This window comes from Apodemus sylvaticus, chromosome 11 (assembly GCF_947179515.1).
Source record: "Apodemus sylvaticus chromosome 11, mApoSyl1.1, whole genome shotgun sequence".
Classification (NCBI taxonomy): Eukaryota; Metazoa; Chordata; class Mammalia; order Rodentia; family Muridae; genus Apodemus; species Apodemus sylvaticus.
Genome location: NC_067482.1, coordinates 9,230,840 through 9,302,313, shown reverse-complemented (window position 1 = coordinate 9,302,313; position 71,474 = coordinate 9,230,840). Strand labels below are relative to the sequence as shown.

At 46.1% G+C, this 71,474-nt stretch overlaps 4 long non-coding RNA genes and 1 pseudogene across 6 annotated transcripts in view; 3 read left to right on the top strand and 2 right to left on the bottom strand.

The window, feature by feature from the left end:
• LOC127696181 (uncharacterized) overlaps window positions 1–2,513 on the top strand; it is an 11,480-nt gene extending 8,967 nt beyond the window's left edge. Inside the window, exon 3 of the long non-coding RNA XR_007980200.1 lies at window positions 2,202–2,513. This is a non-coding gene — a long non-coding RNA (uncharacterized LOC127696181). The remainder of the gene's footprint in view (window positions 1–2,201) is intronic.
• Window positions 2,514–17,038: 14,525 nt separating this feature from the next.
• On the bottom strand, window positions 17,039–20,571 carry LOC127696267 (60S ribosomal protein L22-like 1; annotated as a pseudogene).
• A 17,216-nt stretch (window positions 20,572–37,787) lies between these two features.
• On the bottom strand, window positions 37,788–47,676 carry LOC127696045 (uncharacterized). Of its 3 annotated transcripts, XR_007980163.1 has the most exons (5): window positions 47,453–47,676; window positions 47,313–47,372; window positions 46,218–46,268; window positions 44,900–45,820; window positions 37,788–44,518 (listed from the first exon to the last, which is right to left on the bottom strand). It is a non-coding gene; the product is annotated as an uncharacterized LOC127696045 (long non-coding RNA). The 3 variants fall into 3 exon arrangements; XR_007980162.1 differs by lacking the exon at window positions 37,788–44,518 and having other exon boundaries at window positions 44,705–45,820; XR_007980164.1 differs by lacking the exons at window positions 44,900–45,820; window positions 46,218–46,268 and having other exon boundaries at window positions 37,788–44,625.
• An 81-nt stretch (window positions 47,677–47,757) lies between these two features.
• Window positions 47,758–51,214, top strand: LOC127696044 (uncharacterized). Its single transcript, XR_007980160.1, has 3 exons — window positions 47,758–47,856; window positions 49,673–49,735; window positions 50,795–51,214. It is a non-coding gene; the product is annotated as an uncharacterized LOC127696044 (long non-coding RNA).
• A 9,891-nt stretch (window positions 51,215–61,105) lies between these two features.
• Window positions 61,106–64,518, top strand: LOC127696046 (uncharacterized). Its single transcript, XR_007980165.1, has 3 exons — window positions 61,106–61,467; window positions 63,067–63,226; window positions 63,380–64,518. It is a non-coding gene; the product is annotated as an uncharacterized LOC127696046 (long non-coding RNA).
• Window positions 64,519–71,474: the final 6,956 nt, after the last annotated feature.

The following is a 71,474-nucleotide window of genomic DNA, read 5'->3' as shown; positions in this document are numbered from 1 at the left end:
TGTATGGCCTCAACACTTAGATGTTTAAAAGACTTTAGGGCTTGGGTCGGAGTGGGGTAATGCCTACTGTGCAAATATGAGGACCCAAGTTCAGATCTCCAGCATTCATATAAAAAGTTTCTGTGGTGATGTGTACCTGTGTCTCTGTCTGAGAGGCAAAGCCAGGGGCTTCCCAGGGACTTGATGGCCAGTCAGTCCAACCAATCAATGAGCTCAGGATTCAGTAAGACACCCTGTGTCAGGAGTAAGGCAGAGAGTGCTGGGTAAGACATCTGACATTAACATCTCTCCTTCATGTCCTACGCAGGCACCCTCCCACATGCACACACATGCATACACAGCACACATGTACACACACATATGCCACACACATACACATATATACCACATACACATATTAACCACATATATGTACATCATATACCACACACATGTAAACACACATCCATCATACACATGTACACACACATATGCCACACACATGCATACACATATATACCACATACACATATACACATATACACATATACCACATATATGTACATCATATACCACACACATGTACACACACATCCATCACACACATAACATCACACACATGTACACACATATACCACACACATTTACACACACATATGCACCACACACATGTACACACATATATACCACACACATGTATACATGCATATACCACACACATGTACACATACATATATACCACACACACATATATCACACACATGTATATACATTTATACCACACACATGTACACATACATATATACCACACACATATATATCACACACATGTATATACATTTATACCATACACATGTACACACACACATACACCATACACACATATAAATACTTTTTTAAATGGCCTCTTTAGTTCTGTGCAGACCAAACACACCTTTTTCCGCAGTTTGAGAGGGCTTAAAGAAAAGGGCCTAATCCTTTTGATGGGCTTTATTTTTTTTTCCAATTTAAGACCGGTCTCACTATGTAATCCCGGAACTTGCTATGTAGACCAGGCCGATCTCTGCTTCACAGATCTGCCTGCCTCTGCCTCCTGGCACTGCATTAAAGGAATTTGCCACCACCCCTTGCTTTTTTGATTGTATTTTGAACTGTTTTTAGTGAATTTTTTTTAAAGATTTATTTATTTCATGTATATGAGTACACTGTAGCTGTCTTCAGACACACCAGAAGAGGTCATTGGATCCCCATTACAGATGGTTGTGAGTCACCATGTGGTTGCTGGGAATTGAACTCAGGACCTCTGGAAGAACAGTCAGTGCTCTTAACCACTGAGCCATCTCTCCAGCCCCTTTAGTGAATTTTTTTTACTAGATTTTTTTTCTCTATGTGAATTCTTGTAAAAATACAAAATGCCAGAATACTCGTGTGTTTCTCATGTTCTAATGACCTGCTACCTACAGGATATGTGTTCTCTGCTCTTTTCTTCATATTGGAGTGCTATACTCCTCAATCCTAGACAAGATGATTAAGGTCAAACTGGCCTCAGAATTTAATCACAGTCATAGTCATGAAGTGGTCACTAGCTTAACACACACACACACACACACACACACACACACACACACAACACACACACACACACACACACCCGTCATTAGAATCCAGTAGCCTTTGTTCCAGTTCAGCCGGAACCTTGCTTAGTAGAGATGCTCGGGCCACACCTGTCTGCTCCTGTCCGTTTCTCCAAGTACTTAGCTTGCTCCCGGATTCGAAGGAACTTCCTCTTGCAGTTTCACAGCCTTGGGTGATTACTCTGGGATGAAAACACTGAGAGGTGTAGACACTGCCTTTCCCACAGTTTGCCATTGGTGAGGGCTTTGGCAGCAAGCCGCTCCCAGTCCACCCGGCAGCCACTGTTTGTGCTGTTACAGAAGAAACTTCCTTGCCTGGTTATCTCGGCCTGATCTTCATCCCAAATGAGTGATCCCAGCAGTGGGGAAGTTAAGTCAGAAACCTCATGGGTTTGAGGCCAACATGGGCTAGACTGTGCAACTATGTATGGAAAAGAAAAGAAAAAGGAAAGGAAAGGAGGGAAGGAGAGAGAGAGAGAGAGAGAGAGAGAGAGAAGAGGTTGGGTGGGTGAGGTTGAGTTTTATTTCACAAGGTAAGCCCCCAGTTAGTACTTTTGGGTCACTGTTTTTGTTGTTTTTGAAACATAGTCTGTCTCCATAACCTCAAGAGACTGGAACCTTGGCTGTCCTGGAACTCACTGTGTAGACCAGTTTGGCCTCAAACTCACGGAGATCAACCTGCCTTTGAGTGTTGGGATTAAAGGTCTCATGATCTAAGTTGGTTTTGGCATGTCCTACAGGTCCCATGTCACATTGGTGTTGATTGACTATGCTTGGCTATTTACTGCTAAATGTGTATCAATAAAGAATGCTTTAAATCTCATCGATAATCTGAAACAATAATGATTACACACACGCACAAGTACGTACTCAATTCTGACAAAATTTTACATATTTTATAGACTGGCTGATTTGTGGCAGCATTATAAGTTAGTACTGTCTTTTTTGTTTGTTTGCTTGTTTGTTTGTTTTCCAGGCAGGGTTTCTCTGTGTAGCCCGGGCTGTCCTAGAACTCACCCTGTAGACCAGGCTGGCTGGCCTCAAACTCAGAAATCTGCCTGCCTCTGCCTCCCAAGTGCTGGGATTAAAGGTGTGCACCACCACTGCCTGGCTAGTACTGTCTTTTAAGAAGGCAGTGTTGGGGCTGGAGAGATGGCTCAGTGGTTAAGAGCACTGACTGCTCTTCTAGAAGTCGATGATGCTAAGCTGGGAGTAGAGATGGTGGAGAAAAAGCGATCTTTAGAAAGCCAAGGTGACTTCAGGGACGACCCTCAAAGCCTGGACTTGAGATACTTGAAACCTTTCTATTTTGCATATCTTTCAATATGTAAATATTCAAATCAGCTCGCCAAGGCTTCTTGGTTCCTGTTTCAACCTTAGATTTGCTTCCTCTATTAAGGACACCGCCTTGCAAATGTCAGCAAATAACACCACACACAGTCTCCTCCTCGATTCAAACTAGAGCCTGGGTCATCCCTCCCTGGCCCAGCCAACTCCTTGCAAGGGTTGCTGACTTTGCCTGCCCCGCCCACTTTCCTCCACCTCTACTGCCACCCCCCGGACCTGCTACAAACGCCTCCTTATTTGCCTCTAGTTTTAAGTTATCCCTTCTTCACAGCAGCTAGGGCCATCGTTTAAAAATGCAAATATTATTCTGTTATTTCTTGGCCAAGCCGCTCTGGCTGCTTTTCATGGTGCCTGCTACCCACCGATGGATGCAGGCTTTCTGCTGCTGAGACCAACCCACTGTCCCCAAGGCTTCGCCCTGCCGCCGCCCTGCCTTTCCCCGGTGTTCTCACCTCAAGTTTACAGTTCAGAGCTATCACAACCCAACCTGAAGCAGCTCCCCACTCAGCCGAGATCACATGACTCGGGTGGGTTTGGGAAAAGGGATGTTTTCGTTTGTTTCTATTATGTTTAGAAAGTGTCCTCAAGAAACTAGAAGGAGGGCTGGAGAGATGGCTTAGCTGTTAAGAGCACTGACTGCTCTTCTGAAGGTCCTGAGTTCACATGGTGGCTCACAACCATTCTGACTCTGTCCTCTGGTGTGTCTGACAGCTACAGTGTACTTACATATAAAAATAAATAAATCTTTGGGCCGGAGTGAGCAGAGGTCCTGAATTCAAATTCCAAGCAACCACATGATGGCTCACAACCACAAGTACAGCTACAATGTACTCACATATGTAAAATAAATAAATAAATAAATCTAAAAAAAGAAAGAACCTAGAAGAAAAGATTTCCTGTACTTCTTATCCTTATTGATGTGACAATTGTGTTTGTGTGTGTGTGTGTGTGTGTGTATGTGTGTGTGTTTCTTGTGTTCCCACAATTTTTTTTTTAATTTTTTGGTTTTTTTCAAGACAGGTTTCTCTGTATACCCCTAGCTGTCCTGGAACTCACTCTGTAGATCAGACTGGCCTCGAACTCAGAATCTGCCTGCCTCTGCCTCCCAGAGTGCTGGGATTAAAGGCATGCACCGCCACCGCCTGGCGTGTTCCCACATTTTTTACACTCGTTCATTAGTGCATTTTTGTGTGTGTATATGGTGCACTCACATATGCACATGCAATGGCACGTGTGGAGGTCAAAGGACACCTTGTGGAAGTCGGGGCCCTCCTTACCCATGCAACCGCCTTTACCCGCTGAGCCCTCTCACCCCCAGACACTTCACATATTTCAGCATCCTCTGAGATCCACCGGCTCCTTAAGAACTCCTGGTTTCTGTTATTTTTGGCATCGTTTAGAGACCACTGTTGGGTACCAGAAGTATTCATTGCCTCAGGGCTTTTCGAGGAGTCAGAGTAAGCAAACTGATAAGTATTTTAAAGATAAAATTCAGCTAGGTGCCTTGCTGCACAGCTGTTGGGCTGGAATTCAGGAGGCTGAGGCGAGAGGAAGACCAGCTTGTGGGTGTAGAGTACAGATGTTGTCAAACAATATCTTTCAAAGTGACCCCTCGCTCAGCTGTTTAAAACTCCGTGGTAGCCCGGCACCTGTGTAGCACGAGAGACTGCCACCTTAAAAGAGAACCATCGTCAGAGTGGTCGAGCATGCCAGCGCGCTCTCTGAAGATAGAAGAAGGAGGACCAGAGGTTTAAGGTCATCCTCTGCCACAGGCAGCTTAGGCTGCGGGAGACCTTGCCAAAAAGAAAAAAAGGTAAAATAGTAAATAAATAAAATAAACAAATGAGAGACTGCATGCCATCATAGCTTAACCCAGGGCTTGGAGAAAGAAAAAGGAAGAAACCAGGGCCCCTCAGTTCCCTTCCAGGGCGTCTTCCCCACATAGGCCTTCTCACTAGACTCCATCACTAAAGGGTTTGCCGGGCCTTTGGGAGACAAAGCACCCCAGTGTGTATTTGTAAATCCAAGTTCTCGGTAGCAATTACATTAGTATTTCCTCTTATTCATCAAAAATCTGAATCACAGGAAATTTCTGTTGCTTTGTGTTATCGAGACATCTGTGCTATCTTCCAGTTCTCATGACTGCTGCTGGTTCGTATTTAAATTTTAATTGGAACTTATTCTTTTGTGCAGCCGGAGGGAGGAAGAGAGGCAACTTTATCGTCGTCTCAAGGCTATATCCAGTTACAACACCACTTATTAAAAAGTTCCTTTTTTTCCCTGATGATACAGGATTCCTCCCTTAATACATACTCCTGCTCTTTGTTGTTCTATAGGTAATACTTTTATTCATCATCAGCCTTTGGTGCATTGTACTTCTGTTTATAATCCTTGCTATGGTCACATGTGAGGTTAACCTCAGGGAAAATACCCAGAAATTTTAGCTCCCCCCCCTTTACAACTTCTCAATAGCTGTTTAAGCTTTAAAAAATGTTTCAGGAAGTAAGGGGCCCAGAGAGATGGCTCAGGAGTTAACAGATCCGGTTCTTCTTGCAAGGATCTGAGTTCAATTCCCGGCATCTACGCGGTGGTTCTCAACCATTTATAACTCTACTTCCTTGAGTCCGCTTGCCCTTTTGGTTACTGAGGGCACCAGGCCCACACGTGGTACACAGATATACATGTGAACAAAATAGTCAAAGACATAAAACAATTTAAATCTAAAAAGGAAATAAGTGCTGGCAGTGGTGGCGCACGCCTTTAATCCCAGCTCTTAGGAGGCAGGGGTAGGCGGATTTCTGAGTTCGAGACCAGCCTGGTCTACAGAGTAAGTTCCAGGACAGCCAGGACTACACAGAGAAACCCTGTCTTGAAAAAACCAAAACCAAGCCAAACCAAACCAAACCAAAACAACAACAACAACAAAAAAACCCAAAAACCCCCACACACACCCCCAAAAAAAGAAAGAAAGAAAGAAGGAAGGAAGGAAAGAAATATTTAAGGGACTAGAAGTGTAGCCTGTTGGTAGAGTTTTTGCCTAGCGCAAACAAAACTTTCAGTTAGATCCCCAGCAGCACAACTGCTCAATTTAAACCTCTGAGCTCCCTTAGGTCACACAGTTCTGGAATGCAGGGTGTGGGAAGCAGTGACTTTGTCTTGTTTCCTTGAAAGTTAAAAAAAAAATCAGATTAAAAAAACAATCTTTCTTCTCTTGAACAGTAGTCTTCTGCCAGGACAATATAATCTTAAGTACAGGGATGCTCACGTCTTTAAGCTGTCACGTGACAGGAATTACATTGGATTCAAGCTTCTTCAAACAAAGGGGGAAAAGGTCTTTCAGATGAGTAACTGCTGCTGGCTTCGTAATCAGCTATGCTGATGTGCAGGTTGCTTTAGGGACTCAACTCCCAGGAGAGCCAGCTGAGAAGAGCCAGAGTCTGGGGTAAGGAGTGAAATCTCTCCATCTCCCACTCACTCGCTGCCTGTGTGCTGTAGGCTCTCCACACTCATGACTTCATTCCAGAGGCGTGGGCAGAGGACACCCTAGCCATAGCAGGCTCTCAGACTAGGTAAAACAAACAAACAAACAAACAAACAAACAAACAAACAAAAACCAACCAACCAACCCACCGGAAAAGGGCCTTTTCCTTTCAGTCTTACAGTTTTCAGAAATCATTTCCATTGGCTCCAGTTAGGTCACATGCTCAAGTCAGTTTCTGGCTTCAGAGATGGAGGCCTCCGGCTGAGCCTCAGGCACAGAGTTTGACTGCACCGCAGTGCTTCTCCTCAAGATTGAGTAGCTGGGGCTTCTGGGAGGACTGTAGTTAGAGCTCATTTTTGTGGTCATTGTTTTAAAATGTATTTATTTTTACTTTATGTGTATGGGTGTTTTGCCTGCGTGTATGACTGAATACCCTTTGAGTGCCTAGTGCCCAAGGGGAACAAACATTGGATCCCTTGGAGGTAGAGTTATACACAGTTACAACATTGTAGGTGCTGGGATCTCAGCCAATATCTTAGCCACTGAGCCGTCTCTCTGGCCCAACGGCTAGGTTTTCACTGTTGGTGTTCCCATGGCTCCCGGCCCAGCCTCTCTTTCCCTTTCTCTTTTCACAAATGTTACTCACCAACAATGTTCACAAACCTAACTTGATCTCACTGTGTCTCTCGCTGTCCGTGAGCATGAGCACAGCTTTCTCCATTAGCATCCCTCACTGGCCCACCAGTTTGAATAATTATCTATTCATAATCACTATCTTGATAACTCAATCCAGAATAAAGCTTTGACACTTAAGCTTTTGTGGCCCAGAAGACGGGGTGAAAACAGAACTTAAACAGTGCATGTTCTTTGTGGGTTTTTTATTTCTCTTTGTTTTGTTTTGTTTGTTTCCTCCCCTCAGATAAAATATACTGGGTTTTCAATAAAAGAATCTCAGAAGTAGACCATGGTCAATAACATAAAATAGACTACAAACTCTAGTTGACTCGCCAGAGTCTGTCTTTTCTGTGTTTCTGTAGCCAGCCCTAGACTGCACCCGGAATTGCGGAATTGCCTTCCCATCTCTGTTCCCCCCTCTCTCCACAGACTGAGGCATGTGTGTTTTTCTCCCTTTCTCTTGTCTTTGACATGTTTGAAGAGTGTTGGCCTGTTACTTCACAGACATCTTTCAATTTGGTTTCCTCCGACCTTTTCTCAGATCATAATTGAAATGCAGGTGATGTCTGTCAGCGTGTCTATTGATGCTAACTAATGTTGAGCTTGCCCCTTTGGTGCAGCGTGTGACTCTGCATGACTGAGGATCTCACAGGAAATACTTCAGCAGGGGAAAGGGTCCTGCTTCTCTCCTCTCAACCAACTAACTTACTATTTGTTGGTAGATCTCACCTCCAGTGATGATCTCCTTTTCCTTCTTCTTCTTCTTCTCCTTCTCCTCCTCTTTCTTCTTCTCCTCCTCCTCCTCCTTCTTTTCTTCTTCTTCTTCTCCTCCTCCTCTTCCTCCTCCTCTTCTTCCTCTTCCTCTTCTTTCTTCTCTTCCTCCTCCTCTTCTTCCTCTTCTTCCTCTTCTTCCTCCTCTTCCTCTTCCTCTTCTTTCTCCTCCTCCTCTTCTTCCTCCTCCTCTTCTTCCTCTTCTTTCTCTTCCTCCTCCTCCTGCTCCTCTTCCTCTTCCTTCTCCTGCTCCTCTTCCTTCTCCTCCTCCTCTTCTTTCTTCTTTGCTCATTCATTCGTTAGAATTCTCTCATCCCCTGTTAACCTATCACTAAATGATGTATCTTGATACAGACTGGATATTTATTTCACTCTATAAATTGTAACCTTGTACTATCATTTATTTTCTTGTCCCAATGTGTTCAGCTTTGGTCTTAGAGAGGCCAGGTGTTTCAGGCTGATGACCCCTCCCCCAATCACTCACAAAGTTTTTTTGTTTTCTGGCATCACAAGATATCCCAGATTCATCTCATGTTTTCCTGTTGTCACTCCAGAACGACCTCTCTCTGGCACCAGCATGCCTTCTCTCTAGAAGGTTATTTAGAATCCAAGCCAAGGTTCCTAGGGACGCTCATTACTGTCATTACACTCATGCACTGCCTTTAGGCCCCTTTAGTATAGATAGGATACATGGCTGCATGTATCAGACATGTATGTGCATGTGTCTAGGCGTGGATACACATTTATCTACCTGTCTGCTTAGGTCATGGCTTCATGCTGATACCCCCAAAGCCAATCCAAATCATGTGACTTAACAGAAAGGAGAAATCCAGCTGAATGTAAGTCTCCACGCCCCTCTGATTCCTGTGGACCACTGTGGGCAGCCATCACCTCCTCTCCCATGCCTTCCCCGCCATGCTGAAGAGACAGTAAGCCAAATAGCTTTCTGAGCTGTTCGTGTCGGGCCTTCTGTTGTAGCAAAGAGACAAGAGTCTAATACAGAGCGGCCCTTGTTTATTGATTACCAGATTCTGCTTTGTTGGCACTGTTTGTGGAAATCTGGTTTTGCTGGAGGATTTAAGATTGGCAGATACAACTTTCCGCCTTTGTATTTTACATTTCTAAATGTACCAAGGACTTAAATTTGATAAACACACACCTGGGAGAGTAGAAGAGAAATACGTCCTGATGACAAGTTGTTTCTGTTTGTTTTGGTTTTGGTTTTTCGAGGCAGGGTTTCTCTGTGTAGTCCTGGCTGTCTTGGAACACACTCTGTAGACCAGGCTGGCCTAGAACTCAGATTCACCTGCCTGTGGGATCAAAGCACTCACAACCACCTTTTTTTTCCCCCCTCTATCAACATTTTGGTTTTAACCCAGTGTTTAAGACTAAGAGTTGACTTCTCCTTCATTTTCATTTCTCCTCATTATCTCTTCTCCCTTCCCTCTTCTCACTCTTCTATAAACGGCTTATTGTGACTCTGAAATCTAAAATCACCTTACGGGCCTCAAGTTTGCTATATCAACTGAGTGTATGTGTGTGTGTTCCTTGTACTAGATTTTTCTGAACTGATCATATGACCTCAGTGTATATGTGAAGTGTGTGTGTGTGTGTGTGTGTGAGAGAGAGAGAGAGAGAGAGAGAGAGAGAGAGAGAGAGAGAGAGAGAGAGAGAATTCTTTGATACCCCTTTCCCACAGAGGGAAGATCTACACCCTTTCTCTTGAACTTGGAGTCTGTGGCTTCTTGGCCACAGAGTGTGGCAGGAGCCAGTCTGTGTCACTCTCTGGGCCAGGCCTTATGAAGCTGGAACCTTCCCTTGAAATGCTTGTTTTTGGAACCCAATAGTCCATTGAAAGACCTGTGTGGACAGGAATTGAAACACAGATCATAGCCATAAATCAGGCCAGCCAACAGTAAGAGTCAACTTGCAGGTCATATTGAAGCTATCCACACAGAAACCACATGGAAATCAAAACAAAACATCAAACCACAGTTTCCTCCGAGGGCCGCACAAATTACAGGGCCAAACAAGTGGTTACCGGGTGCAGCCACCAAGTTCTGGGGTGTCTTGTTTTCAGAAAGAGGTAGCTGGTAAGAGACGAGGGTGGACAGCGTAATGTGGATATTGTTTCCAAACTCTCATTGTAAGAGGAACCTGACATTTGAATGAACTTCCGGTTGACTCTAGTCCTTCAAGAATGGTAGTCTTTTTTTTTGTTTGTTTGTCTTTTGGATTTGTTTCAACACCCCTCCCCCCCAAGACAGGGTTTCTCTGTGTAGCCCTGGCTGTCCTAGAACTTACTATGTAGACCAGGCTGGCCTAGAACTCAGAAATCTGCCTGCCTCTGCCTCCCAAGTGCTGGGATTACAGGTGTGCGCCACCACTGCCCAGCGATAGTCTTTTATTTTTTAAGACACAGTCTCACTATGTAGCTCTGGCTGGCCTGGAGCTCTGTGCGTAGACCTCGCTAGCCTCAGCCTCACAGAGAACCAACTGCCTCCTGAGCACTGGGTGTGTGCCACTGCTCTGGGCTACTGAATCGGACAGTCGTAGGAGATGGCGTGAAATGACTAGGAAAGCCACCTCCATTGCTGAAGTAGCAGTGCTGCATTTTCTCTCCATCATCCCTCATCTATGATCAGTACTTACAGAGAGCATGTTTGCATTGTCACAAATACAATTCTGTGTGTGTGTGTGTGTGTCTGTCTGTCCCTCTGTTTCTCTCTGTCCCTCTGTCTCTCTCTATCCCTCTGTCTCTCTGTCCCTCTGTCTCTCTCTGCCCCCTGTCTCTGTCTGTCCCTCTGTCTCTCTCTGTCCCTCTGTCTCTCTCTGCCCCTCTGTCTCTCTCTGTCCCTCTGTCTCTGTCTGTCTGTCTGTCTTAAATGCTATTTGATTTTTTAAGTCTGCATGTATGTCTGTGCACCATGTGTATGCCCGGAGGCCAGAAGGCACCAGAAACCTGGGCACTGGTGGCGTTACAGAGGTTGCTACACACCATGTGTTTGCTGGGAATCAATCCTAGTCCTCTGGAAGAGCAGCCAGTGCTTTAAGCACAGAGTCACCGCTTCAGCACTTCGCCTTTTCTCACTTTGGGCTTGGCATCCATTGGTAGCTGGGGACCGCGTTCATAGACTCTTGGGCATTGTGTTTTATTTCTTGCCTCTTCCCGTGTGTCTCTGCATGCGCTCCTGCGTATTCCCAGCTGTTGGTATTCTGCCTAAGCTCCACCCCACACTTACCTGGCCATAGCCAAGTATGCCTCGCCCCATAGACCTGACCCACTATAAAAGGGGCTACTTGCCCCTCCTCCTTCTCTCTCTCTCTCTCTCTCTCTCTCTCTCTCTCTCTCTCTCTCTCTCTCTCTTTCTCTCTTTCTCTCTTTCTCTCTTTCTCTCTCTCATCCTACTCTCACCTCTCTGCCCCTTGGGCTTCCTCCCCTCCCCCTCTCATGGTTATGGCCGGCCTCCACTACTTTCTACTTTCTACTCTCTCTCTCTCTCTCTGCCTTTCTCTACTTCCACTATACCATTAACTCCCAACCTCTACCCTGAATAAACTCTATTCTATACCATGTCTGTGTGCGTGTGGTCTCTCAGGGGGAAGAGGTGCTTGGACATGGGCCTGCCTGGGCACCCCCTTCCCCCACACCACCGTGCCACACTCCCTTAAGCCCCATTCTCTCTTCTTAAACCCCCTTCATTGGTGCATTGGCCCTTCATTTGGTCTTTCAACAGCCTTGCATCTGTCACAGGTGTTCAGAAAGGAGGAATGATAAGAGAAACGTTAGCATGCTGGCTATGTGTACCACAAACTTCTTCATATTTCAGTTTCTTTTCTACTGTTTGATTCACACACCCAAGTTTAAAATGTTTAATTTGATGGTGATTACAGATTAAGACAAAGTTGAAACTCAAAAAAAAAAAGGTCTTTAGACTGAAGCTGATTCCTGGCTGCAAAGGATCATGGGAAGATGGGGAGTGACTGAAACACAAGGTTGGTTCCTCTAGAAGGAAATGTCTGGCATCAGGTGTATGGCGATGACCGCTTAAGCCTGTGAACACAGCAAAGTCCACCAGATTATACCTTAGATGGATGAATTCTATAATAGTTGCTTTATATAGGAATGTTTTAAAACACAGTGTAAGAAGTCTTCTTCATCATTTAAGAATCAACAGCTGGAATTCAGCTCTATGTAGCCAATACATTTTCTGGCCAGCAAATGGAAAAATAGAGCTACCATCATTCTGAACCAAGACACCATTCTTGTGAAATTACGATCGATATTCTTGCCTGTGAAATTACGATCGATATTCTTGCCTGTGAAATTATGATCGATATTCTTGCCATGTATCTATTTCGGCATTTCCTGATGCAAGCAAGGACAGGACCATTCGCACTCTTGACCGTCTTTTAACCGCTCACGAGGAAGCTGATTTAGTTTCTCACACTTGCAATCTCAGTTTGGGAACATGGCGAGACACCAGGGCCACTCTCCAGATGACGTAGCATTCTTTCTTAAACAACCATGATGCGGTGGCTTGGGTTGTTCTTTTTTAGTTGATGCAAAATCAAATATGGGTCATTAAACGTCATAGGAACAGAAGAATCGAGAGTCTGCCTCCTTCAGCGGAAGGAAACAGGCGGCTGAGGAGAACTGTTCACCCCAGTTGGCTCCCTAACTACTCTGTCTTTCAAGGAAAAGGAAACAGAAACAAATATGGGTGTTAATCTCCGGCTAGATCTTTGGCTCCTTAAACAGGGGCTGTTTGGCGGAAGTGCATCCCCAGGTTGTAACAGGGCCTACGACCATAGCAGCATTTATGACGCGTTTCCCTGGGTATATTTTTTATTGTGGAGTCTCTTATTACATTCTTTACCTTTAGCAGCTGGGTAGGAGACACCGTTTCTTGGAGGTGCACCGTCTCTCTTCCCAGGAGCTATGGGAGTCACGGGTGGGTAGAGTTTTCCTTGTGAATCTTAAAACTTGTTAGAGAGGCCACCAAACAGAAACCCAGAGACAGACCTCCCTCATATTCCTCTCAGTAAACAAAACAGGCAGAAGAAAAAAGGCCCTGAGGGCAGGGATCTAAGAAATGCTTAGAAGAGACCAGAACTTTGCCCTGTAGCAGTTTCTGCTCTGTTTCCTGGTTCTGGTCTTTTTAATTGTGAGCAGGCCTCTTCTGAAATCATGGGAAGCCATGAAGTTCTGGGTGGACAGGTCATGGGAAGTAACTGTCCTTATAAAATGAAGCAAAAATGGCAAAGCCACCGTCTGTGAGGGTCCCGGCGCCCCTGAGACTGGGGAGAACAAGGAAGACATGCGCTTGGCCGATGTCCCTAGTTCCCTTCCTTGTTCATTGGCTTAGAGGGGACCTGGGAACTTCCGACCTCTCTGGCATCACGCCACACATTCTGTTGGCGTCAACTCTGGCATTCCAAAAGTGTTGAATTTCCTCTCTAATGTAAAGGAAGCCTCAAGATTCTTTTTAACTTCTCTTTCCCAACTAGGGAACCACAGTAGGGCTGCTTACCTCAGCTTTAGAAAACGTTGTCCTGCGGAACTTTCTCTCCTCCCTTCTCCACACACATGCACACACGGAATAAATGTAATTTAAAAAAGAATGCTTAATGCAGCCTTCATTGTTTTGTGGCAGATTTCTCTCTCTCTCTCTCTCTCTCTCTCTCTCTCTCTCTCTCTCTCTCTCTCTCTCTCTCTCTCTCTCTCCTTTTCACTGCCTCTACTACCCTCTTAACTCCCCTCCCCATGCCCTGAATAAACTCTATTCTACACTATACCGTCCTGTGGCTGGCCCCTCAGGGGGAAGGGATGCCTCGGCATGGGCCCGCTGAGGACCCCCTACCCCCACACCTCACCACACACCATAGAACATATGTTATATCTCTTTATCTTTTTACAAATACATCTGTGACACATACCTTTAATCCCAGCACTTGAGAGGCTGAGGCAGATAGATCTGAGTTGGAGGCCAGCCTAGTCTACAGAATGAGTTCTAGGACAGCCAGGGCTATACAGAGAAACCCTGTCTCAAAAAAAACAAAAAACAAAACAAAACAAAACAAAAAACCCCAAACAAACAAACAAAACAAAGAAATTAAAGTAAGTATTTAAAAACATGGCAACTGCAAGATTTCCCTCATCAAAGTTGTAAATGTATACTATTTGGATTTTTTTTTTGTTTTTTTTTGGGGGGGGGTTTCTCTGTGTAGCCCTGGCTGTCCTGAAACTTACTCTGTAGACCATGCTGGCCTCAAACTCAGAAATACACCTGTCTCTGCCTCCCAAGTGCTGGGATTAAAGGCGTGTGCCACCACTGCCTGACGTAAATGTATACTTAAGTGCTTTGTTTTTCTTTCCAAAATAGTACATGGAAATCACTGAAGTTTTCAAAATCTACCCAAAGGTTTTTATGAAAGCTTCAGTCTTCTGTGAGCCCTTTCAGACTCTCCTGCTCCAGAGAACCATTCCCCTTTACTGGTTCGCGTTTCTGTTTATAGTCTCTGAGGGTTTATCTTCATATCAGTTCATAATGTGTTTACTGTTGGTTCTTGATCGGTAACTGACTAATGCTTTTAGATGGGATTTTCCACATGATTGGGAAGGTTCGGCCTCACTCCTATTTATCTCTTCTATATTTATCTTTCAGCGTAGCCATGGTAACTTGTCGTCATAGTTAATGGCCTTATAGGAAAATGCTAAACTTAGATTTCTACTTCGGTTCTGTCTGCTTTAGCTATCATCCCATTGGTTAAAACCAAAACCAAGATCTGATCAGATTAGAAAGAACTTTCCCATTTATGTTCTTTCCTTTATTTATAAAAAAAAAAAAATCAAAAAACATTTAGGATTTGTTTTAGTCACTGTTCTAAGGCTGTGACGAAACACTATGACCAAAGCAACTTATAGAAGAAAGCATTTAATTGGAGGCTTGCTTACAGTGTCAGAGGACAAATCCATGACCATTGTGGGGAGGAGAATGGAGGCAGGGGCCAGGCAGGGCACTAGAGCAGTAGCTAAGAACTTACATTCTGAACAGCAAGCAGTAAGCTGAGAGACATAAGACAGGGGTTGTCCTGGGCTCCTGAAACCTCAAAGCCCACCCTCAGTGACACCCCCAACAAGGCTACACACCCCCACAAGGCCACACCCCTTCAACAGGACCACACCCATCCAACAGGACCACACCCCCAACAAGACCACACCCCTCTAACAAGGCCCCACCCCCTCCAACAAGGCCATACTTCCTAACAGATGAGCCTGTGGGGACCATTCTCATTTAAACCACCACAGTATCATTTAATTTTATGTGTATGGGGTTTTGCCTCTGTGTAGGTCTGTGTCTCTGGAGGGCATTGGATTCCAAGGAACTGGAGTTATCGATAGTTGTAAGCCAACATGTGGATGCTGGGAATCGAACCGAGGCTCTCTGCAAGGTCGCCAGGTCGTGCAGTGCTCCTAGCTGCAGCGCCACCTCTCCAGCCCCCTCTGCTCTTTGTGTAAGATGCGGACAGCACACCTCGTGTTCTTTTCATTCCTATTTCCCGATGTCTGTATTTTTAATGTTTTATATATTTACAGTTTTTGTGTGTTTTCTAAGTTAATAAGACTTATATCCTTATCCGTGTCTAAGCACGCAGTGATTCAAACTAGGGCTTGAATCGGAGCAGTTAGGGAAGTGAGCACTCCTCCCTGGCTCTGTGGGAGATGACCAAGGGCTCGCTCAGCAAAGCCTCATTTTCTTTTATCTGTTCATTTTGGCCCTTTCCAATCACTCTACAGTTATTAACTAACTTAATCCTCTCAAGAGGCCCATGAGGTCTATAACAATAAGTGTAACTGGTGAGGTCAGGATTTTTTCCCTTGCGTGTTTCTTAGTACATCTTTTATCTTTTTATTGAACGTACTTTAATCTGCTGCACTATGCTAGCTTTAAATATCTGGAATTCTGTTTTCCCCGATGGCTCCTCCCTCAAATTTTTATCCTCTGACTTCTGTCTGAGTTGATTATTCTCTGCCCCTCCCACACACACCAGACCGTGCTGGAGGTGGTGCCCAGTGCTTTGAGGTACCTCAGGCACCTCTGAGATGTCCCTACAGCCAGGTGATGACTGTCTGGAGCTGCGGACTTCCACTCCTGGGAGCCTTTCTCTTCTCTCTCTGTTGTTCAGTCGTTTCCCGGGTCCATCCCCTGATTTAACTGGATTGCATTCAGACGAGCCTGGAGAAGATATTTTTGTGTCTGTCTATGTCCGAAAAGGTTTTCATTTTTCCCTCAGACTATTATAATTTGATTAGGAATTCTATGTTTCAACAGATTTCTGTATAGAAGTGGGAACATGGAAGGAGACACTCAACTAGTTCGAAAGAAAGGAAGGAAAGAAAGGAAAGAGACAGACAGATAGAAAGAAAGAGAGAGAGGGAGAGAGGGGGAAAGAAAGAAAGAAAGAAAGAAAGAAAGAAAGAAAGAAAGAAAGAAAGAAAGAAAGGAAGGAAGGAAGGTATCGAGGTTTGTCAGCTTAGTGCACAGACCCGGCATAGGCATAAGCTGAAAGGGAGAGCAAGATTTACTATTTACTAGGGATTACTCGGAGTGAAACTGATGTTGTATTGCCTTTCTTCTACGAGGCATAAGAGTGTGTATCACAGGAGTTGTTTGGAACTCTGGTATTCACAGCAACGTGGTCGCACTAAAAAAAAACAAAACATGAGTAGCCTTTCAGAGGAAAACATGCCATATGATGGATTTAACAAAAAATTCAGATAACAGATACATTTTAGGTAACAGTCTGTGTTTTTTCAAACCAGAATTATATTGATCGGCAATACATAAACAGGTGAGAAGCAGAAAGGAAATCAAGGAAATTACTAGTGCAAAATTCAGATTTCTCCAGCCTGGGCAAAAACGCAAGAACCCAGGCCAGGAAGCTTAGATTTGTCACAAGTGTCTGAAATGGTAAATATCTTTACTAGGGTGGTGGCTTCATGGATATTCATTTATAATCATAAACCCGTGCTTGAATGTTAGGTGTACTTTTTTTTTTAATAGAGTACAGTGGTTTTTATTTGCTGATAAAGACAGACTTCAGGTTTCTTTAGCACACTTGCATTTTATTAAATGCAAAGGCCAACTTAGTCCTCAGACTCTGCATCTTGACTAATCTGGAAATAAGGAAATTTGTAAGTCTCCTCGTCAGATGTGACTGCAGGAAGCCTATCTCAGAGATTGTTCTTCTTATGGTATTTCTTGGTAAGATATTTCAAATACCTGTTGGAGATCGGTTTCTAAGAAGCAACTGTGATTTTATCCTTCAAGCATTCAACGTGATCGACATTCCCAAGATTTCCAGTTCTTCCCTTGACTTTAACCTTCTCTAGAAACTGTTCAGAACTCCCAGAATCAAGAATTCCATCTTCTACTGTATGAATAAGATCTGAGTGAAACCCTCGAGCGTTGTTCTTGGGCTTCTGACTTTTTGTAGCTGCTGTGTGAAAGAGAACAAGTTCCTTTGTTATATGTACGTTGGTCAATACACTTTCTCTAGAGTTTTGAGGCTGTCATTTTATCCTATTGTCTGATGTGGCTGACAGAAATTCTATTGATATTTTTTTCTCTCTCCAATGCTGTGATCAGACTCAAGGCTCTCTTGCATGCTCTGGATATTTTTTGAGATATCTAGTTGTAAATCCCCACCACCCCTTCTTTCACTGCTCTGGCCCCCTAAAGGGTCTTTGCACTCAGACTCATGTCCCTTCAACTCGAGGGGAAAGCTATTTCTTTCTATGTCTTTGATTCAATTTGTGCTGGATAGTTTTATGTCAATTTGACATAAGCTAAAGAGGAGGTAACTTCGGTTAAGAACATGCCTCTGAAGATCAGCCTGAAGGGAGGGTGTAGTCCCTTGTGGATGGTTCCATCCCTGGGTTGTAGTTCTGGGTTCTATAAAAAGGCGGGGAGAGTAATACAGAAGAAGCAGGCCGTTAAGTGACACCCTCCTTGACCTCTGCGTCAGCTTCTGTCTCCAGTTCCTGTCCTGACTTCTGCAGTGAGAATTTTGGATTCTTGAAAAAAAAAACCCAGTTTTGTGAGTGTGTTTTTGTTTTAATCCCAGGTGTGGGATAAGAGGTCGCTTCACAGCAGGTGATTGTGATTTGCCTCATGCACTCACAGGGGTGTTTTGTTTTGTTTTGTTTTTTGTTTTTTGTTTTTGTTTTTTTTTTTTTTTAACCAGCTGCAGACAGTTTAATTCTGGGGACTCTGGAGAAAGTTTAAACAGGAGATTCCCCAAGAGGGGCTGGGGCTGGCTGCTACTCCCTTCTGTCATTTCTGTTTGCTGTTGTTGTGGTTTGTAAGTGGTCGTGAGCAGAGATAAGTTAAAGATATCCTGATGAGAAAGATCAACATTCCCCAAGGAACTGTAGGCCCCTAATCATCAGGAAGTAGTCTAAAGAGGTCTACGCTCCCTCTCCCCTCAATCCTTCTTTCTCTCCTGCCAAGTATTGGGGGCGGGGAGGTTGGAAGGGATTTGGGTGGAATATGGTTTGGAAGGGAGGTTGAGGTTTAAGAACCCAATAAAGTATACCAAGAAGAAAAACAAAAGAACAACATAATTCCTTCCATGATGGACTAAGATATGGAAGCCAAATAAACACTTTCCTCCTCAACTTGCTTTTGGTCATGGTGTTTCATCAGTGCAATATTAACCCTGACTAAGACACTAGTGAGTGTATTAATTCTGTCTCCTATTATTTTTTCAATGTTTCTTTAAAAAGCATCTTTAGTGTTTTGAAAGAGATAAAGGCTGGGCTGTTGTGACACAAACCTTAAATCCCAGCACTTGAGAAGCAGAGGCAGGCGGATCTCTGAGCTTGAGAGAGCCTGGTCTACAGAGTGAGTTTCAGGATAGCCAGGGCTACACAGAGAAACCCTGTCTAAAAAAAAAATGAGGGCAAAAACAAAAATTAAAAAAAAAAGGAAAGGAAAGGGGGAAGAGAGAGAGACAGAGAAACAGAGAGAGACAGATACAGAGAAAGAGACAGAGAGACAGAGAGAGAGAGAGAGAGAGAGAGAGAGAGACAGAGAGAGAGTCCACTCCTTATTCTAGCTCCTTATTCTAGCTCTCCCAGTCGCCCCTCCCCCCCCCCCCCGCCTCTTTGGCTACCATTGTTTCACTTTATTCCCTCCAGAAGAGAAATAAGCTCCTCCCGTTTCTGGTGGCAACCTTCCTCTCCCTGTTTGGGGGTTGAACAAAACTCCTTTGTAGTGGTTTGAATGAGACTGGCCCCTTAGGCTCATGGATTTGGATGTGGCACTATTTGAGAAGGATGAGGAGGTGTGGTCTTGCAGGAGGAAGTGTGTCCCTAGGGATGGGCTTTGGGGTTTCAGGAGCCCACGCCAGGTCGGCATCTCTTTCCTGGCCTGAAGATAAGGATGTAGCTATTAGCTCCATGCCCGATTCCTGCCATGATAACGGACTAACCCTCTGACACAGTGAGCCAGCCCCAATGCTAAACACTTTCTTTTATAAGAGTTGCTTGTCCCCCCTGTGTCTCCCCACAGCCACAGAACATAGATTAAGATGGCCTCTAATAATGCATCAAAGATGCCAGTCTTCATACTTTCTACCTGCGGGTTCCACAGTTGGAAGCTTCTCCGTTTGTTTTCCTGAGACACCAAGAAGGAAGATCGATGGGGAGGGTCAAGCAGGAGCTAGAGGTCACTGCAAGCCAGGTCTGGGCACCTGAGTGCATGGGATGCCAAACTATTTCCGACTCTATGTAATCCCAGACACCATGGTGTTCCATGGCTTGATGCTTTCATCCATTTTTCAGATTCCTGTACATTGGAGGTGATATGATAGGGACCAGGACTCAGGATAAAGAAAACCCCAAGGCCTTTACAGCTTTCATCTAATGTTCTGTCTCTTGTCTCACAAGAGTGATAGCCATTTATCTTGTGGCTGATTTGACTTCAAGGTAATGAGTGCTTTTGATGGTTAAATACAGATACACTGGAGGAAATGGATGGGCACAATTGTGCCCTGGATGGTTTGGCAGAGGAAGGATACTAGGTATGAAACTCTCCCATTATTAAAAGTCACTTTTTATGACTTCTTGACTCTGAGGTCTTTCATAGGTTTCAGTCTGTGGGTTAGCAATAAGAGGAGAGCTCCGTATACAAATTTGTTTTACTGAGATGTGGGGCTTCGTTGAAAAGATGGCAGTGAGATCTTTTGCTGGGGCAAAGCTTCTCCTCAGGTTAATGTTTGTTTCTCCAGGGTGGAACCTGATTAGAGGAATTTAGAGGGCGAGGCGGTACTTTCCCTCCCAGGGATAAGTTTCTCCATTTCCTGTCTGTGCTTTGGTGACCTGTGCTGACATGGAAAACCCAGTGCCACGGAAGTGCTGGAGGGCCTGGCCGCTTCCTGGGAGACTGGCTGCGTCAGACAGTGAACTTCCTCTTCCCTAGGCGTCAGCACACACACTCCTGCATGACACCTGTACAGCCTGCCCTTCCGGGATGGCTAATAACTCGTTTCTCTCGGGTTTCAGGTGAACAGCTGCTTCCCCAGAAGACTTGCCCCGACTTTGTTCTGGCATCTGTCACCTCTCACATGGGACATTGTCCCCTCAAAGTCACCCTCCTGCCCCCATTCCTGCCCCATGCCTCGGTGTCTTCTGCTGCCAGGTCCCTTTCCCCAGCTGGATTTGTTCTGTGCCCTCTGCACGAAGACTTGCTGAATGTCGACCCTTCGCCTCTTCCCAGATCTTTCCTTATTTATCCCCCTCTCCTACTCTTTCATGTTCTTTACTGAAAGTTGTCAGAATTGAAATGGAATCAGGCCGGGAGGTGGTGGCACACACCTTTAATCCCAGCATTTGGGAGGCAGAGGCAGGCTTATTTCTGAGTTCGAGGCCAGCCTGGTCTACAGAGTGAGTTCCAGGACAGCCAGGGCTACACAGAAAAACCCTGTCTCGAAACAAACAAACAAACAAACAAACAAACAAAAACAAAAGAAACAAAACCAAACCAAAACAAAAAAGAAATGGAAACATTCCTGTTAAACCCTAATCAAATAATAATTAAATAATTGATAAATAAACGATTAATTAAATAAATAATAGTTAATAACTAAATAAATGAGGTCATGAAGGCGGGCACTCCAGTCTATCTCGATAAGGACCCTCACAAGCAACTACCAGAGCCACAAGCTCACAGGAGTGCTCTCGGTTTTGAAGTCACTTTTATTTATTTTACTTTATGTGTATGAATGTTCTGCCTGCATGCACGTCTGTGTACCCCATCTTAGTCCCTATTGGATCCCTGGAACTGGGGTTACGGATGGTCTTGGGCCACCACCTGGGTGCTGGGAGTCAAACCTGGATCCTCTAGAAGAGCAACAAGCGCTCTCAGTAAGCCTCCCTCCGGCCCTCACACAAAATATTTACTGTGACATCTGCCCCATATTTCCTTCTCAGTCTTGGACTCACACTACCCCACGCATGTAGGGGAGCAGCCTTGGCTCCAGATCCCCCATTTTCCCACTCAGGGTGTCTGGGTGCTGCTGGTTGGAAGGATGCAGCGAAGTCTGGGATGGGTGGTATCTACAGGATCACGCTTGGGCTGGGAGTTGGGAGTCGGGGGTGGGTGGTGTGCTGGGGGGACTGAGGGGTCGGGGTGGGGGAAGGCCTTTTCCAAGGATGCCAGTGTTGTGCCCTTTCAGTGCTTGTAGCTGATACTCAATGAAACAGCTATCTTAGACAATTTTCAGTGAAATAGCTTATATGCATACACTTTATTCAGGATGACCGAGGCTGTGTATGAACCTTGAAGCGGGGAAGAAGTTTACAGGGCGACTGTAAAATCATTCACTAGATTAAGTGTGAATGGCTCATTTGTAGGGAGAGGCATTTCAGGAATCCCAGCTACTCCCTGGGCAGGTTCTTATCTGGAAATAGGAAGTTGAATCTGTAGATTTGTCAAAGGCAGTGTGACATTCTCAGGTAGAGGGTGTGGGGCTGGGCTCACCGAGGTCAGAGAAGGGGAGGCCCTACTGGAGACGGGGAGCCTCCATTTTGCTCCAAGCTCAGGGGAGCTCTGTAGACCCAGCAGACTACAGCCTTAGTAGCAAGGCTACTGCTGCCTGCTTCCCTGGCTGCCACTCCTGGTAGTCAAAGGTAATTGTCTCCAAATGAGTTCTGTAATCCTCCACGTACCTTTAAGTCCTCTTGTCTTCCAGGCTAGTGAGATGGGTCAGTGTGTAACACTGCCTGCTGTTATCTCAGGAACCCATGTAGTGGGAGAAAAAACCAACTCCCACAAGCTGCCCTATGACTGCCACACACCCTGTGGCAATGTGTCCCACCCATATACCATGCAAACGTAAAATAATAACAAGACAGAACTCCCGCGGCTCCCTTGAGTGACACACACAGTTAATTACATGCATGCATGTTCGTACCCATGGCAACTTTCTTCCCCTGGGTCTGCTCCTTCAGAGTCTCTTTCTCTAGTTATTCTAGGGTGCCACTTCCTTCCCGAGAATTCCAATTTCCCTGATCTGTTACATTTCTCAGTTTCTCTTTCAGGATTTTACTGTGCTAGATAATGTGTACTTTTTCATTTAAGGTGGTAGGAAGGAGAAATGTCAGTTTGGAGAAAAATAATTCAAACTTCAATGTCTGCGTTCTGCTCTGAAAGGCACACTAGGAAGTAAATCACCTGTGGAAATCAGTCCTTTGAAAACTGAGTATTTACCTCTCTAAAGCACGGAGAGAAACACCATGCAGGGTTTCATCATGACGGTGTGCTCTCTCTTGTCATCTCTGAATTCTGTGGGAAGAACTTTCCTTAGTTTGGAGGGAGTTTTATTGTCCATTGGTTTTCCACATCTTTCTTCTCAAGAGCTCCTTTTGATCTTAGTCTTTTTCCCTGACATTTAATTTTCAAAGCACAAACTATATCCATCTCTTAAAAGTGCAAAGTCCAGTTACTGCTGTCTTTATCAGGGAAAGAGAGCTATCCCGTAGGCAGGGTCTCAGTTAGGGTGGGATTCAAAGCCTTAGGTGGGTTCGTGGACTAGGGAGCAACACAGCCATGGGAAACGAGAATGATGATGTCACCATCATTTGTTGTAATTCTATCTATCTATCTATCTATCATCTATCTATCTATCTATCTATCTATCTATCTATCTATCTATCTATAATCTATCTATCATCTATCTATTTATCTATCTATCTATCTATAATCTATCTATCATCTATCTATCTATCTATCTATCTATCTATCTATCTATCGTAGGCCTAGATTTTTCAAAACCTAAGGGTTCTGGGGATGAAACTCAGGTCATCGGCTTGGTTCTTTATCCTCCTAAGAGATCTCATCAGCCTGGATCCCATTTTCTTCTAAACAGTTCATGATGCATATATATTCTGGGAACTCAAAGGACAGGGGCCCCGTGGCAGTGGGTAACTAATAACTAACAGGGAGGAGTAGGGGAACCAGTAACAACTATGATGAGAGTAGGAGGTGAGGTATTTTAGAGTAAAAAGAAAAATGACCAGTGTCTGTCTCGGCTAAAAGTTGGATGTGTCCTTAAAAATGTTGTCAGCCTCATTCTTGACAGAGACCAGAGATACCGGAAGCACCTAAGCCAAAAGTTTGTCTGGTTTCCTCAAGGCCAGAGGCTGGAGAAGTCAAGAGATGTGGTTTTTCTTATCTCTTTTCCCTAAAGGACTCCTTCTCTGGAACCCAGACTGGGGAAGTGACCAACCCTTGAATAAAACCTGGACTGATGAGAAATCCCCTGGGCTCCCTTCCTCCATCCACAGCTGCCTTATGAACTCCAAGGCACTGAGGCTCAGTGGTTTTCTACTTCTGGGGACTCCTCCTGCTCTGCACGAGACGAGCTCTATGGCAGAGAGAATATTGATGATACCTCAGAACAGTTGTTACCTAACAAGAGCCGTAGAAGAGACAAGATCTGGGGTGGGGGTGGGGGGGTTATAGTGGCTTTAAGATTATGGCGGCAGTTTCTCCAGCCTGAAGATGCTGCACTCACACCTTCCCAGGAGAAGACTCAACATTCTTGAGCATAAAGCAGTTACTGTAGCAGAAATTAACTATGGAAACTCTGGCATTTGTGTGTAATGGAGAAAATGAGAGCACTTGAGGCAAAGAGATTGGTTAAAGGAAAGAAGTTGTTACAATGTAACATTGGTTAAAGGAAAGAAGTTGTTATAATGTAACAGTACACAGACCGTCAGAGCACAGTGTTTCCAGATGCTGGAACTAAGCAGAAATGGGGGCCAGGGTGGAAGAGAGGGGAAAGAGAACAAGGAAAACAGTATTTCAGAATTTCCAGTCCTTTCATTAACGCCATAGATTATCCACAATATGGTGGGTGCAATCGGTCTTAATTATTGGCCTAGACTTCCTGGATCCTACCACAGACAGGAGTCAGTATGTCTGGGGGAATTAACTGTTATTACAAGCTCCACCCACATTTAATTCTTTGTGCAGAGGCAAGAGGTCCTGCCTGACCAGGGGGTATTGTGTGGGCAGGGAAAAATGGTCCCAGGGTTTGGAGAGATGGCTCAGCTGTTAAGGGCACTGGCTGCTGTTGCTGAGATCTGAGTCTAATTCCCAGCATACACATAGCAGCTTACAACTACCCATAGCTTCAGTGCCAGGGGATCCAGTGCCATCTGTGGGCACCTGCAGACACATGGTACACATAAACTCATGCAGGCACATATACATGCATACATACATAGATAAATAAATAAATAAATAAATAAATAAATAAATAAAATGCCTCTTTAAAAAGATACTTACTATTGTTTAAGCCATGAGATAGTAGTGAAGCATTATGGGAGATAGGCATGATTATATGTATATGTATGTGTATGGTATATGTATATGATGTATATACACATGCACATGTAATATATGATATATATGCATATGCATGTGATGTATATATATAATTTTAAAAAAATGAATGAATGAATGAATTAATTAATTAATTAATTAATTGCAAGCCTTGAAGGCCAGGCCAGGCACAGTCCTGTCGGCTGTTCTTGCTTTGTAAACTTTGGAGTGTATTTATGTACTTTCCTTGCTCCCAGCTTCCTTAGAGAATATCCTGATTTTTGGCTGCAGCATATTCTAGTGTCAAGTAGAATTCTAGAAGGGCTTTGATTTGGAAAAAGCAGCCTTGTGTGTGGGAGCCTGGAACATCCGGAACACCTAAAGTGTCCCACAGAATCAAGAGATAGTGAGGCTATACTCATGACAGTTTCAGTGAGGTAAAAGGATTTAAAAATTTACTCATGATAATTTTTACACCCCCACTCCCATATCTTGTAGCTGTGTCCTGAACTCTAATGTAATTTTCCAATGAACGATATGGGATATGGAAAACGTGCTACGATATAGATCTCCAGCCCGACTTCCTGTCCGTTCACTCCTCATAGTGAAGTCAGCTATAGTGTCAGAGTGTCCTGTGGCTTGTGGACATAGCTCTGATAGGGACAAGAATTTCTGTACTGCACGTTACGAAGACATGCTGGTCCTGCGTCCTCTAGGAAGACCTGTAGGAGCACAGTACTAGTACCACAGCACACACACACCCCGTTGGTGCTTTGCTCACAGTTAACTCCGGCCTAGTCCATGACTACTGGAGAAAGTCAGCTTGAGATCAGCAGACACTAAGTTGCCTGAGCATTTCTAGGGGAGACTAAGGTTAGATATCCAGATGGGGAGGGAAGGCTATGGTGATTGGTAACACAGAGACCACACGTGTAGACAAGGCTAGCCACCTGGCCAGAGGGGACTGTGGTAACCTCCTAAGGGACTCAGGGCACACTCTAAGTCATATTATTTTGTCTTGTCAATAGAATTGTTTTTCCAAAGACCAGAAAAATAGGCACCAATGTTTCCTTAAGTCTACGAGCAAACTTTATCTCTGGCCTTGAGCTTTCTTTTAGTGATATTCTGCCTAACAGTTGTAAAAAAAAATTTTTTTTAACTTCATTTCTAATTAAGAGTATACTTTGAATATGTCCTAGGTCTGTATGGCATTTTCTGTCTAAAACAGTATGAGGCAAGGCTTAATTCATCCTTAGGATTCTTGGGTATAACAGAGTATGAGACCCATGCCAAAGTTAGATTTGGGGTCTCTGTGTTACATTTTTGAGATGAATACACAGACACCATGGTGCCAGCCGCCACAGTGAGCCCAGCGGTGAGTCTATCCAGAGCGCCCTGCAAGCACCTCACCTTCCCTTGCATCTTTTTCTTTGTCCTGTGAAGAAAGAAACTGTTTGCTGTCCTCAGTGCTTCAGGGAAACAGATGCCTTTTGTAGCTCAGACTACAACCGCAAGGTTAACATATAAATAACATGTTTTATGTTATATAAAAACACAAAATAACAGAGTTTTGCTATTCTGTGTATTTCTCTACCTTCTGCCTTCTCTCTTCTAGGTGGTTGTCCACCTCTAAAGCCTCTCTCTCTCTCTCTCTCTCTCTCTCTCTCTCTCTCTCTCTAATCCAAGTCTCAATGAAGCGGACCCAAGACCTATGGTTTAACCATATAGACAGTTGATCTTAATTTATCACATGATGCCACAGATGTAACTAAGATTCAAACATTCTTGAAGTAAGTTTAAAAATTTATTATATTGTTCTGTCTCATGATGCTAGAAAAGAAAATAATCTAAAAAGCAACCAGCAGGAGGGGGTGCGGCAAAACATAAAAAGAATGCAAATAATGTTTTTTGTAAATATCTTAGTGATTGGGTTTGTTTGGTTTGTTGTTTTGTTTTTTTCCAAGACAGGGTTTCTCTGTGTAGCCTTCCCTGTCCACGAACTCACTCTGTAGACCAGGCTGGCCTCCAACTCAGAAATCCGTCTGCCTCTGCCTCCCAAGTGCTGGGATTAAAGGTGTGCACCGTTACTGCCCGGCTCAGCTTGCTGTCTTATAGAACCCAGGACTACCAGCCCAGGGCTGGCATCACCCACAACGGGCCCTCCCGCCTTGATCATTTATTGAGAAAATGCCTTACAGCTGGATCTCATGGAGTCATTTCTTCAAGGGAGGCTCCTTTCTCTGTGATAACTCCAGCTTGTGTCAGGTTGATACACAAAACCAGCCAGTACATACTTCTCTGCTGCTTAAAACTGACAAAAGAGTTCATTGACACTAACTCCTTACCATCTGACACGTGCCCTGCTTCCAAGTGTAGGGTCAGATTAGAACACTGGGGCAGGTCTCATTCCAGAGATACGGGAAAAATCAAAACTAAATCGCCAGATAGCTAATCAACAATAATTTAAAAAACATTTAATTCTTATTTATTTTATGTGTACTCCTGTTTTGCTTGCATGTACAGCAGCATCGACGGCACAGGGGTGAGGAGTTGCAGACAGCACATGGGCGAGTTGCAGACGGCACAGGGGTGAGGAGTTGCAGACAGCACATGGGCGAGTTGCAGACGGCACGTGGGCGAGTTGCAGATGGCACATGGGTGAGTTGCAGACGGCACATGGGCGAGTTGCAGACGGCACAGGGGCGAGTTGCAGAGGGCCATGAGCCATCATGTAGGTGCTGGGAATTGGACTGGGTCTTCTGCAAGAGCAATCGGTGCTCTTAAATGCTGAGCCATCTTTCCAGCCCCCTGCTGATCAAGAATATTTTTAAATAATTGTTTAAAGACAGGGGAAAACTGGATTAAAAGCCCTCGCATTGGACAGGACAGTCCATGTTTGTCATCTCAGCACTGGGGAGGCCGAGACGAGAGCACCCTGAGGTTGAGGCTCGCCTGAGCTTCCTTAAGAACCTGTCTCAAAGCAAACCGCAAAGACAGAGTCCGCTTGTGCCGAATGGTTCTTACGTCCGTTACAAGCTACTGTGTTCTTACCTCAGCTCCTACTGGTGTTGTTTGTGGTAGCTGTTGCAGACTCAGACATATTTCAAACATTTTCAACCACATCATAACTTCCTACAGTATTCTATATAATATATATATTATGTATTATGCATTATATTAGATATTGTGTATTATATATTATGTATAATATTATGTATTATATATTATAGTATATAGCATATAGCATATATATATCCAGAGAATTTTCATTTTATTACTGGGAAGAAACTCTACTGATATTGGCCAGGTGATGCAGATCTTTGCATAAACAGCAATCTCCGTTTGTCAAGCAAAAGACACTACACTGTTGATTTTATTTAAACATGATTTTATCTGTGACCCTGGGAAATGATAAGGGGCGAGAGGGATGGATAGAAGCCACTTTTATTCTGTTATACAAACCCATTTGGCTGGGTGGTGGTGGCGCACACCTTTAATCCCAGCGTTTGGGAGGCAGAGGCAGGTGGATTTCTGAGTTCAAGGCCAACCTGTTCTACAGAGTGAGTTCCAGGACAGTCAGGGCTACACAGGGAAACTCTGTCTCAAAAAAAATAATAAACAAACAAGCACACAAATATAATAAATAAATAAATAAATAAACCATTTGTTACTTTACACACTATAACAGACTCTGAACATGTATGTTCTTAGTGGTTTAGCATGTGCATGGTGCTAATGGATTGTTTGTCCTGAGTTAACCCTTGGCCGCCAGCCCGGATGGTCCTGGGGGACCTGGGCCGGCTTGGTTCCAGGAGACACTCGTCACGTTGAGATTCAAGATGTGCCTGAGTCCAGGGAATGAGGAAAGAGTGAGTGTAAGAGAAAGAAAACAGGACAGGGCCAAGCATGAGGAGCCTGTCCTGAGCAGGGGGAGTCTGAGCTCCAGAAGGGTCACTCCCCTGCCTCCCTGGGAAGCAGGCTGGACAGAGAAGAGCGGGGCAGGGTTGTGTGTTACAAAAGCCCAGGCAGTTGGACTAAGCCAGCTCACACAACGATCCCCAGAATGAACAGACTCTCGAGGACATAAAGAGACATAAAATACCATTTAGTGCCCTGAGGGAAGAAAAGCACATATTTTCAGGATAATGAGGCAGTTTATACAGGAAGACCACACATTTCTAGGGGAAAGAAAATCAGCAGTATAATGTCTTTTTTGTTTGTTTGTTTGTTTGTTTGTTTGTTTTTCGAGACAGGGTTTCTCTGTGGAGCCCTCGCTGTCCCTGGAACTCGTTCGGTAGACCAGGCCACACTTGAACTCACAGAGGTCTGCCTGTGTCTGCCTCCCTAGTGCTTGGGATTAAAGGCATGTCCCACCACTCCCTGCCATTTTATATCTTCCATGAAGTGATTTTTTAAAAAAGATTCATTTATTTATTTTATGTATGTGAGTACACTGTTGCTCTCTTCAGACACACCAGAAGAAGGCATCGGGTCCCATTACAGATGGTCGTGAGCCACCATGCGGTTGCTGGGAATTGAACTCAGGACCTCTGGAAGAGCAGTCAGGGCTCTTAACCGCTCAGTCATCTCTCCAGCTCCATGACATGATACTTTAAAAACATAAAAGTTAAGGAAGATAATTTTTAAAGTAGTAAATTTTTATTATTTTTTTGCAATTTTAAATTTGATTATATTTACTGCTATTCCACATTTTTCCAAGACTCATCCCCACGTCCCTATGTCCCAACTTTGTGTTCTTTTTTGTTGATGTTATTAAGTCTTGGAGTCTAACTTGTGCTACCTTTAGATTCCTGGGCGTGAGGCCATCAGTTGGAGCATAGTGACAGCCCCTCCGGGAGCCACAGCCTTAAAGAAACAGATTCTCCCCAGAAACCATGAGCAGTGCAGGGCTGACTCCTCAGTTAGGGGTGGGGCTCATGAGCTCTCAGCTCTGAGCGGGAATGTGGGCAGCCTTGCTCTCGGGCACCACAACAGGAACCACAGCTGCTGTGAGCTCACAACACCGCGAATGGTCCTGCGGTGTCCAGAAGACAGTTTCACTCCAGCCCTTCCTGACCTCTGGCTCGTCCAATCCTTCTACCCCTCCTCCACAACGGTCCTGAGCCTTGGAGAAGGGGTGAGATATAAGTTTCTCATTTGTGACTGATCAACCACAGACACTTCTTCTTTATAGCTCGACTAGTTATAACCTTTGTGCTAACCGCCATCTACTATGCAAAAACAAAAACAAAAACAAAATACAAAAAACCTTTTCTGATGAAATCTGAGAGCTGCTCTAATCTGTTGATACAAATTTAGAGGGCGGTTCCATACTGTGTCCATTTAGCAAACCAGTTCTTGGCCAGATGTACAGTAGCAGACATGTTGCCTCCTGTGGAACAGGCCTTAGAGCCAACTGGAGAGCAATTGGTTACTGCTACAATATTCATACCACAGTTGTACCAGTGGGCATATCTTACCACCTCAGTCATTATTGTTCACAGTGTCACAGCTGGTAAACCCTTGGTGACTTTTTTTCTTCCTGTATAGTACCTCCTAATACTAATGTTAGATTAGGGGTGATTGAAGCAACCTGAGTATAAAAGGAAGAGGCGACTGATTTCAACAAAGGCAGATTGCCCTGCTAGAACAGCGAGGGGCAATGGTTTCTCTATGGGAGTGGAGACTGTTTGCTGGGGCGCAGAGGACTTGACGGTTTCATAAGAGAACTTTTGAAGTGGAAAGTTTTATCTGTAGATTTGTTATTTGTAGTCTCAGGGCTGAGCCATGCCAGACATTTTTATCATATATTGACCTTGTCGTTGGGAGTTTTCCAGCTTTTGGCTGACCACAGATTTCCTTATTATGCTGGTTTTCTTGTCGGCAGGCAGTCTTATTGTGCTGAGTCAGGAGCTTTCCGACTTCTCTGGGGAGGCCTTTGTTTCAGGTCATTAGGCCTTCAACTGTGAAAGCTCACAGGCAGCGAACAAACTTCTCGGTCAGGACTAACTTGATTTCTACATGCCTAGTGCCAGCGTGTGTGGTGGGGTTGTCCCTCAGACTGTGGCAGGAAACCAAGAACAACAGTGATAAGATGTGTTGTTTCAGAGTCTCCAGGGTTCCTCTGACCAACAAACTGAGGGAGCACCGAGGTTTCTGGCTTATCAGCCTATGGCTTATGGGATGAGTGATGGAGATTGGTGATAATGCTTTGATTCAATTGGGAATTTCCGTGTCTAAATGCTAAAGGTCCCCATCCCCAATTTTTGATTTGACCAATTTTTGGTTTTTGATTGACCAATAAAGATGGCAGCAGCCAGTGGCTGGGTAAAGGGAGCTGGAGCAGGACACTTAGACTTGTGGGGGCTGGAATGCAGGGGGAGGAGAAGGAGAAATCTCCATAAAGCATTGGGATGCAGATGGACATAGCTGCTGCAGGAGATAAAGCTCGGAAGCCATTCGAGATTTTGGATAAATGGCCACTGGCCACTTCCCCAGCTGGTCAGGTGGAGGATTAGAAATGCCCAGCCATTGAGCTAGATGGCATATTTAAAATAAGCTAATGTGTGAGTGTCTTTCATTTGTGGATCCAAAGTTTCCCTGGGTGGGTGACTGGAAGCACTACCCTCTAGGAGCATAAAACAGAGTAGCTAAAAACTCTCCCACTACAGATGAGGATAATCCTTTGTACAGGATTAATTATTTATTAATTAATCCTTATTAATTAACTTGTTAATTAAACTCCAATTAAACTTATTTATATAAATGTGTATATATATGTATATGTATACATGCGTGTATTTGTATATGTGTGTATATATATGTGTGTGTATGTATATATATGTATATGTGTATGTGTGTATACATGTGTGTATATATATGTATATGTGCATGCATATGTATATGTGTATATATGTATATGTGTGTATATACATATATGTATATATGTGTGTATGTTTATGTGTGTACATATATATGTATATGTGTGTGCATGTGTTATGTGTATATTTGTGTATGTATGTGTATGTGTATATATGTATAAATGTACATATATGTGTATGTGTATATATGTATATATGTATATGTGTATGTATATATATGTAATGTGTGTATATATGTATATGTGTATATATATGTATATATGTATATGTTTATGTGTGTACATATATGTGTATATGTGTGTATGCATGTCTATATATGTATATTTGTGTATATATATGTATGTGTATGTGTATATATGTGTATGTGTATGTGTATATATATGTGTATATGTGTATTTTTGTATATATATGTATATGTGTATGTGTGTATATATGTATATGTTTATATGTGTGTACATTATATATGTATATGTGTGTATGCATGTGTATATATGTATATTTGTGTGTGTATATGTATGTATATGTGTATGTGCATATATGTGTATGTATATGTATATATATATGTATATGTGTATGTATATATGTATGTGTGTATATATGTATATGTTTATGTGTATACATATATATGTATATGTGTGTATGCATGTGTATGTATGTATATTTGTGTATATATATGTATATGTGTATATGTATATATATATGTGTGTGTGTGTGTGTGTGTGTGTGTGTGTGTGTGTGTGTTCTCTCTTCCCCAGCCTCCAGGGAGATAATTTTTAATGACAGTCATCTTGGAGAAAGGTAGTGGAATGTCTTTCCACTGGGGTCTAGTAAGGATCTTAAAGCAGGTTCAGATAGAAGCAGCCCTTTCAGCCGTCTCAGAGGTGGGAAGGGAAGTCTTCCCCTCACCCTGCCTAGGCTACATATGCAGTCGTTTATTTTTAATGTTCTCTCAAGTACTTTTTAATTTTATTATCTTTTTTTTAATTGAGTTTGTTTTGTGTTGGCTAACTACTCCTGGGCATGTGGCCTGACCTGGAGTGTGGTTTATATACCCAGTGACACACCATAGAGGAACTTATTTCTCTTTTGCCAGCGGGTATCAGTGCAGATGGCTCCTTGGTTAGAGATGGGACCCCGTGTATGTCCTAGGTTGCTGCTGCTCTGTGTGGCTTGGATAGACCTGTGCATGTCCCGTGATGCGACCACAGTCTCCGTGAGTCACCTGTGCATCAGCCCAGCTGGGTCTGGAAGGTGCTGGTTGCATTACCTCTGGCTCTTAGAATCTGTCTGTCTCCTCTTCTGTGGAATTTCCTGAGCCCTGGGGTGGGGTGGGGGAGAGATTTATGACGTCATCCCATTAAGGACTGAGTGTTCACTCCAAGGTCTCTCACTCTCTGCACACTATCCAGTTGTGGGTCTCTGTGTTACTTCTCACTGACCGTGAGATGAGAGCTAAGCCATGGGTATGTTAGACTGTTATTAGGAATCATTTTATTTCAGTGCTCATTTAGCAAAATAATAGTATTTGTTTCCCCACACACACCCTGAGCCAGCGATCTGTGCCGTGTCTCCACAACAGAAACCAATACATCCTTGAAAGCAATCTCTGTAGGCAGACACAACAGAAGATCCTCATTGTTTTATTTAATAGGATGTCGTGACTAAAACGACAACATACTTTTACTATACCAAAAGTAAAGACGTCCTTGCGCAATCACGAATTTCAGTTCCTTTGGAGAGTGACTTTTGGTGTGACTTCCCTGCAGACTCATTCTTTCAACAGTATTCCACAGCACACCACAGGGCCTGTCATGAAGGAGCCCTTCAGAAGCTCCACCAGTCAGTTAATAATCACTGTGAGGTAGCCAGAGGTTTACCTACTGTCAGGTCCCAAAGATGGCTCCCCTTGGTGCTGGCCAGCATGCTGGGGTGCATGCGGGCCTCTGGGCTTTGTCACATACATGGAGCACCTGTGGCTCCTCCCAGTCTCCTCACCCAGGCCTCTCCTCCTCTTCAGCCCTGAGCCGGGGCTTCCCGGGGCAGGCCTTCCCATCTTCCAGCTTCCCTTTCCTATAACACCCCGCCATTTTGACCATGCCATTTTGACTATGCACTCTTGGCTCTCTCTTGAGCTTCCCTCCCTTCCTTTCCCTCCCCTCCTCTCCCCTCCCCTCCCCTTCCCTTCCCTCCCCCCCCTCATGACCTGGTGTATTCCTCTAACCATGTTTAGCCTACTTCTTTCTCCCCCTACTTTAGACTCTTCAGATGTCTCTAGATATATTCTCCCTCAAATCTACATCAAAAACCTCAAGCTCTATACCTTGGAGTGGTCATGTCCATTCTTTATATTCCTATGATACTAGCAACGACATCGTCACCATCCCACCCAAATAATCAGAGAAGAGAAAGCCCGCTGTGATTATAGTTGAATATTTATCTCTGCTGGGCAGTCTTGAAAATTATTTTTCACAGGACTTTGCCATTAGATAACCTTCTCAGTCTGGGTTTTTCTCTTTGAGTCATAAAGCAAGTTCTTGATAAAGACTATTGGAGATATTTTTCAAAGGCAGTTCAAAGTTCCTTGTATTTCAATTTCTCACAGAACCTCAACTTCTTAGGTGAAAAATAAAAGACATGAAAAGGAATGGATTTGGCTGCTCCTACAGATGGTGGAGGAGAAGGTTTATTGTAGACAAAAGGGAGCGCATAGCCAGAGGCAGGGACATCTGGGAGAGTCCAGAGTGAATGTGAACCTGAGTCAGGCAACGTGAGGAGAGGCAGAGAGGTCAGGGGAGAGGAGGCAGAGAGGCCCCACTGACCAAGATGGTGGCCTGGGCCAAGAGACTGGCCAAGAAGCCAGTGTCACCTCTTAGAAAGTGCATCTGCCTAGAACCCACCCATGCTAGTTAATCAGCGTGTGAGGTGCGCCATTGGGCACGCAAAGTGCGGTGGCAGAGTCCTGAGGAGGGCAGGCAGTGAAGCAGAGGGGCAGGATCCTTCTTGTCACTGCTCAGGGGAAGTGTTACGAACAGGAACCTGAGGAGACAGCTCCGTTTGTAGAGTGTTTGCTGCTCAGTCATGAAGCAGGGGGTTCATATCCCCAGCACCCACGTAAAAGCCAGGTGCAGAAGTGTGTGCCTACAATCACAATGTTAGAAGCTTATGCTTCTCTGGAAAGTTTTTGAGAGGCAGTAGTGGGGTTTGGCATGTGGAGGACCCAGATTCCAACTCCTATACTACCTGACTCATCTGGGCGACTGAAACTGGAGTTGAGTCCTTTACACTACAAGAACTTTGTTACAACAGAAGAAAGACTCTTAAGGTTCAGTTTCCTATCAGGGAAACAAACAACCTTACTTGAGTGGCGCTTCCTGTATCAGGGCAACCTGGGCACAATTGCAACAGTGTGTGTGTGGAATTGCTTAGGAGAGTATAATATAATTCCCAGTCAATGTAAACATACCTCAAACGCAAGAGTAAGAGTAAGGGGTTTGCCTTGATTACTGGTGTGAGTGATCCTGCTGCCTTTTTTCGTTATTTTGTTGTTGTTGTAGCGGTGGTGATGGTAGTGTTTTTTAGACAGTCTTTTTTTTTTTTTTTTTTTTTTTTTTTTTTTTTATGAAGTCCAGGGCTGACCTCAAACTCAGGTTCCTCCCACTTCCGCCCCAAAGTACAGAGATTACAGACAGGTGTCATCACACTGGCTATGATAAAGATTCTCAAGGGAACTTATTATCTTATTCTTCTTCCTCAAGCCTAACATCCGTTGGAGAATCTTTCATGAATCAACTAATACTATGACATTGATGGTCGATTTTGCATTGTGATTAAAGAACACAGCCACAATAGAGCACTGTATGGGGATGGGGGGGGATGCTTACAGAGAAGACAAAGCAAGGAATGGGGTGGACGGGTTCTAATTCTAGCTAGACTTGTCTCCGAGACCTTGATGAGGATGGGAAGAGCTAAGAGATTCAGTGAGTGTCTTGTCTGGGGGAAAAACTCACAGAACAAAGGATTAGAGCGAAGGTTATATGGAACATTCCAAAAAAAATGACAGAAAGCCAGAGATGCCGGGCATCTGGATGGCTTTTCAGCTTTTACTCCTGAGTGATCTAGAAAACTATGCAATGTTTAAACAAAGAAGTGGCATGAGGGATTCTTGTGCCTGAAACCCAAGCCTCTGTCTGATTCTGTGTCCATACGACAGTGGGTGAGCTGTGAACCTTTCTGTGCTTCACGTCTGTACCTGATGAAATTGGAATAACGGTGCCTCCTGCATGGTGTTGAGGTGATCATCACCACATGGTGCTGAGATAATCCTCACATGCGTGGGGTTGAGGTAAGCATCACACAAGCTAACATATGGAAAGTACTTAGCAAGTAATCAATGACTGCTACTGATTTTGGTTTTAGCCCCAGAACACAACCTAGCCATTTTCCCAGGTAGTTTTGTGTCTAGTTCCTCTAGGTTCATTCCTTCTATGTGCTGGTTCACCCAGCTGAGCTCACACAGTGTCTTGACTCTGCCACCCGCCTCCTGAAAGTGTGCAAAAGGCCTTGCGGTGTAGGGACATGCACGGTTGTGATGGAGAGATTCCTGGATTCCAAAGAAGTACGGAAGAGCAGTGATTGTCTTGATTCTGCAGATGAAATTTGGGGAAAGAATTCAGGAGCTCACTCATTTTGTAACCCTCCGAGAACTAGGTTGGCATTTAGAGTTTTCACGTTAGAGTTTTCACGTTTCCCATGAGGAAATCATGACAATGACATGTACAGCCACTCCTTTCGTTTCTATTTTTGAGACAGAGGTTTGCTTTGTAGCCTAGGCCTGCCTTGAACTTACAGTCTTCCTACTTCAACCTCTTTAGTGCTGTAATCTACAGGTATTTGCCACCATTCTCGGCCCTAAGGTCACTTCTGGATCTGGGATTCCACAATGTAGTAAATGTCTTTGGGAGATATTAAATACGCTTATTGGTGGGCAGCGTGGGCCACCCATCTCTCTTGTTCCTCCAGAATGAAGCCATGTTCTGGGACCGATTTGTATCATGTCTGCATGTGTGCTCTCTGTTTCATTTGCCTTTTCTGTTTCGCACACAAAGTTTTACACAGGAGGATTCTATCATGCGATGTCTATGATTCACATGCCACTCCTGCCGTGGGCATAGCCCAGAAAACCCAGATGCTGCTGGAGAAAAGGAGGAAGAAAAGAAACAATTTCTGGGAGAGTGGCTTCTGTGCACTGGGAGGCTGTTTTGATGTGCACTTTCTACTCATGAACTCTATGCAGTACAGGGACTAGCATGGGGATTATTATATCTATTTTGCAGGTATGGACCAAGATTCAGAAGGATTTATAGTCACAGAACATGTAAATTGTACATCTGGGGCTCAAATTTAGGCTAACTCCAAAGGTCTGAGTTTCCCAGGTCACTGCTGGCCTTCCTGTGTTCGTGCATATTTATTCAAGAACCACAATTCACCCATTTTCCCACTGTATCCATGACCTAGGAACGCTATTCTAAGGAGACCTCCTTTTTAAACAGCTGACAAACCCCCGAGACACCATGCTCCTTTAACCAAGCTTTAGGATGAAGGTAGCTTCTCCATTTCATGCGTCCACTTCCTGAAAAGCTCCTGCAGTCAAGGCCGGTAAACCCCTTACTAAGCCCCTAGGCTCCCAACCTCCATCTCCAAAAATATTTACACTGTGGTTCGTAACAGTAGAGAAATCACAGTTATGAAGTAGCAACAAAATGATGTTACGGTTGGCGGGGGGTTCACCACAACACGAGAAACTCTTAAAGGGTTGCAGCGTTGGGAAGGCTGAGAACCACTGCTCTGAAGATTTAGTTTACAAAGTTGGACTCAGTGCGCTTCAGAAGGGATGGAGGAATACGTATGCTTAAATAAGTGGCTGGAGCACTCCTACTGGCTGCTTGCAAAGGTGAGAGGTCAAAGCCCCCCCCCCCCACCCATGATGACTTTTAAATCTAAACCTAAATCCTCTTTCCAACAAGTGATGGCTTTTAATGTCAATCTAAACAAATCCAAACTGCAGCAGTGTTGGTTTGGTTGCAAATAGATGATAAGTAGCAGATTTAAGGCTCTGAGCAGAAGAAGTCCAAACTCATAATCTGGGTACAGTCTGTTTTTAATTGATTGATTAATTGATTACATCAGCAGAGACAAACTCACTAGTGTATTCTGGAGCGGATTGGAGGGTGCTGTCCAGAGCACGGAGAATAGAGCAGTCTAGGCAGTATGCAGTACTCGGAGAGAATGCCGAGGTCACAGTCTGCAGGAGCAAGGGAGATATTGGCTTCATGATGAACTTGGTAGTTTTGGCCTGTGACCTGAACACATGAGATACAGAGGCAGGGGAATTGCTGTGAATTTAAGGTCAACTGGTGTTACACAGCAAGCTCCAGATTGTACTACGTAGTGAGGCCCTGACTTAAAATAAGCAAGATGGCAGGAGTTGGAGGCAGGGTCAGATGCAGGGTGGCCACGTATGATCTTCAGACTTCCCACGTGCAGTGAGCATTGATAGTTGATCCCAGAATGTTCCTGCTGCACACATCTCAAAATCCTTCACAGGACCGTGTGTGCTGCGCTATTACCATTTGATCACAGCCCGCACATGATAGGAGCTTAATGTACCATATGTGAAATGCTTATGCACAAGAGCAAACTTCCCAGGTAGTGCGCTCTTGAGCTCTGGACGGCACCGAGCGAGAGCTTCCCAGCGCTGTGGCACACAACTGCGGAAAACAATTTAGGGTGTGAAGGGTTCATTCCAGCTCTGGGTTTCAGAAGTTTCAGTCCATTGTGGCCGGAAGTGCCTGGTAGAGCAAAACAGCTCACCTCGTGTCGGGGAGACGGCTGTAAGCAAGAAGAGAAGGCTGCAGAGTGCGCCTTCTCATTTCCCTCCTGCATTGATTCCATCTGGGTCCCCAGATTGTGAGCCGGTGCCCACCACACTCAGGCTGGGACTTTGCCCTGTGCTGGTTTGAATGAGAATGGTCCCTACAGGTCCATATATTTCAATGTTCGGTTCCTAGCTGGTGGCCTGTTTAGGGAGGATTAGGAGGTATATTAGCCTTGTTGGAGGTGTGTCACTAGGGGTAAACTTTCAAAGGCCAACACTAGGCCCTCCCCTGTCCCCCATCTCTGTTCGTGGACCAGATATAAGGTTTTAGCTACTGCTGCAGCACCATGCCCGCCTCTGCCGCCACGCTCCCCACTGTGATGGTCACGGACTCGCCCTCTGAACTGCAAGCAAACACCCAACTAAATGCTTCCCTTACTGAGCCGCTCTGGTCATGTTGTCTCCTCCCAGCAATGCAATAGTAACTAGGACGCTTCCCCAGGAGATCCTCTCTGGAAACACCCTCACAAACGTGATCCCAGACATGCTTTATTAATCTTCAAGGGGTCTCTCAATCCAGTCAAGTTATCAACCGAGATTAACCATTACAGGGATAGACTTCCAGCCTCAAGGGTAAGTTGAAGATGTCACCTTTTAAATGCATACTGGGGATACTCAGAGGGTAAGAACATTTGACCCAGGCTCAGTTCCCAGCACCTTGATCCTGGAAACTGACATCATTGAAGGCTGTGAGCCACTGTGTGGGTGCTGGGACTTGAACCTTGGTCCTCTGCAAGATTAGTGAATACTATAACCACTGAACCATCTCACAAGAACCCTAGACTACATTTTATTTTATTTTTTTAAAGATTTATTTATTATTATATATAAGTAGACTGTAGCTGTCTTCAGACACCCCAGAAGAGAGCATCAGATCTTGTTACAGATGGTTGTAAGCCACCATGTGGTTGCTGGGAATTGAACTCAGGACCTTTGGAAGACCAGTCAGTGCCCTTAACCACTGAGCCATCTCTCCAGCCCTAGACTACATTTTAAATAGTCTACACCTAATATCTAGTCCTTTGTGAATATTTACATGACAACAGACATATTTGCTTGTTGTATTGACTAGTTTAGAATAGGAATAACTGTGTGTGGTGAAGAGAGGAAATACCAGCAAGTAAGTTGTTAAAGTGCTTTTTACTATTATTTGTCTATTTATTTACTTGTTTATGTTTTGTTTATTTGTGCATGTTGTGGGTGGGGGTATCCCACATCTGTGAACGGAAGAGAGGACTCTACGAGGAGGAGTCCACCCCCCTCCCCAGGGTTCTAGCTTAGGGCATCCAGGCCTGGCAGGAAGTACTTCCCCCCTCTGGCTGACACCCCCCCCAACACACACATGATTGCGACTAGGACATTCTGATATCATTCCTGGACTGAGCATACGCTGCCGGATGAGAAAGCCAGGGTAAGCCTCTGGTTTCCCTGCTCCGTGTTTTGCCGTGAGCAGGAATCTCAGAGGTCACATAGCTAAGCATCCTGTCAGCTTTGTCACCACACCCCCATGCACGTACAAGCCACCATGATAACCTGGAGACCAACACGCAAATCCCAGAACTCAGGTCTGCTTAGGTGACCCTGACATCCCTGTAGATTTGTTCATATCCTGTGTCTGGAATTCTTACAGCATGCGCTACCCCACCCTGCCTGCTGTCTCTGGATTTCCTGTTTGTTTTTGAGACAGGATTTCTCTGTGTAGCCCTGGCTGTCCTGGAACTCTTTAGACCAGGCTGGCCTCGAACTCAGAAATCGACCTGCCTCTGCCTCCCAAGTGCTGTGATTAAAGCCGTCTGCCACCACTGCCCTGCGTCCCCAGCATCTCAGGACTTCCTGTTTGGAGTTCTTACCACACACCACGCAACCCCACGTCCCCTGTTTTCTCTTTTCTCTTAGCTCATTCTTTATTCCTCTGAGACGACAGTGGTTCGTTCGCTGCAGCTATTTTTCTTGAACTGAAGCACAAAGTACAAACAAGTTGGTATGATCAGGATCGTGGGATTTTTACAAAAGTGTTATTCCTCCTAGAGGTGACTGGATGCAGGAACTGAGGTGTCGCCAGCCACCCACTAGCTCCCCCAACTCCTGTAACCCCATTGTCACAGCCTGCCATGGTTGGGGGTTAGGGGTGGAAGAAAAGCCTAACCACATCTAGTGAGTAAAGCCGGAACAGCCCACAAGGCAGAGGACCTCCCTCTCCCTCAGTTCCCAGCAAGGAATCCTTTGCCTTGTAGTTTGAGGCTGAGAAACTCTGACAATGCCTTGTCTTAATTAGGGTCATTGTCGCTGGGAAGAAACAAACCCAGACTCAGGCGTTGCCCATATTCTATTTCCTTCTTCTCTGTGTCTCTGTGGAGCTACCTGTGCCCTGCAGGAGCTCAGCCCTTGCAGTGATGAAGCAAAGCAGCCCCGTCTTGCGTTTGCAGATCTGGTCTCTCACCACGGCCGCGGGAGGCCGGTCCTTCTCAAGTCTCAGAATTATAGTTCGGGCTACGGCAGCCAGAAGATCTGCACACTGAAGCTTGTCAGGACCTGGTGTTTGAATGAAATGGTTTGCCTGTCAGGCCTGGAGGGCTGGAGGCCATTCATCTGTCAGTGGAGTCAGAATACAGTTTATCCATTTTGTTATGAAACATCCAGAGAGATCTGGTCTGGGTATATTTTTGCTTTTTACCCTTTTCAGTGAATTCAATAATAATTCAAATATTATTTGGTTGTGGGGGAGGAAGAGTTTCCTTCAAAATGCTAACGGTAAGGAACGTGAAGAGGGCCTTGCCACCTGGGCCATTCTGCTCTCTGTGGCGTGCTTCAGGGAACAAAGAGCCCTTCCCACTCCTTCACTTCGAGATGTTCAAGACACTAATGCCATCGCGAGTCGCAGCTGGTGAAACCCACAGCCAGGTTGTGGGTCTTGTGTTCTTGGCTAGAGAGTGTAGACCAGAGGAGCTGTGGAAAGATTGGGGTTCAGCAAGAGCATGGTTGGTGGTGTTTCGTCACTCTGGACTGGTCCTCGAGGAAGACTGACATCAGAGGGCCACTGTCCCGAGGCCCTGATTAGGTGTGGATGGTGGGAGGACTAATTAAACAGAAAATCATCGCAGGTGAGATGGGCCGCTCTTAGGAACCCGGTGGAAGGGCAGGAGAAGGCGTGACTCATCCAGTGAGTCACGAGCGGGGTGCACGGACACAGCATTCTGTACACAGCCATAATTATTGCAGGATCGCTGACTAAAATCTGTTAGTTTAGTACAGGGCAAATGCCTTTCAATCCTTCAGCTATGTCTCTAACAAGTCATGTATCCTTTTATTATATTCTAATATAAAACTCAAATGACTCACGCCATAAACCATCCTTGTTCTGTTCTCCCCTGTCAGAATTAACTAGAGAGGTTTGTTCCCAGACATGACGCGTACGTGGGAAGGGTCACTTGGTGCCTGCTTGTCTCAGAGAGGTCACCAACCTCACGTACCACCCACCGAGTAGAGGACTCCACCTCAACTTGTGGTTCCTGGTCTGGGTTGTCGATCGATGGCATTTAGAACCACGTAGGAGATACAGCGCTGAGTGTGCCCGAGGACATTTTTAGAGAACACTGACTGAAAGGGCCTAGCCTGTGTGTGAGCACCACCATCGCACCATCGGGGATGGGTTCTGCGACTGAAGCAGAAGGGAGAAAGGAAAACCTCAGCTGAGTCCCAGCCCTCGCCTCTCTCTACTTTTTATTGATCATTCCTCTTGTTTGTTTTCGAGGCGAGGGCCCACTATGAAGCCCTGGCTCTCCTGGACCTCATCATGTAGACCAGGCTGGCCTCGAGCTCAGGGGTCTGCCTGACGCTGTCTCTCCAGAATGCTGGGTTTAAACGTGTGTTTCCTGATTTTTCTGCTACAAGTTCATGCTTCTGCCACGAGGATTACATTCTCTCCTAAACCGTGAACCAGAGTCCAGCCCCCAGGTGGATTTGATCAGATGTTTTGTCAGAGTGAATAGAAAATAACTGACGCACAGCACAGTGTTACCTGATTTCAGTGCGTAAATAATAATCGATTTATATCTGGGCTGTTAAATTGGAAAGGTGGGTGACTCACCGCTGCAATGGAAACCCGGGAGGTGAGGCAAACCACACACCTTGTTTGGAAACACCCTTAGATATTATAAAGCGAAAGGTCAGTATATTGTGGCCATAAGCAAAGACTTCCCTGAGTTCTCTGAACCATTCTAGCAAAACAGTAGGATTCAAGGAAGGGACCACGGGAGTTCCAAATGTATAAAGCGCTGATCAGATGCACAGACAAGACCTTGTGCTTTCAACCAACACATGAAGTCAGAGCTGACGGAGTACTGAATCCGTGACCTGTGGCATTGGCTATTACCTCCGGGTCAGTGTCAGAATCAGACTATCAGAGGTTGTCCGGCTGGTGGTGGTTGCAAACACTGACTGACTGGCATGGGAAAGATCTCCATGCATCTGATAACCACGCACTGTGTTAATGGGTGTACTATTGATGAGACAGAACAGGAAACAAACCACTTACCCCCATGTCCTCTTACTGTCCATGTGGCTTACCCTCGGTAACTAGAGAAAGTAAAATTCAAACTCAGGCTGGTGTGACACAGACACCTGTGCTTACACCTGGCCATCAAGCCACAAAGATGGTGGAGACCTCAGCTCTCAGGCCTGCTGTGAGGACGGAGTAGTGCAGGAGTGAACATGGATCCTTGGAGCTGTGTGGCCAGGTCATAGTTTCTTTACAAATAAGACTTCAGCTTTGAGACTGAGGATAGGTGGATGAAGTAATTGCCTGAGAAAGATTATTGAGACCAGGCATTGACTAGAGTGCTTTGGGGTCAGCGCCATTTTTAAAAAGGACTAATCACATTTGCCAGTCAGTGCTGACTAGAACGAGTTCTGATATCTGTCTAGAATTTGACCTTATCCAGAGGGGCTCCAGGGTGGGCTTCAGGTGGCCGCATCTGTGTGTCTTGGTCACTGGCTGTGCACTCCAGGGTCCTCATAGAGTTATTAATAAATCCAACAGTTCACATGCCTGAGCACAGTCTCTAAACAGAAGCATCCAGAAAACATTTCCTCCCCGAGCCCAACCATCTCTGTAGTAGGAGTGTGGGAGAAGAACATCGGAGCGAGAAGAAGTTGGGGAAGGAGAAGGCCCAGACTTAAACCACAGGGTGTGGGCAGCTTCCATCTTCCTGCCCAGGACGCTGGATTACTGCTCTAAGGACAGTTATTGTATTTTTTTTTTTATGCAAGTCACAGAATATTAAGCAACCGAAAAGTTTCAGGCACATCCAATTTTAGGAGCAGCTGGTTCCAGAGAACCTAAGCCATGTGAAGGCCCAGAGCCCTGCCCCTGGGCCTCTCTCCATCACGCGAACCATGTCTCTCCTCAGCCTCATGTGCCAGGGAGCAGCACCCGGCTCCTTGTTGTCCTCTGGATTCTGGGCACTATTCTGATGCTTTATATATTTCGGTGTGTAATTTCTACAAGGATCCTCTGTGTTTGACGCTGTCTTGCAGACAGTGAAACTGAGGCACATTAAACCATGAGCCCATGGTCTCAAGCCAGAGTCAGAGCTGGACTTTCCATCCAGGAAGCCTGCTTTTCAGTCACCTCTGTGCTCTGGATGCCCCTTCTGGAAGACGCCATGTATTTGGCAGATATTGTGTTTGTATCCGGTCAGGCTGTATTAGCCAGAGGGATTTTTTTTGGGGGGGGGGAGGACAGAATTTATAGAATGAATATATATGCGACTTACTAGAAGGGTTTACAGGCTTGTGGTCCAGCTAGTCCAACAGTGGCCATTTACCAACAGGAAGTCCAAGAATCCAGTAGTTGTTCAGTCAACGATGCTGGATGTGTCCACTGGGCTTCAGCATATGTCATAATCCCAAGGACTCAGGCTCTAATGACAGTGAAGAAACGGACTTGCCACCGAGAGGGAGAGCTAGGCAACCGGTGAAAACTTCCTTCATCAGTAGGCATGACCCAGATTAAAGGTGGATCTGCCCACTTCAAAAGATACGGATTAAAAGTGGGTCTTCCCCATCCCATGGGCAAGCACCAACCCCTGACATTATTAATGATACTCTGTTATGTTTGCAAACAGGAGTCTAGCATGACAGTCCTCTAAGAGGCTCCACCCAACAGAAGACTCACACAGACACAGACACCCACCGTCAAACAATGGATGGAGTGTGGGGACTCTAATGGAAGAATAGGATTGAGGCCCTGCAAGGGGGAGGGGGATAGAGACTCCACAGGAAGACCAACAGAGTCAGCTAACCTGGACCCTAGGGGCTCTACAGACTGAACCACCAACCAAAGAACATCCACAGACTGGACCTGCGTCTGTCTCCCTGCTCATAGGTAGCAGATGTGCAGCTTGGTCTTCATGTGGATCCTGAACAGCTGGAGCAGGGCCATCCCAAAAGCCGTTGGCTGAACATGGGGTGTGCTCTTCTAGCTGGGCTGCCTTCTCTGGCCTCAGTGGGAGAGGATGTGCCTAGCCCCGCAGAGACTTGATGTGCCAGGGTCAGGACCACACCCAAGGACCCCACCCTCACAAAGGAGAAGGGGAGGGAGGATGGGGGGAAAGGAATGTGGGAGGGGGTCCCCAGGAGGAGGGGCAATGAACTAGATATAAAGTGAATAAATAAAAGGAAAAAAGTGATCTTCCTACTTCAAATGATTTAATTAAGAGAAAAAAAATCCCTCACAGCTGTTTGGGTTTTAATTAATTCCAGATGCAGTCAAGTTGGCAAGCAAGAACAGCCATCACACAGGCTTAGAGAAAGGGGCCTTCTAATTGGCCAGGCAATTAGAATTTATAAGCACACAATTATTCAAGTGGTTATGAGTGGTCCAAACTCAGGTCCTCCGGAAGAGCGGCTAGCGCTCACCACTCAGCCATCTCACCAGCCACCCTAACCCCAACCCCCTGTGACCTGGTCTGCTTCTGCAGTGGACGTGAGGAACACCGTTGGCTAAGACGGGCAGGGATAGAGTCCCACTCAGAGCCGGGGGTCTAGAGGCTTCCCAGCAAGGTCACCGGTGCACAGCTGGGAGGAAACATGCTTGGGACGAGACTGATGAACTCCAGTGTTCACATGTGAATTTAAAGTGCTGGGAAACACTCCTGTGCACATCTGCCTCCCTGGGAACGCCGCGGATTCACACTTTTAAACCAGGTAATGATAATAAAAAGCTGGACACAAAAAGACGGCAAATTACAAGAGACAGAGCTGCGCAAACACCGTAGACAGGAAATCCTAACAGAAGTGACTCTGCAGAGGCTACATCAAAGAACCCAGGGGGCTGGCAGTGGGTGGTGTGGCTGGCGGTGGGTGGTGTGGCTGGCGGTGGGTGGGGGGCTGGCGGTGGGTGGTGTGGCTGGTGGAGGGTGGTGTGGCTGGGGGTGGGTGGTGTGGCTGGGGGTGGGTGGTGTGGCTGGGGGTGGGTGGTGTGGCTGGTGGAGGGTGGGGTGGCTAGCGGTGGGTGGGGGGCTGGCGGTGGGTGGGGTGGCTGGCGGTGGGTGGGGGGCTGGCGGTGGGTGGGGGGCTGGCGAGCGACTCTTCCAGAGGACCTGAGTTTGGGCCACTCACAACCACTTGAAACTCCAGCTCCAAGGGATTTGATGCTCTCTCTTCTGGCCTCTGCAAACACACACACACACAATCGGCTAAATACATAAATCCTGCAATCATAGCCCTTAGAACCAACAAAAACAAATAACATAAAAAGGCAAGAAGGAATTTATAAGCAATTCTGGAAAGTTTCGAAGTATCTTTCCAAAGATTAGCCTGAATTAAAAGTCAAAAGGGCCTCAGACTAACAAAGTAATATATTTTGCTAGTAAAAAAAAAAAAAATCATTCACATGACCAGAATGATATAACTAAAGACTTCTTATATTCCCACAAATTAAAAAAAAAAGACTTTTTTTTTCTCATAAAAATGAAAATGATACAGTCACCTGGGCATCGTGGTACTCAGCTTGCAATACTGGGAGACAAGGAGGGAGATGGCTGCTGAGACCAGCTTTAGATATACGGTAAGTTCGACACTAACCTAGGCTATGTGCTAAGATGCTGTCTCCAAATAAGTAAGTAAATTTTGCATTAAAATGTTCATATTTCATATCTCGGTTCCCCCCAACGGCTTCAACACAAATGCTTAGGTCACAACCTGAAAAATTATAAACTCATGACCTAAAAATCTTTAATAGCTAAAAATTGAGGGACAAACTAAACTCATAAATGTGACATGGAAATAAAAGGCACCTCACTATCCTGAGAACATCTAAAGACTTCCCAGTTCAAAACAAAACCACTGGCAGAGGAACAGAGTCTTCCCTCCAAACCTTAGAGAAACAGGAAGCAGGAGTTAACATCAGTAAGACTTGGAATGAATGAAAGAGGAAAATGACAGCAGGGGCTACGCAGAGGAAGAGAGACATCAGACTGGCTGGGAGCGACTCTGACAGCTTGCCGGACAGATCTGTAACGCTCAAAGGAAAATGAAAGAGATGGGGAAAAGCAATTGTAGAGAGGCAGAGACTTAAAGAATCTAGACACTCACTTAGCTACATCGACAGCTCACATGTAATTGAATTATCAAAACCACAAATAAAATGCTGCCATTTTGTAAATGTCTTTATTCTACTGAAAGTTTATAAAGTAAGGAACAAGCAAGGTTTACCTGAGAACTGCCAGGGTGGTTTCTTCTCAGAACCGTTATCCTGACCATCTCCCCATGAAACTCAAGAAGAGAAAAAGGTCAGTTGGACGGGGAGTGAGGTTCAGTGGGAGAGGGCTTGCTGAGAACCTGCAAGTTCTTACCTTTGACTCCGCAGCCCTGCGAGGGACCAGAGAGAGGGCTCATTGGGTAATTCTTCACAAGCATGAGGACATGATTTCAGACCAGAGCTGTACTGGCTGGTTTTGTGTGTCAACTTGACACAGGCTGGAGTTATTACATAAAAGGAGCTTCAGTTGGGGAAGTGCCTCCATGAGATCCAGCTGTGGGGCATTTTCTCAATAAGTGATCAAGGGGGGAGGGCCCCTTGTGGGTGGTGCCATCCTGGGCTGGTAGTCCTGGGTTCTATAAGAGAGCAGGCTGAGCAAGCCAGGGGAAGCAAGTCAGTAAGGAACATCCCTCCATGGCCTCTGCATCAGCTCCTGCTTCCTGACCTGCTTGAGTTCCAGTCCTGACTTCCTTTAGTGATGAACTGCAATGTGGAAGTGTAAGCTGAATAAACCCTTTCCTCCCCAACTTGCTTCTTGGTCATGACGTTTGTGCAGGAATAGAAACCCCGACTAAGACAATAGCACTCAAGTAGAGAGACAGCACTACCTGTAAGCGCGTCCACAGCAGCGCTGTGGGAAGGGAGGTTAAAGATGCCCAGCCATTGTGAAGGGGGTCATTTCCCTAGTTTCTTTCTCAGCCTGCTTATCCTTTGAGTATAGGAAGGCCACTGATTTGCTTGAGTTGATTTTATAACCTGCCACTTTGCTGAAGTTGTTTATCAGCTGTAGGAGCTCTCTAATGGAGTTTTTTGGGTCACTTAGGTAGACTATCATGTCATCTGTAAATAATGATAGTTTGACTTCTTCCTTTCCAATTTGTATCCCTTTGACCTCCTTATGTTGTCGAATTGCCCGAGCTAGTACCTCAAGTACAATATTGAAAAGATAAGGAGAAAGGGGGCAGCCCTGTCTAGTCCCTGATTTTAGTGGGATTGCTTCAAGTTTCTCTCCATTTAGTTTGATGCTGGCTACCGGTTTGCTGTATATTGCTTTTACTATGTTTAGGTATGGGCCTTGAATTCCTGTTCTTTCCAAGACTTTAAGCATGAAAGGATGCTGAATTTTGTCAAATGGTTCTTCAGCATCCAATGAAATGACCATGTGGTTTTGTTCTTTGAGTTTGTTTATGTAGTGGATTGTATTGATGGATTTCCGTATATTGAACCAACCCTGCATTCCCGGGATAAAGCCTACTTGATCATGGTGGATGATTGTTTTGATGTGTTCTTGGATTCGGTTGGCAAGAATTTTATGGAGTATTTTTGCATCGATGTTCATAAGGGAAATTGGTCTGAAGTTCTCTTTCTTTGTTAGATCTTTGTGTGGTTTTGGTATCAGCGTAATTGTGGCTTCGTAGAGGGAATTGGGTAGTGTTCCTTCTGTTTCTATTTTGTGGAATAGTTTGAAGAGTATTGGTGTTAACTCTTCTTTGAAGGTCTGATAGAATTCTGCACTGAAACCATCTGGTCCTGTGCTTTTTTTGGTTGGAAGACTTTCTATGACTCCTTCTATTTCTTTAGGCATTATGGGACTGCTACTTTCAGCCTATTCTTATTTGATTAACAAATTTACATACATTTTTCTTCAATTTCCAATTCCTGAAATAAATTTAATTTATTTCTATACATTTCCTTTTACTTTCTGTATTCCGTGAAGACAGCAACACGCTCTTTGCTGACTAGACTGGTCTACAGACCAATTTAAATGACATTTTCACTACTGGTTTCTTAAACAGACCACAAGGCATCCACATAGTTTGTGCAAACAAATAAGTAGTGCAAATAAAAGTCACTCATTCTTCCTTTTAGCCAATCCCCCAAAGGCTTTTTCCATTTCATTTAAAATAAAGCTGGATGTAAAAAGAAAAAAAAAAAAAGATGCCCAGCCATCTGCCTGTCTCCGGCCTCAGTGAGAGAGAGGGGCCATCTCTGGGCAAGAAGCGGAGAGCGATGGAGAAACACAACCGAGGTCTACTCTGATTCCTGAGTACATGCATAGGCATGTGGAGCACACACGTATGTAAATACAGCACACAAACACCACACACACACACACACACACACACACACACACGCACTCGCACACACACAGACGTTAAATAAAAATTGCTAAAAAAAAAATCCAGGTCAGCCAGGCTTACACAGAGATACCCTGTCTCGAAAAAAAAAAAAAAACAAAACAAAACAAACCAAAACAAAATTGCTAAAATGCAGTAGCCATTTTTTAAAAGCTTTAAAAATTTTTGTCTTTCAGGCTGGATGTGGTCGTGCACACCTTTAGTCCCAGCACTCGGGAGGCAGAGGCATGTGGATCTCTGTGAGTTCAAAGCCAGCCTGGTCTACATGTCAAGTTCCATGTCAGAGACATAATGATCCTGTCTCAAGCAAACAAAAATTGTTTACTTATATGTGTGTGTGTATGTATGTATGTATGTATGTATGTATGTGAATGTCATAGCACACATGTGTCTGTCAGAGAACAACTCTAGTTGTTGGGTCTCTCCTATCCCCCCCCCCCCCGGGGGGGGGGCTGTAGGGATTGAACTCAGTCTAGGCAACAAGAGCTAGGTCACGGAGCCATCCAGATGGCCCTCAACAATAAATGTTTTATTATTTTTAATTATGTGTAAGTATGTGCATCTGTGTGTGACTACGCACACGAGTTCAGGTGCCTGCAGAGGCCAGAGGCGTCAGATCCCCTGGAGTTACAGAGTCATAACCATGGCCACCCTCTATGGAAACTATGAGGAGGTACAGGAGGGAGAGACTTAAAAGACAAAGCCCAGCAGGGCGTGGTGGTGCACGCCTTTAATCTCAGCACTTGGGAGGCAGAGGCAGGCAGATTTCTGAGTTCTAGGCCAGCCTGGTCTACAGAGTGAGTTCCAGGACCACCAGGGCTACACAGAGAAACCCTGCCTCAAAAAACAAAAAACAAAAAACAAAAAAAACAAAACAACAACAACAAAAGACAAAGCCCACTTACTCAAAGCAATAATGAATATTATCTTAGGTGGAGAAACAGGAAGATGGACCCAATTTTAGTCAAAATCAGATAATCGTGCCACCATTATAACCTGGTGGTATTTGGGATATTTTTGTGAATCAAATATAAGGAATTTTTGAAGTAATAAGCATGAAGATTAGGAAAGAAGCGATATGAAGAAAGAATATGTGCTATTTGATATGGATATATATTTAAGAAAATTCAAGATAATTCAGAAGAAAAACCAAACAAGCGTATTGACGGGGCCAGACAGAACGATGCTGGGCAATGTAGCTCACGTCATATTTTAAAAGGTGATCTCCCAAGATTGAGGTTCTAATTTTTTTGTTTCCATTTTGTTTCATTTTGTTTTGTTTCCTTGGAGATGGGCAGACTAATCAAACAATTCACAAGAAAAACAAACACTCAGCCTTGGCTCCGGTGACCATGAAACGGCAAGGGAGCCTTTCATTTCTCTACCGCACAGTTGAAACCAAAGGCTACGACTCTCAAATCAGTGCAGCGTGGACAGAGCCGGAGTGCCTCAAAGCTGTGGAAATGTGGTACCTTCATCTGGAGAGAAAGGAATGGTCCAAAATATACTCTTAGTCCACAGAACGGGAGAGAAATCTTTGCCGGATATACTTAAGATGGTGTATCAATACCTGGATTGTATAAAAGATTACAAAAAAAATTAAACACCAAAATCTTATTGACCAGTCAGTAAAATGGCCAATGAACTAAACAATCTCAAAAAAAGTACAGATGACAATAAATAATTTTTAAAGGTGTTCAGCATTTCTTTCTTTCTTTCTTTCTTTCTTTCTTTCTTTCTTTCTTTCTTTCTTTCTTTCTTTCTTTCGCCAACAGAAAAATACAAAATAGTGCTGGAGAGATGGCTCAGAGGTTAAGGACGCTGACTGCTCTTCCAGAGGTCCTAAGTTCAATTCCCAGCAACCACATGGTGGTTCACAACCATCTGCAATGGGATCTGATGACCTCTTCTGGTGTGTCTGAAGATAGCCACAGTGTACTCATATGCATGATATAAATAAATAATTCTTTTTGAAAAATTCAGATTAGAACTACTTTGAGATTCTGTCTCTTCTCAGTCAGGATGGTGACCATCAAAACAAGTGGCAGGGAATGTGGCCAGGATACGGAAAAGAGATCTTCCCACGGACGCAGGTGGAGAGCTGTAGCCACCGTGGAAGCGAGGGTACAAAGGCTTTTCAAAAATCTAAACACAGAGCTGGTCAGATGGCTCGCTGCGTAAAGCACCTGCTGCACAACCTGGTGGCCTGGGCTTAGTCCCTGCAACCCATGCAAAGTTGCAAAGAAAGGACTCCAGTAGTATCTTAAAACCAGATGGCGGTGATGATGGTAATGATGGTGGTGGTGGCGATGGTGGAGAAGAAGAAGGAGGAGGAGGAGGAGGAGGAGGAGGAGGAGGAGGAGGAGGAGGAGGAGGAGGAGGAGGAGGAGAAGAAGAAGAAGAAGAAGAAGAAGAAGAAGAAGAAGAAGAAGAAGAAGAAGAAGAAGAAGAAATAAGTTATATTGTCACTTGCTAAGCATGTTTTCAAACCTATTGATAGAGTGAGTGCCTCAGCCTTTCAGGTGTAGAAAGTTCATGAACTGCTTTAAAATGTCATGAAATGAATGTCACACATTTTTATCAGATACATGCAATGTCTTCGGGAAAGAAGAAGGATCTGCCTATTGAATCGCAGATCCCAGTCTGGGACAGGATAGGGATCGGCACTGGAGAGAGCAGGGACCCAGAGCTGCCTGCACCCCTGCCTTCAGAGTCTACACATCATGCTCCCCACTATCAGTAAACACGGGACAGGTTTTATCCAGAGGCGAGGCAAGTTCCTCTCAGGCCAGGAACTCACTAAACACCTGTAACGAGGAGTACTCTCAGCTGGCGTCCTGGAGTTGGGTGTTTGTCAATAGACAGGTCTGCCTGGAGTTGGGTGTTTGTCAATAGACAGGTCTGTCTGGCATTTCCTTTGGAAGGAAGCTGATATCTCAGACATCATGGGGACAATAGACGCTTTCTGTCCAACCTTGTTGGGCAAACGCTGACAGGTGTAATACGCTTGGCCATGGAGCTGAAACTGGACAGTTAGGTGTACAGCTTTTATGCAGAGACACACAGCAGACTTGGTGTCTCCCCCGAAGCCAGGGAGGAATGAGAAGAGAGTCATGGTTGTGTTCCCAGCTGACTGGCGGAACTTAGACCTACTAAAAACATTTACAAAGGAACTGGGTCTGGCAGAAGGCTAAGAGGTGTTTTTGTTTGTTTGTTTTTTTTGAGACAGGGTTTCTCTGTGTGGCCCTGGCTGCCCTGGAACTCCTGTAGACCAGGCTGGCCTTGAACTCAGAAAACAGTCTGCCTCTGCCTCCCAAGTGCTCGGATTAAAGGCGTGCACCACCACTGCCGGGCTAAAAGGTTTTGACATTTTATTTCTGTGCCATTACTGGGATACCCAGGTGGGAACATCCAGCTGATAATGGGGAAGGTTACAGAGTCCAGGGAGGAGGATGGCTGGGCTGCCTGTCACAGAAGGGGTGAGAGCGAGACTCCCAGGCCTTACGACACGGGTCAGGCAGTGGCCCCCCTTACCGACCATGTGACTTTCTGTAAGGCATTTAATGCCTCTGAACCTTGTGTCCTCAATTAAGGAAGGGCTGACACACCTATTGGTACACGAAGTGTCTCCGTGAGGAGGCCGGCGGAAGTGTGTAGCCGGCAGGCATTACGCAATATGGGACTTTCATGAAGGAAGGAACCGCCTGAGAACTGAACCCTGGGCTGTGGGCCTGGCCTCTCCACTTCTCATATCTCACCCGTCCCGCACCCCCTGCCCCCCAGAGCCTGCTTATGCAATGCTTGCTGCATGGGTGGTTCCCATTCCAGTTCACTCATGTGTGACTACACACCCACCCATGTGTACCTTTTGTCAAATGAAAGAAAGAAAGAAAGAAAGAAAGAAAGAAAGAAAGAAAGAAAGAAAGAAAGAAAGAAAGAAAGAAAGGACAAGACACGACTGGTCCAGGATTTCATTCACCAGATGAATTAAAAAGAAAAAGAAAAAGAAATAAAAAGGAAAGACATGGCTGCTCCTAGGGACGGTGGAGGAGGTTTATTGTAGATCAAAGGGAGTGCGTAGCCAGAGGCAGGGACATCTGGGAGAGTCTAGAGTGAGCTGGGCCATGGGAGAAGGGTGGATGGAAGGTGACCAGAATGCCCGGGTTATATGGAAGGGTGTCTGCAGAAGGGCAGCCAGCATCCGGGGAGGGGTGGAGTACTCCAACCCAGAGGCCCCTGTACAAGGTAGGGCCTGAGGAATGCTGGGAGAACCTGGCTGCCAGTGTCCTCTTTGATTTGTTGTTAGACACCTCAGTGGACTCATCTCCAGTTTGCGTGCGACCTAACAGATGTCACCACAAGACACTGTAACTGACACTACTAAACTATCAACAGGAAAATATTCACGAGGGAGATTTCTTCAGACACACCAGAAGAGGGCGTCAGATCTCATTGCAGATGGTTGTGAGCCACCATGTGGTTGCTGGGATTTGAACTCAGGACCTTCAGAAGAGCAGTCAGTGCTCTTAACTGCTGAGCCATCTCTCCAGCCCACGAGGGAGATTTTATTGTAGATTCTTCCATACACTGAAAAGGAGGGCAAGCCGTCCTGTGTCCCTGAGGGGCTGAGCATCTCCTCACCTGGGACAGCAGCTGCCTGGCTGGCAAAGCCTGCCCCGCCCTGAGCTCCAGGCTGCCCTGCCATCACCCAGCCACTTGGGGCTCGGGCGGGCACTTTACTATCTCCCAGTCTCTCCGCCAGGGTCTCCACTCTTCGAAGGCAGCTCCTCTCTTGCCCTCCGCCACCCTCCCTCCTCCCCACCCCTGGCCCCCACATAGTCTGGCCGTGTTCACACCTTCTGCCGTTTTCTCCCTCAGATCTATAATAATCTTCCTCCACCATACCGAGGTATCCTTTTGATTGATCGATTGACTGACTGACTGACTGACTGATTGATTGATTGATTGACTGATGCACAATTCATCTCTAGAACTTTTCCATCTTGCAAAAACTGTATCCGTGAAGCAACCGCTTCTCCTGTAAGCCGGGGACCAGCACTGGTGCACAGTCTGTACTGGGCTGGATTGTGCCGCACTGTGGTGAGAGACCTTAGCAGGTCCCAGGAAAGATGGAACCTGGATTCGCTGAGCACACATGGAAATTAGAGAAGGCGGCTGGGAGAGGGCTCAGTCCTGGCTTTTTTGTTTGTTGTTCTTTGTTTTTGTGTTTTGTTTTGATTTGTTTCTGCCAAGCACAACAGCCTGAGTTCTGAGAGAGATTAGGGTAGACCTTTAGGGATTTGATACAATCCTAAACAGAGAGAAAGCTTCATAAACCCCTAGAGACAGGAAGTTGAGGCACAGGTAAAGCATTTTGGTCTCTGGTATTAGCCAGTGGCCTGAGTGCAACACCTGACAGAAAGTAGAAGGGATTTGGGGCAGGTCCCCGTTCATTAGAGGAATGCTTGTGGGTTTCACACTCATGGGAGGTGAGCTGAGGGCTGCGGCCACTGTCCCTGGATAAGGTGCTTGCCATGCAATTATAAAAACCCGAGTTCGGAATATCCAGCATCCATGTAAAAAGTTGGGCAGGGCAGTGTGTGCCTGGAAACCTGGCACTGGAGAGGAGGCTCGGGCTTACTGGTCAACCAGGCTAGCCAATCAGAGAAAGACTGTCTTGAAAGCTAGGGTGGAGAGTAAGGACAATCCACATGTACGTAAGCTCTCTCTCTCTCTCTCTGTCTCTGTCTCTGTCTCTCTCTCTCTCTCTCTCTGCCATGCCTCAGAGAACATTATCTTCATTTTCATTTTGCAATTTTTGCAACATGTAGGGAGTCTGAGTGACCTTCCCAGAGTCAGAAAACTAGAAAGAGGAAGCATTGAAATGGACCGTAAATATGCTTGCGTGCATGTGTGTATACATGCATGTGTGTGTGTGTGTGTTTGTGTTTGTGTGTGTGTGTGTGCCTGTCACAGCCATCTGTAATCCATGCACACATTACTGAGCTAGCTCAAGCCTGGGGAAGCTACACAGATGTAGGAGAAGCTGTCCTCTCGGTGCTGAGTACTATACACAGTGTAGTCAAAGACAAGAGTCACAGCTTCGCGACTACAAACAAGCCAGGCCCTGCAAAGGGAGGCTGGATGCGGTAGCGGTGCTGGAGAACAATTGTCTGTCTAAGAACAAGGCTCCCGGGCCCAGCTCTTCCCTGCAGCTGGCTGCAGCCAGGCACACTGTCTTGTTCTTTGGGTGGGTTTGACTATTTCACAGGTGGTGTCAATAGAACTGAGGTAGAAAGTCTGATTCATTCCCAGTCTGGCTAAAACTGGTTTTAGTATTTGTACACACAAATACTAGAGTGAAACACACACTCTGAAGTTTCTGCCTCAACACAGAAATTAGAATTAGCACCTGGGCAGAGAGGTAAAGTCTGGCCTGTCAGCATGGCTGCAACCCGTGGTGATCCTCCTGCCTCCACCTCTTGAAACTACAGGCATGTGTCACCAAACCCAGCTCTGTTCGTGCTAATTTTTTAAAAGGGGAAGGACAAATACTATTATCTTTGAGAAGAAAAAAAATGCTATTTGGTGTGGTGTGGATCTTGAGAAATGACTGGCTTTGTTCTGTCCCTCTAAGCTGACACTACAATGGGAAAAGTTGACAAGAAAGGGCTAAGATGACCCCATAGCCATTGTGGCCTAAGTTACTGTGAGGGGAACTAGTCCACCTCATTACAAGGATGAGGAACTAAGGGCTATACAGAGCTCTGACTGACAGACAGGCGGGGAAAGGGGCCACAGAAAAACAATAAGGACGGCAAAGTTCTGGCCTCTTCTTCACTCTCTCGACCTGATAATGAGCTGTGTGCTGGCTGCCTTACGTCAACTTAACGCACTGGAGTTATCTGAAAGGAAGGAGCCTCCAGTGAGGAAATGCCTCCATAAGATCCACTGTAAGGCACTTTCTTAGTTACTGATGGGGAGGGCCCAGCCCATTGCGGATGGTATCATCCCTGGGCTGGTGGTCCTGGGTTCTAAAGGAAAGCAGGCCATGGTGATATACACCTTTAATCCCAACACTCGGAGTCAGAGGCAGGCAGATCTTTGTGAGTTCAAGGCCAGCCTACTCTATAGAGTTAGTTCTAGGACAGCCAGGGCTACAGAAAGAAACCCTGTCTCTCTCAAGCAAACAAACAAACAAACAAACAACAAACAAAGTTCAGAAAATATGAGTCAGATCACGTATTCCCCTTATCTGAAAGAATCTCTTCTTTGTAAATGATCTTTTACGTAGTTTTATGGGGTTGACAGTGAAGAGAGTCAATTCAATTAAACTCAACAGCCATGAGCATTCTGGCCATTTGTGGTTTTTAACACTCCTGTCTGATGTCTTGGTGTCTCCGGCAGACTTGCTTGTTGTATTGAAGTTTCTTGCAGCCCACAGAAGCCATAAGCAGATCTGTGGAGAGGGCTTCCTTGCTTCCCACGGCCTCTTCATTTCCCTCAACTTTCTGTCTAGCCTCAAAGACTACTGCCCCCACACCGAGAGCAGAGCGAGGGCGGCTGCCAGGGACAGAGAGCAGAAGAATGCACTTTCAGTTTCCTCTCCTAATTTCTGGGAAATCAAAACTTAAGTTCTCCCTGGTGCTGGCACAGTCCCAGCTGAAGCAACAGTTTCTGCCTTCCTGGAAACATCCTTGATCCAGTGCTAGGGGACCAGGAGTCCAGGGAGGGACTGTTGGTAGTGATGTTCAGATGCAGTTTCTGTCTGTGCCGAGAAGCCAGGTCAGAATGTACCCAAGCTGCTGCTCAGATGTCACATACTCTCGTCCTGGTCCCCACACTCTCAGAAACAAAGGGACGGGGACACTAAGGGGCTCCTGCCTCTCGGGTTCCCAGTTGCCTCTGACTTGTGTCTGGATTCCTCAGCAGTCCATGCCTCTGTCGAAAGGGTCACACAGACTCAGCTCTCACGTTAACAAGGCAATAGAAACTCTCCTCTGGGAGTTGCTTTTCCTTCTGCTCCAGCGGGAAGGATCAGAAGGTCACAAGCAGGTGTGGAAAAAAGGGATTTAATCTTCCTTCATCCCAGCCACTGTCCCCTTTGCACTGGTGTCTGCTGATGGAAGAGACAACCCTGTGGCGCCTGAGTTCCTTCCACGTGTTCAGTAGGCTGCGTGTTCCTTTCTCGGGGCTCTAATGAGGATCTAATGCTAGGATCGTTTCCAGTCGAGTCTAATGCGCTATTGCTTGTGTTTTATGTGGTGTCTTCGGTGAGAGATTGGAACAGGTATGTAAGTTAGGCTTCATCGCATGAGTCATTTAAGATCTATCAGGCTATGACAAGGGAGAGAACCATTAATAAACACCATTAATAAATAACCGCTAATCAACCTGAGCCAGGGCTCTGTGATTATGGGACATGGAAAGGCAAGAACACGTGTGAAATTCAGGCGTGTTTTCCTGTAGTGGTCATGCCTGCCACTTATTAATGTTATCTGGGCAGAATGTTAATGTTTTACATGAATAATCCCATCTAATACTCAAAACTCCATAATATGTACTGTTATCTCCATTTTATGGCTGGAACAATGATGTTCATAAGGTCCAGCTATTGCCCAAGGTCCACTTTGCTGGCAGGCCAGACAAGGTGTGCAGTCACATCTGTCCGTCACCGGCAGACTCTTTATTTATCAGTGCTATCCAGAGCCAGGAAGGCTATTCTTGGAGCAATGTTTGCGGTTGGGGGTTGGGGTTTTTGGTTTGATTATGTGGGACTCTACTGGGATGGGGGAGGGGTTAGAAAGTGTGTGCTCTGCCGCTGAGGTAGGTCCCCAGCAGCAAGCAGGGTTTTTTAATGCCACCACTCTGAAAACGAAATAAAACAAAAACAGAGAAGAAGGAGAAGGAGGAGGAGGAGAAAGAGAAGGAGAAGAACAACAAAGAAAAAGAAAGGACAGGAAAGAAGGAACAGAAAGGACAATTCTATTGAAACTCAGAAGGAAGCAGCCCTTTTGAAGGTGGCTTCCCATGGCCTATTACCCTAACACACATAAGCCTTTCTTGATTTGCAAACAAAAGTGAAACTTAGCTTGGGCTAGTTCCTTGCAATGCCCATTTTGAGGTAAAACAAGACTTAAATTTTAACCAGCTACAAGCTCCTAACTGACTCAAGGAATTCCTGACAAAATGGAGCAGATCAGGAATATATAACTAGTCTCAGTTAGCCGGGCGGTGGTGGCGCACACCTTTAATCTCAGCACTTGGGAAGCAGAGGCAGGCAAATTTCTGAGTTTGAGGCCAGCCTGGTCTACAGAGTGAGTTCCAGGACAGCCAGGGCTACACAGAGAAACCCTGTTTCTTCCTCTTGTGTCCTCTCAGGCCCCCCAAACCACCATCTTTGGTCTTCCAATACACAAATCACCATTTGCTCCAATAGGCTCTTCACAATTTTATCATATCTACTGGATCTTTTTTTACCAGTCAAAAATGCAACCTCTTGGATAGCTTGGTAATGAGAAAGGAAGGGAGCTGGAGAGATTCAGCAGGTAAGAGCGCAGCTGGTCTTCCAGAGGATACAGGTTCGATTCCCAGCACCAACAAGATGGCTCATGACCGTCCATAACTGCAGTCCCAGGGGATCCAACAGCATCTTCTGGCCTTCCTGGGCACCGGACATACGTGTAAGCAAAACACTTACATACACAATATAAAAGTAAACCTTAAGTAAAAATGGTGAAGGAAATACACGTTCATCTTGGAGGTCTATTAAATTCTCCCATGAAAAGTCCTCAGGATGGTGTGAGGCTGGGGTGTGCCCACCCTGGATCTGGTAGGGAAGAGAGAGGCCAAACATACCACAGTAAGGATGCTTCTGATATAACCAGGACAGCAGCTGCCTGACTGCATATCTAGCAGCTACTGAAAAAGAGTAAATTTATAGTACCTGATAACTGGTACTTAATCAAATATCAAGCAGCTCATTAGGAAAGACCAAGAACAGTGTAAACAGAGGTGGAGATTGTATGCACCCACTGGGCTGTCCGAGAAGAGGTCCTGGCCATTCATAAATACACCTTAAAAATGGCGCCTGGAAGGAGGAGGAATGGACTGGAACAGGCTTCCAAGAGAATGGGGTGAATCCTTCAGGTACTACAAAGGAGAAGTCGCCACTAGCTCCTCAAGGCCAGGATGCAGATGCGTGTCTGAAGCTCGGATCCTTCTGACACAGGCTCAGAGAGAGAGCAGAAAGAACTTCTGGGAGGAAGTTGCTCAGAGCCGTCTAGTTAGAACTCTCTCAAGCTCAAGAGATCGTCCTGGAAGGCACATTTTAAAAACATATAATTTTCTTTTTACCTTACTGTTGTCTTGGTATAAAAACCTTTATACACGAAACTACCATGTGAAGTCGTTCCTGTGAGATCTGGACTGTGCTGCACCCCGCCGCCATACTGGGGCTCAGGCTTTCAATTCAGCAAGTGTGGAGGGGTGCGCAGTCTGTAACTACAGACAAACACACACGCACATACACCACATCATCCTGTTGATAGTAAATGCTACCAATTCCAGCTTTGGTGCCCACTAATTCACTATTAAATGAAGACCTTATATCAGTGTCCTGCATGCAACACTTACTTACGATACTTATGATAGCTTTATGATATGTTCACAAATACTTTGCACTCTTCCTCCAAAGGGAGGGACTTATTTTACGTTCCTGAAAGTGTGGACCAGGCTTAGGTATTTACTGTGTCTGACAAATTCTAGACAGGACAGTGGGTAAACCTCTTCTCTCTCATTGCCTTGATTGCAAACTCCAGGGTAAGTGACGTATACTCTCTGCGGAACAGTCCAGGAGCCCCAACGCCACTGGGGTGGGTGCTTCTTTCCATAGGCAGCCCCTATGGGTGAGACCTGGTGCAAGTCAACCTTCAGGGAAGTCACAAGCCAATCCAGATGTGGTATTGCACGCCTGTAATCCAAATACTCGGGAGGCAGGGGCAGGGGATTGTGCAGATTTTAGGCCAGCCTGGGCCACACAGCAAGACCTTGTCTCAAGAAACAGAAAACAACACAACAAAACCAACCAACCAAACAAAAAAGCAGGTTTCGGTTCCTGGCAGGTTAAGAAAGGTGAGCAGGTCGTGAGAGCAGGCTAGCCCCCGGCACCCGGATTTAGCTGAGCTTTGGTCTTGAGCTGTGCAGATGGCTTTAAATCATCACGGACACTACAGATATCACAGCCGTTGGCATGTTACAAAGCAGGTCACCAACGCCACTCTTACTCAGAGACCTTGGTTTCCAGAGCACCTCTGGGGCAGGACCGTAAATGGAAGTCTATGTCTTTAAAATAATAATAAAAGATTGAATAGTAGCTGTCCCACGTTTCTGAACTCACATACCCCGTCCCTCACCCCTCCCTCCGTCCCTTCCTTCCTCCCCAGCCCCGTGTGCTGCGTGGGGATTGACTCTAGAAGCTTGAGCATGCTAAGCGATGTGCTGCTAGGAGCACGGCTTTCAGCGGCAGGCTCCATGCCCTGCGAGGAGTGTGGTGGGCTGACTGAGTGAGACCCCGAGGGGCGGGCGGACGTGCAGGGAGGGTCCTCCTGCTGTGCGATCCCATAATGAGCTCCTCTCTGTGGCCCTGCGGACCAAGCTTCCAGATTTATTTCCCCTAGAAAGTGGAGTTCTGCGATGCCCTTGGTGCAGAATGTAAGGGTGGCAATCGTGTATACGAGGCTCAGGAGGAACTGGAAGTTGCAGTTAACACTGTGTGTGTGTGTGTGTGTGTGTGTGTGTGTGTGTAACAGAGGTTACTGGGTGTTGTTCCCAGGAGCCATCTACCCTGTTTTAAAGACAGGCTCTTAAGTCTGGACTGGCTGGCTGATGAACACCAGGACCCACGTCTGTCTGTCTCTGCCTGCCCAGTGCTGGGGTTATAAAGCGCACACCATGGTGTCTCTTTTGTGAGGTTTGGTGTTTTTTTTTTTAAGATCTCTCTCTCTCTCTCTCTCCTGTGTGTGTTGATGTGCACAAGTGAGTGTGGGCTCCCTCAGAGGCCAGAAGAGGGTGTCAGATGCCCTGGAGCCGGAGTTACACGGAGTTACACGAGGTTGTGAAGCACTCAGTGCGGGTTCTGGGAGTGGATCCTGGGTCCTCTGCAGAGCAGTGTCTCTCTTAACCAGAGAGCCATTTCTCCAGCCTTATGCAAATTTTGAAAACTGGGAGTTCTGGGGAACTGAACTCAAGTTCTCACACCTGCAAGGCCAGCACTTTACAGACCGAGCTCGGTTTCTAAATAATTAGAAGAATTAATTCCTGCATGTGAGCTCTGGATTGCTTCTCTTCCTCTCTCCAAGAGACTTTAGTCGGCCGCCGGCCAGGCAGCCGTTTCTCGTCCTCCGTGTCTCCTGTTTGCAGTCTCATGTGTCTCTCATTTGAACTCAACAGCAAAAGCCCCACACTGGGTCTGTACCGGCAACTTACCCCGTTTCTTCACATTTAGATCTGAGTTTTTGGAAGTGTCCCTCCCTCCCTGCTCTCCGTCACTTCCTGCCTAAATCTACCATAGTTTAGTCCTTGCTGCCGGACACCCAGACTCAGAGGAGCCTTTCAGTCCTTGCTTCTCTCTGCACCCGCATGGATGTGTGGACGGCTCCTTCCCTCTCGCAGGCTTCTGGGAACTCTCCGTCCTGTTAACTCTCTAAGGCTGCCCAGCCTACATGGGCTCTTCCTCCTGGCTGTCAGCCTCTGCTCTCTCTGGTCTTCCTGCTCCGTGCCCTGTCCTTGCCTACTCTTTCATCAAGAGTGGTCTCCAAACCGGCTGCTTTAAATATTTGTATTTCATTGAATTTCTAGGCTTTTGCTATAGTTTGAGTCTGGCCTGACCCCAGAGGCCCCAATAAAACTCGGTCCCCAGCAGAGAGTCCTCCTGGGAGGTGGGGGAACCTTTCAAAAAATAAGTGAGAGACTCACATACTCTTTCATTTCCTGCCTACCTACTGGATGGGGTGGGGGATTCACTATGGTTACCTTTGCCTTCTGTCTGTCTCTGTCTGTCTCTCTGTCTCTGTGTCTCTCTCAGCTTGTTTTTCTTCTTTTATAAGCTATGCTTCTGGTCCTGGGAACACATAACCAGTTCATAGTGTTCCATAGGTCCTTGACCTCACTTCCGGCAGGGAGCAAATCCCTATCTCACAGTCACCCAGCTCTCCACAGTTTTCCTCCGGGGGCTTTGACCTCGGTTCCTGCAGGGAGCACATTCCTGTCTCAGTGTCCCCAGCTCTGCACCCAGGAACCTTGGTCACCTGGTTGCGTGTGGTATCTCGCTCTTTCTCACTGGGCTCTCGGCCTCTGAGTCCGTCTCCTAGCGCCCACCTGTCAGGCATCGTGTTAGAAGGCGGCTCGTGCTCCACAGAGCACACCAGGCCAGCCCAGCTCCGCGAGAAGAGGTTTATTGGGGGGAGCGGGGAAGAGGAGGAAAGAAGGGCGCGAAGAAGAAGAGGGGCGAGGGGCTGGGGTCGCTGCCATTTATTTGGGCTGTGACGTAATCGTGCATACCACCGCGCAGGAGAGGCGCTGCAGGTGAGGTGCATGTTGGGAATATATGGCAGCTGCCAGGCGCAAGAGGGTCTTCGTCGCCTAGGAGTGACTTCATCGTTGGATTCGGAGGCGACTATAAACAGCTTCTGATGCCAACAATTAGGACTGACCTCCTACTCGAGAGCCTGGTAAAATTATTCAAAATAGCTAATCTCCCGAGACGACGGGGTTTCATACCTTAGCCGAGGCTGACTGGCATCTCTGACGGTCTTCCTGCCTCAGTCGGCTGAGTGCTGGAGTTAGAAGCTGCCACATTTAACTCACATGCCCTTCATTTACAGACCACAATGGAAGCTCCTGCCTGTGCTCCGCCACCCTCACCTCTGCAGGGATGATCCACCTCCTCCTCATGACGCCCTGCATGGGTGGCGTCAGGGACAACTGCCTTTCAGTGCCGGTTGTCCCATGTTTGTCTCACTGCATCTGGGTAACGTACTAGGACCCACAGGGCAGAATAATCGTTAGGAGTCAAGAGGGGCTTACGTCAGTGTTACCCTGATTCAAATTGTTATGCCACTCCAGTGCCCCGTCTCCGATCAAAACCTGCTATATCTGTCAATCCCACAAGGTACCTGCGCAGTCGGGGTAAGGCAAAGCAGCAATAAAGAATATACTGCTTTTAAATAAGAGCTCAAGGTGAATACACTGATTTTAAATAGTAGCCCAGGCTGGCAGGTAGCTGTGTGTAAAGCAGTTTCTCGGGGACTCAGAATTCTTCTACTAATCTGTCACCCCCAACAGGGTAATTTATTGTCTGTACATCATGAGTTCTTGTAGTTTAGATGCCAAGAAAACCAAATGTAGGTGTCTGTATGTCACAGGAGAACCAGTGTTTCCTTCGGCAGCTTCTCAATATCACCAATAATATATATGTGTGTGTGTGTGTGTGTGTGTGTGTTTGTTTATTGAGACAGGGTCTCTGTCCTGGAACTCACTCTGTAGACAACTCACACCTCACAACTAAAGGGAGGCGGGCTGCGGGCTGCGCATCCTGGTGGTCACTGTGTGTGTGTGTGTGGGTGTGTGGGTGTGGCGGGCAGAGAATGGGGAGATTGAAGAGAGGAGGGGAAGAGAGTTGAGCCTTGCCCAGGCTCTACTTGAAGGTCTACAAGCTGTAGAGAGGCGGGTGGCAGCTGGAACATGCTTGGAACTTGTTTGGCCTACGAAGAAGAGAGCAGAGGTGGGAAGGGAGAGTTAGGGGGTTTTTTGAGGTAGAACTCAGAAAAGGGGCAGCCTTCACGATAAAGTCTACAAGCAGCTGCCTCGACGGAGGGGCTCCTCTCCCAGGGTCGTGTACTGTGAGCACCCCACACGCTTTGGGGCTCTCCGCTGCCTGCAGCTGGTATCCATTGCCCAGGAGGTTTCTCTTTCACTGGGCACTGGCTCCAAACAAGTCCTCAGTGACTCTGCCCATATCAATCCCCGCAGAGCCAGAGCAGAGAGAGGACAACTTGACTTTCAGTTCCCACACCTACAGACCCGTCCTCAGAGGAAATGTGACGGGATCAGCACCTGCCGCTCTCTGGGCACCCGGCTTATCGTTATTTGTCTCTGGAGGACTTTGATTCTTGGCCAGTGTGCTTTGATATGATAAGTAAGTCACTTACAGTGATTGTCCTGTCCTAGGGTGTGGTTTTAGAACTTGACGTAAGCAGATTCCAGAATTGAAGAAAAATTACCTTCCTCTTGTTTTATCTTTGTCTGTTCTTTAGATGCCTCTTATCAGTTTTCTACAGTAGAAGACAAAGAGAAAAGGGATGGAGGGAGAGGAAGTCGAAAATATTTTTAAAGAACAAAAGCCCCACACGCAGCTGTTCAACTTCTAAGAAGTTCCTCATCCCTTGAAGTAAATTTATCTCCATACTATCTGTTCCCCTTTAGAACTGCAGATTTTTGCTGGGCTTCAAATACTGTAAAATTCTTCAGGGCGTGGTGGCTCATGCCTATAAGTCCAGCACTGCAGAGGTTGGAGCAAGAGGATCTGGAATTCAAGGCCAGCTGCTGCTACACTGCAAATTCAAGGCCAGCTTGAGCTGTCTAAGATTCTATCTTAAAACACCACACACACACACACACACACACACACCAGACAGACACACACACCAGACAGACACACACATACACACGTGTGCACACATACACACACATACACACCAGACAGACAGACAGACACACACACACACACACATGTGTGCACACATACACACATTCATGCATGCAAAATAGACTTAAATAGAAATTAAAAGTGAGCAAATCAGTCTTCTGACTATTATCATTCCAAAGAGTGGGATGGTGACTGGATTTCTGGATTCTGGGGGTGGGGGAGGGGATCCCATTTTGCCCAGAATTTTCCTAGTTTAGCACAAGAAAACACCAGAAGGCCAGGATTTGTGGTCACCCTCCATGGAGGAAATGGGCGCCCAGACACACCAGCTTTGAGAAGGCTCTGAAGATGTGGGTTCAGTAGCATCAATGCAAACGGGATCCAGACTCTGCCTTCTGCCTTCCATGGCTCCTGGGGGGCAGGGGAGGGGTGCAGCTGGGAGGACATTTTTTTTTTTAACCAAGTCAAGGCTGAAGCCTAACTTACTTTGTCCACCCCTCGGTGCCAAGCACTCAGCAAGCTCCAGCTAGAGCCTCGTGCCCTTCAGACCAAGCTCAAGGAATAGACCACTTCTTGTGCCTCCAAGAAAGTAAATAACTTTATTTAAAAACAGTGGGGCTAAGCTGGTTGCCCTTCCAGAGGACCCAGGTTCGATTCCCAGCACCCACAACTATTCATAACCCCAGTCCCAATGGATCTGCTGCGGTATTCTGGCCTCTGCTGGGCACTGAACACACGGGGTACACACGTACATGAAGGTACAGAAGCTTACATGAAGGCGGCACATACACAGTATAGAGCTGAGACTCCGACCACTGACAGCCACACCCTTGTTCTGCTCTGCCCCTTCCTTTGTGTGGTGTCTCTGTAGTGAGTGGACTTGGCCAGACTGAATTACAGCACCCCATCTTCCAGGCTCTGGCTAGGGTGGGCCAACAGACACTCATTGGACAAGGGCCTCTGAGCCTATAATTCTGTTACCTCTGAACCCAGGTGAGGAACTGTGCTTTTCCCCTATAACAACTCAAGCCAAAGACTTGGCTATTAAGAATTTCTTCCAGCATAGGAGGAGTAATATGGAAGTTAGGCTGTTCTGTTTCTAGAGACACCATGATTAATTAGCCCTTATCAAAGGCCTTTGTGACCCATGCCAATCGATCAAGGTATGTCTATACCACCCTGTTCTGTAAATAATATGCCACTGCAACTATGGCATCTTACCATTCTTATTGAAACAAGGGAGTTTGCAGGGTGGTGCTAGAGCACAGCTTTAATCCCAGCCCTCAGGAGGAAGAGGCAGGCAGATATCTCTGACTTCAAGGCCAGCCTGGTCTACAGACTGAGTTCCAGTGCAGCCAGGGAAGACACTAGGTGGGGATCCAGGTGACACTAGGTGTGTGACAGGTGGGGGAGGTTGATGATTCTAAGAACAAACAACCCATTTCAAGGTATCCGCCCAGAGGTTACCAGAGGTGCCAATTCTCTATGTCAGACTTGGTACTAGACCAGAGTCCAAGCATGATTTGACCAGGGAAAGTCTAACATAAAGAATTATTAACTCTGCTAGGGAGGGAGAAGGAGAACTCAAGAATACTGTAGAACGGGTGAAAGTGCACAGGGTCAAAGGAGACTGGAGGAGGAGTCTCTCCCCAAGCTGAGAGCCAAGGCACTGGAGAGGATGTGAGGGCCACTGGCCAAGTCTGCTGGGTGGCTGGGGCCTGCTTGTCTATAGCTTTTGAACAAGCAGGGTCTCCTTTCGAGATCGTAAGAACTGAGGCTGGCTGGTAGTTCACAGCCAGGGCTGGAGAGGATGACGAACTGCTCCAGGTGCAGCTCTAGGCTGCCCAGGTGCTGGACGAGCTATGAACCTGTGCAGGGATTTAGGGTGTCAGGATCCCATCTGCCAACCAATTGCCACGGCTTAGGAGGGCTGTGGTCATGGCAGACGGGTGAGCCCTGGTGAACAAGGGCTGTACTTCTGGAACCCAAGGTCGTGGGCAGACAAAGCAGCAGGGGAGAATTCGTCTCAAATGTAAAAAGTTCAGTGACAATGTTTTAAGTCCCAGCCACTGTTGGCTGGGTAGGAGACTGCCTAGCGCTCTTCCAAGGTGACAACAAGGTGACATCTCCACTGGCAATATGGAAGAGCGGAGCCGCTCCTCACTGCGCATGTCTGTTACAGTCAGCCGCTTGGAGGACAATGGACTGAAAACCAGGAACCTGGCCCTTTTGTCTTTTGAATTTGTCCATCCCTCTGGAGGTTTCTATACCTGCACTTCCTTCTTCCTGGACTGGTTAAGGGAGTAGGGCAGCGTCTGCTAGCAACTGAATCTGCAGGAGTGTTTATCTACACACAGCTGAACACCAGCCAGAGTGGAACTGAGGACAGTCAGGAACACAGATGTGGGCACGGGAAAAATGAAAAAACAGGGCACAGGTCCCAGCACCCATATCAGGTGGCCCACAGCTGTTTGGACTGTTTGGACCTCTGGCCTCTGCAGCACCTGTACTCACACGTACACACCCGCATGTAGATACATGTCTACACATAATAAATACGTTTTCTAAACTATTACTGGTAGCGTTTAAACATACTCGCATATGCATGTGTGTTTCACAATGCAGGTGTGGAAGACAACTTTGTGAAACTGGTTCTGGGGACTGATCTCAGGTCACCAGGTCGGCATGACAAGCACCTTTCCTACTCTGGCTTCTAATCCCTTTCTGTCTTTGAAGACTTGAGGTAACCTGAAAGCAATCTGTGGTAAGAGCGCTTCCTGCTGCAGCTGACCTCTACCCCTGTCCACCTCTGGACACTGTGCTTGTCTCAATTTTACTTGTTTTAGTTTTTTCGAGACAGGGTTTCTCTGTGTAGCCCTGGCTGGAACTCACTTTGTAGACCAGTGTTTCTCCATTTTAAACACAAGGAAGTTTGGTCATAATTTATATTTGCTATAGTAGTAGAAAAGGGGGAAAATAGGCCCAGAACCAGGAGAGGAAAGAGAGCTGACAATGGCTACAACCGATGACCTCAGGCACGAGGTGTTCTTTTAAAAGCTTTGCCTATGGGAGCGGCAGGTTTTTATCACTGAGGGGAAAGCGCTGATCTACACAGAAAACACCTGTGCCCTGTGGAACTTAGCTACCAGCTGGGGACAGGTAATAAGGACAAACCAACTTTATATCGGTAGATAAAGCAGGGGAAGTGCAATTAGGATCCTGTGTGCTGTGTGAGTCCAGAAAACAGAGACAGAAGGATTGGGGAGATGGCAACAATTAAAGTGGGGAGGGAGGGAGGAAGAGAGGGAGGGAGGGAGGAATGGGGGGGAAGACAGCCATGGCAACCTCCGAGGGGGCGTTTCTAGAACCGAGGGAGGGAGGGAGGGAGGCAGAGGAGGGGCATAGCAGGTAACCAGAGTCTGACCACACAGACCACGCCCGGGACCTCAGCTACACACTGAGGGAGGCCTGGAGTCTCAGGGAGGTTCCAAGGGGTGGGCAGATGTTGTGGTGCCTGTAATGAGGGAGGAGGAGTGCGGTGGGTGATGACTAATTGGGAAGCTGCTGCAGTGATCCCTGGGAGGGCAGATAGTGACTGGGGTCTGTATGGCTGCAGGGGGGTGGCTGTCTGTGGAGACAAACAAAAGAATGCATTTGGGAGCCAGGCATGGTGCCAAAAACCATGCAATCCCACCCAGTCTTCCCTCCAAGGCAGGGAGATCAGACATTTGAAGCCAGCCCCCATATTTGGTGAGTTTTAATACAGAGTTTTCATAGTTAAGTGTGTGTTTTATACTTGGGTTCAGAAGAGACACATTTCAGTGTTTGTGTGGCTGCCATACTGGATGGCATGGTGCTACACACAGTGCTAAAAACTTAAGATGGAAAAATTCATCTCTGTCAGAAGCAAGTAGCCTGGGTCTCCCACATAGCGACGTTTCAAGTGTTTGATGATCAGCTAGGTCATCCATTGATGTTAAACATGTTCCCTTTTCCAAAGAAGAGAGTTCTGTATAAAGCACAAAATCTAAAAATCCTCCTTCTACCAAGAAAGCGATGATCTTATCAATGAGAACAGGAGTCTGTCTAATGTCAGATCCTGGGTACCAATATCCACCAAGGCAGCACGAACCCCCAATATGTTACCCAATGGGCAAAGGCACCCAGGCAAGTCATAAGGAAGAAGCAAAAATCTCCTACTAACACATTGCAAAATATTCAGTGCCGCTGGAAGTCACAGGTTGTAAAAGAAACAGCATATTCCTGCCTGGTTACGGTTACGGAACGAACAGATTTGTCCTCACGTTGGCCAGAGTCAGGAATGAGGCTTGGCTCACTGAGGACAGCAAGATGTAGAGCTTTCTGGAGTGCAGCTTGAGAAAACGATTCTCAGGCCATAAACGTTCACAATACTACACTCAATCTTCTCTGGACTCTACAGTCCTTGAACGTGACAGACAGGTACACAGAGTCCTGCCTCTGGTACCGGAGTGCTGGGATTAAAGATGCATGCCATCTGGGCTGGCCCAGGAGTCTATTTTTAAAGACCACATTGATAACTCAGGGGTTCTACTCACAGGGTAGTTTCAAACAAGAAGCTTAGCACGGATGGACTTTCGGTGTTTGTCACAAGGCAAAGCAACACTGGGACCAGCACATGTCCTAGAACCTTTCTCATATTTGTGTTTGGTATTCATTACATGATTTACAGTTTTGATCCTGTGCACATGACATGAAAACATACTTACTGTGACACCTTACACTGCGAACTGCAGTTTGTTCTTTGAAGAGCATCAACTATGCCTGAGAGCAGCCCTGGAAGGGACACTCAAAGGTTAGTTCGCTCGTCACAAGGAACAGCAAGTATTCATCAGGTGTTTCCAGTGTGGTGTGCTGGGGACACCCTGGTGTTGGAGAGGTGGGTGGAGTTGGGAAGACTCTGAGTATTCCTTTCTAACAGGAGACAGAAAATTTCTCAACAAATTTGAACACCCAGACCTCCGAGAAGTGAGAGTTTAAGGCAGTAATCCCAAACTACGTTGCTGTGGCTACGGCTGGACCATAACTCTTAGCGTAGGTTCTGAGGTATGGACCAGGCAGGTTCCTGGGGAATTTGGAAGATGGGTTATACAAGCTGGAGTTGTTAATTTTATATATAACAGATTGTTATCCATCTAGTGGCTTAAAACAGACCAAGTGTGTGGGCTTATAGTTCTGGAAACTGCAAGCCTCCAATCAGCTTCACGGGGCTAAGGTGAAGGTGCCAGCAGGCCTGACTCCCTCTGGGTCTGAGCTGTGAGCCCTCTCGCAGGCTTCACCCCACAGCCCCTCCCGCCCTCCCTTCCTCTGTGCCTCCCTCACTGCAGCTCTTGTTTCTGGGATGGCATCTTCTACTTCCCTTCATCTCCTTCCTGCAACAAGAAAGCCTGTGATTACTCTGTATTCTAGATCCAAGAGGGCTATTTGCTTATCCGGCCCTTAGTTCAGGCAGAGGTGCAATGCCTTTACCATGTAAGGTAAGTAAGTTCCGGGGTCTTTTTCTCTGCTTACTGCTGCAGCAGACACAGGAAGGGCCAGAACTTGAATGGAGGGAGAAGTGAGTGGAGAGGGCAGGAGAGTTTGAGGTGGACTCCATCTGAAGTGGGGCCTCACCATGGAGGGGTCAGTGGCTTCCTAGGGCTCCTTAAGCAAGAAAATTAGTTTTTCCGTCTTCTGTATGCTGGAGGCCGCCCTTGATGCTAGCACTGGTCTGCTGTCAGCGGGCTTCTGTCTCTGCACATTTTGTAGTGGTCTGGTTTTGTAGCTCAGGCTGACCTGGACCTCACAGTCCTGTCAAAAGCTGGAATTGCAGTACAGGACAGCTGCTCACCTAGACCCTTGTTTTAAGTTAGTCATTTTCTCAGAGGCCTAATCTGCAAATATGAAATATTCAGGGTTAGGATTTCAAAACATGAATGCTTGTTCGGGCTAAGACTCTGGCCATAACAGGAGGTGACACAAGTCAGTTGGGCTAACCGTTGGCAGCTACTGCAGAGGAGCATGTGGTGCCTAAGGACCCCTACCTGGAGAGTTTCAAGGATGCACAGCAGGCAGGCTCACTGCCTGAGGCCGGGTTCCCTAACAGGACAGCTAAGTGTGATCAGACGAGCAAAATGAAGCCAAGCCAAGAGGGTGTGTGGGGTGTGGGGTCAGCTGGGAACCAGCAGGGTGCAGCCTGATGGCGGGGGCCCTGCACAGTCTGGTGGAGACACTGAATACTCAGCAAGGGTACC